The 69,877-nt window shown below is 35.0% G+C and overlaps 1 long non-coding RNA gene across 1 annotated transcript; it reads left to right on the top strand.

The window, feature by feature from the left end:
* Window positions 1-19,973: 19,973 nt before the first annotated feature.
* On the top strand, window positions 19,974-56,243 carry LOC143690249 (uncharacterized). The gene is made up of 4 exons (XR_013179061.1): window positions 19,974-20,106; window positions 25,639-25,741; window positions 32,064-32,174; window positions 56,165-56,243. It is a non-coding gene; the product is annotated as an uncharacterized LOC143690249 (long non-coding RNA).
* Window positions 56,244-69,877: the final 13,634 nt, after the last annotated feature.

The following is a 69,877-nucleotide window of genomic DNA, read 5'->3' as shown; positions in this document are numbered from 1 at the left end:
CTCAGTAGTTTTCATAGTGCTTCAACCTAAACTCCTTTGGATCCCAATCAACGCGACCAGGTGTGTCGCCCCCCAGATACCCTTGGACAGCGCCACCGCTCAGCTTAGCCAACGTGCAAAACGAGACTTCGGCATCACCGCCGCCATCTCAGTGGCCATCATCGCCTCCGTTGCAGCTTCGGTCACGGCAGCCGTCGCGCTCACCCAGACCTCACTCCGCTTCTGTCATAAATAACCTTACCAGTTCCACCTCCTCGGCCCTGTCCTTACAGGCAGGACTCAATTCCCTAACCCACCAAACCCTGTTTCTGTGTCACCCCTGTACTTGTCAACCCTCTCGTCCTCGCCTCACCTGCGTGATTGGAACTATACTCACAGCCTTCAAACTCAAATTCTAGCTATAGAAAACCTATAAACTGTCTAGCTCTCTCCTTTCGGACCTCCTCCATAAATTCTCTTCCCTTTTCCAACCTTCCAGCCTTATCTTCTACGGTGTCCTCCTACTAATTTTAATTGTTATCCTTTTCTTACTTAAGTGCCTCTTTTCAAAAATCTCTCGTCACAAACGAAATACAAAACTCTTAGCTCTTGCCACGCTAGAGCTCCAAAATCCCTTCGCCAACGCGGACAACCGTTGGCAGGCTCAGGTATGGCTCGCTAGTGTTGCTCACCCCCAGGACTGATCACCCTGAGGTTAGTGTCGCTCTCAAGACTGGCCATCTTGTGCAGTCGGCACTGCGCTACTGCGGCTCTAGCCTTGCCTGCCTATGCCTGCGCCACTCCCTGCCTCTCTCCATTCCCTACGGGGGCTGCACGTCACCAGAGTACGTGCATCGGGGCCGCCGCACGGCTACCAGATGGGTACCGCTGGGTGCGACACAAAGTAGTCGCAGAAGAGGGTCTCCCTAACAGACCTCCTCTGGCTCTTCTGGGGCACATGAGATTTGCATAAGGGTCGGCTCAGCACATACCCTTCCCTGAAATTCTGAGCCTCAAGTGCAAGGGGAATCTCATCCCTACCCCTCCCAGCAAAGGTTAATGCCCACCACCTGTCACACAGGTGAGCCTTTAAAAGAAAAGGACGGTTCCTCAAAAAGCTGAATATAGAATTGCCATACGACCCAGCAATACCATTGCTAGGTATCTACTCAAAGGATTAAGGGCAAAGACACAAACGGACATTTGCACACCAATGTTTATAGCAGCGTTATTTACAATTGCAAAGAGATGGAAACAGCCAAAATCTCCATCAACAGAAGAGTGGCTAAACAAACTGTGGTATATACATACGATGGAATATTATGCAGCTTTAAGACAAGATAAACTTGTGAACCATGTAATAACATGGATGGACCTAGAGAATATTATGCTGAGTGAATCCAGCCAAAAACTAAAGGACAAATACTGTATGGTCCCACTGTTGTGAACGGACATTCGAGAATAAACTTGAAATATGTCATTGGTAACAGAGTTCAACAGGAGTTAGAAACAGGGTAAGACAATGGGTAATTGAAGCTGAAGGGATACAGATTGTGCAACAGGACTAGATAGAAAAACTCAAAAATGGACAGCACAATAATACCTAATTGTAAAGTAATCATGTTAAAATACTGAATGAAGCTGCATCTGAGCTATAGGGTTTTTTTTTGTTTTTGTTTGCTTGTTGGTTTGTTTGTTGTTGTTGTTTTTTACTATTACTACTACTTTTATTTCTTTTCTTTATATTAACATTTTATATCTTTTTCTGTTGTGTTGCTAGTTCCTCTAAACTGATGCAAATGTACTAAGAAACAATGATCATGCATCTATGTGATGATGTTAAGAATTACTGAGTACATATGTAGAATGGTATGATTTCTAAATGTTGTGTTAATTTCTTTTTTTTCTTTCCGTTAATTAAAAAAAAAAAAAAAGAAAAAAAAAAAGAAAAAGGAGAGGAATTGTGGCATATTTCTCAGGGACTGGAGCCTAGCCATGCTTAAAATTTTTTAATCCTTCTCTCCCTCTCACATTCACTCTCTGCCCTCCGTACCTGTAACCCCCCTCTCTGTTCCCCCTTCCCCTCTTGTTGTAGACGCCCATTTCCGTAGCTCACCACTAAACCGCAAGCCTTCCTGTTATTCTCTTCACTCCTCTATACCTAACCTAAGCCCTCAGCCTAGCAACTGCCTCCTGCCTTGTGTGATTGGCTGTCTCCCCTGACGTGTGCGCCCAAGACTCCACCCCTCCCCGAGAGTACTTAAGCCCCACGCTTACCCCGCTCTGGGTCGTCCGAGCCCGGGGTCTTCGGACCCCAGACGTCTCACTCCTCGGGTTCCCGGGTGGCCCATCCCGGAGTGTAACAATAAAAGCTTAAAACCCGAATCTGGCCTCAGTGAAGACTTCTCGCGACCGCCGGCTGGGGAAAGCGCCGGCTCCAGCTTACCCAGGTTAATTCCCGCGAGCTCGCCCCAAACCCACCCAGTGTACCGGTCGCACGGCCCGGCTGAAGCTATCAGCGGCATGTGTATTATATTATATATATGTATATACACATGCAGTTGTGATAAAAAAGAATTAACAAATAGATTAATATCACTAGGCCAAAGTAATACTTTAAAAAAGTAATTGCCACTTGTGTAAAGAATATCATATATGTTTTAACACAAGAGGAGACATGACCTTTTAATTAAAAACCTTACAAATTAAACAGTGGTAATTCTTATTTATCCCAGGCAATTTTTTTGTACTTGGTAGAAAGTTAGATATTTCATAGATATCTACTCTAGTTTCAGATAATAAGAAAGTTTTCAAATTTCCATTTGCCTCCAAGTTATTTTTTACTATTGAATTAGGGCAACATCATCCTTATTTAATTGATTCTATAAAATAAAGAAAAAAGTTATTGGTCAAAAATGGGATATCTGTTAAAACTTGATTTATTTTCTCATACTTTCCTAGGTGTTTTAATTCATGGTTGAGGTTGGGTGGGAAAGTTCTTTTCCTTTATGATTTCTAGTATTTCTCTCAAGGTCCAATATCTGAAGAATATTAATATATTTTCCCTCATAAAAACTATACATAAAGGAAAGCTATAATACTATCATTTTAATTCAATTCTTTCACTCAATGAAATTATATGGTATTTTCCTTAGATGCTGAGGAACAATCAATTCATAAATAGTACACATGTAACTATTTTAATATTTAAAGGAAGTCCTGGGGGAATTAAGTTGTAATTGTTCATTTCCCAGTCTGGACTATTTTTAAGTATCCTAGTTTATGAATTTTTAAAAACCTGTCTTCACCTTTATTTCTCTATACTGTCTCTATAGACAATTTCAACCTTTCCCCTGGCCTCTAATTTCAGTCATTCCAACTGCCTGCATTGCAGCTTCCCTTGGATGTTTTGACACATCTAAGACACTTAAAATTCAGAATTTCCATACAAAACATAATATAGTGTCTTCCCCCACTAAACCTGGTCCTCTTGCAACATCACTTTCTGAGCAGCTGCATAAGCATCCATCCAGTTATGCATGAGTTAGCTGTCCCTCTGGCCCCTTGTTTGTAGCCCATCCAACACCAAGCTTTTCTGTTTTCCCTCTTATGTATCTGACTCCACATTCGACTTTGAGTTTCTTAAGGGGAGAGGCTGTATTTAACTTAGCTCACTACTGTACTTCAGTATAAGCCCATGCCAAAGAAGTAATTAATAAATAGTTCTGCATGAATAAATCAGTGTATATAGATATTTTTGGTCTTCAACAAGCAGGGAAATTTAGATAAGGTTTATCACTCAGTGTCCAGTAAGGAAAACAGAAACTATTTAAATATTTAAAATAAAGTAAAATTGTTAAAGTGGATTGAATGAAACCAAGGAATAGATGGAAGGAAGGAAGGGAGGGAGGGAGGGAGGGAGGGAGGGAGGGAGGGAGGGAGGAAAGAGAAAAAGAAAGAAAGAAAAAACAAAACATGGAGATCACAGAGAATAAGCTGCTAATACCTCTAAACTGCCACCTAAATTCATACAGGACCTGGTGGCATGGACAGAAACTGGAAAATAAAGGCCTGTTCTTTATTTGTGGGAGCTGTGGAGATAATGTGCTCATTGCCAGAAACAATGACTAGGGCAGTGAGATGGGCAGAAATATACACATCTCCACCTAATATGCCCTATTGTCCGAACAGTCAGAAGCCATATGCCATGAGAATTTGAGAAATGTAGTCTCCAGGTTTCAGCTGCACCACAACACAACAGAACAATGGGAGTTAAGGAAGAATTTGTTATTAAAATAGGCCAAATATTTGCAGCATGTCTATATCTATTATTAAAAAATCTCAGGACGCTGCTTGTTTCCAAATTAAGATTCATGAAGGACCTGGATGAAAATCACTTAGTGATGTTTAATCACATGCTCTGTGGTGGTATAGCTCTCTACTTATATCAATTAATATTGAAAGAACCTATTTTTTTTATTTGAAAACAAATGTATTTTTATTATTTGAAATAATAATAATTTTATTATTTGAAAACAAAATGATTGGTAGCTTTTCACACTAAAATCCATTAGACAACAGATGGTGTCTAAAATTTTGTTTTGCACTTCGTCTATTTACTGAGCATCAAACACCATACTTTGTAGGCAATGGCCCCACAGTGAAAAAACAGGTAACTGACCCCAAACCTCACTTTGTTTAAATACTTATTTCATTTTTCTATCTCACTGGAATAAAATAAGGGGCAGTACCTCACAGAACACAGCAATATATGAAGCCCTATATATTAGTGAAAGAATTTGTAGTATAAGTTCTTAAGTAATTTAAGTTAAAAAGTAAACCAAGGAGAGGCTGATGTAAATTATATGTATCTCATTTGTTAGCTGGGCTCTCTATCTATTTTGAAGAATGCAAGGTAAATTTATTCAATGCTACCTAGCAATTTTCTACTAATGTGACTTTTAGGACTGCCCCAGATCTGATTTTTTTCCATTAAAAAAACCACTAATCCCCACCTATGGAGAGTACAGTAAATCTTAAACAGATATCTCAACCTAAGCCAATTGTTTCTTGGAAGGAACTTAGTTTATAGAACTTATTTCCTCATCACAATTTATAATACAACACAGTGTACATATTTCTTATGCACATGGATGGCATATACATGCTTACTTGGGCTCTACCCAGCTCTTCACCTTTTCCTGTTTTTCCTCCTTATCCAATTTTCATTCCATGGTCAGTAATTACCATTAATTCTTTGCATACACTTTTATTTCCCTTACCTCTCTCTCAGTTCATTTATTCTGCCCCTGATATTTCATCCTAAATATATGAAAGTACAGTTCCACACCTCAGTTAATCTTTTTTTTCTGATGGTGTATAATCTAATTTCACTTTTAGATCCAAGCAGTGTTGTGATTTCACTTAGCATCTCTTCACTTTTAGGAAATATGCAATCAGGACTCATATAAAATCAGACTCTGTCCATGGACTTCTTAAGAGTTTATCTTGCATGAGAAAACTAAGAAATTTTCTATCAATTTTCATGACCTGGCAGTTACCCATAGTGGAGATATATTTGAGGTATGAAAATAAAAGCTCATAGAAAAAATTCAACCTGATTACTTTTAAATTAAAGTAGGAACTTTCTCTCAAGGCTCACACATGACCAATGAGTTTACTCTATTTTTAACAGCCCCTTTTATTTTGCTACTTTCCTTGTTTTATCCAACATTAATGTAAAATGAGTTCATGCAATAGATGTTATTTATTTGTTGGCTCTTCAGCAATATTGATCTGTTTGCTTATAGATTTGCATAAATAGGGAAATATATTTTTATAACCTAGTAGTATTTAAAGTATTTCCACATTCCTATTTATCGTTCTCATTTCTTTATGGACTGTCTTCCAATTTTCCAGTATTATCTGAAATTAAGATTTATAGTGTTTATTGTGCCTTCAACAAACTTAGTTTTTGCAATGTATTAAAAGAAAATCTATTTAATAGAGGAAGAAAATAATTCTAGAAATTAAGTTTTTATAAGCTTGTTTTAAATATAAACATACCAGGTAATTTATAGAATGATCATTTTTATTAAAAACACTGGAAGATATTACCATAATTATCATATTTGGAGCATTTCAGGATGTCTGAGTTTACTCCTGCTGACTCAAAGGAAAGTTAAATAAATGATTCAGATGACAGTTGTCAATTCCCCAGTTAAACTGAGCAGTATAAAAAAGGATCCTGCTTATTAAGAAATAATTATAATATAAACAAAATAATATAAATTATATAAAGATTAGATCAAATTTAAACAAAGTATATGCAAACTGCCATATATCAAGGCATTTTAAATATATACACTAAAATACATGAGTAAAGTAAGATAACAATCTTATCAGAGCTATTGTGAGAATAATATTACCTTTGATAGTTTTATTTTTATAATCTTGTTATAAATATATTGATTTATTTATAAATCAGAATTATTAATATATTGTATATTAATACTAGGGTTGGACTTTTGTTGCACAAGAAATGATTCTCCTGGTAGGAAAGCATTTAAATCAGCATGCATATGTCATGTTAATAAACCAATTTAGTAATGCTTTGGAGTGGAATGGTTGAAAAATGAAACTATTACTTTTGCCTCACTAAACCTCTAGGAAAAGAAAGAGACCGTGTCTATATTAAAATGGTTGAAATTAATCAGATTAAGTCTTTAGCCATTTTTCATGACTGTACATTTTAATATGGCCCAGAAGCATGAGATCAATTTTACAGATTTCCTTAAAATTGTTTCTGGGAAATAAAATCATTTAATTATGTTCTTCCATATTGGATCCAGTCACACAGCATAGACTTAGCGATAATATTCTACATGTTTTTCATTTGAGAAAAAATTTACATACAGACCATAAGTGTGCAATTCAATTTGCAATAAATATATGCTGCACCTGCATGTCATTACTCCTATCAGAGAGGGTCCTGGGAGAGCCAGAGGGAAGCATTACTGATGGTGGAGTTATCTGCAAATCCACCTTGGGTGTGGGGACCTGAAGGCATTGATGACAAGAATAAGATCTGACTTCTGTCCTCCATCCCAGGCTACGGGGGGACAGTGCAGCTCATTTGTCCCTCCTTTGTGTGGTGGCCACAAGTTCTCCACAGGCCTCCCTGGCTCCAGCCCCCTCCACACCATCCTGGCCAAGGCTGGCTCTAAGATGGGTTCTCCCTCCCATCTGGTCTAGCTCAGCATCCTCTCAACCCTTCACTTCCAGGGGTCTGAGAGTGACCAAAATCCTCACTTCTTGAGCCCTGCCAACACCCTGGGAGTGGAGTGTCGACAGGGGACCCGGTGGCACAGTGGCCCAGCCCCGGGTGAGTTTTGCATCCTCAGGGCGCAGCCTTCTCCTGCCAAGTTTCTGCCCCAGGCCTTGGCCCTCCAGGGCATCGCTGATGGGTCCTCAGCAGGCCAATCTGGGAGCCCTTTCCCTGATAATTGGTACTGGGAGACAGGAGAGCTGTGGTGGCCAGGGACGGAGCTGTTCTGTATGCTCTGGGGAGCAAGGAAAGCCATCTTCCTTCAGCTGAGGGCTGGGGAGCAGAGGGAGAGTGGGCCAGTGCATACGTGGCTGGGAGACCAGTGGGGAGAGGCTCAGTGACCGCTGTTATGGCCCCCTGGGACAGCTGCCCCGCAGCCGCCCTGGTGAGTCCTCAGGCACCTCCTTGTGCTCCCTTGTCCGTTACTTACCATGTCCCCAGTTCTGTTCCTGGCCTCCAAAGCGGCTGATGCAGAAACTGCATGGTTACCTCCCCTATCTCACTAGGAAAGGACTTCCCAGGGCAGAGTGCACAGACTGGTGGAAGTAAGATTAGGAACCAAGGCTACCTTGTCTCCAACTGAACAGAAGTCCTTCCTTATATGTGCTGTCATGGTTAGGGACAGGTGTCAACTTGGCCAAGTTGTGGTACCTGTTCATCTGATTGGGCAAGCGCTGGCCTGTCTGTTGCAATGAGGACATTTCATAGGATTAGGTCATGATCACGTCAGCTACATCCACAGTTGATTCCATTTGTAATCAGTCAAAGGGGAGTGTCTTCTGCAATTAGTGATGCTAAATGCAATCATGGGAAGCCTTTTAAGGAGGACTCAGAGGAGACAGGTTCCATTCCTGCTTTGGCTGGTGAGCCTCTCCTGTGGAGTTCATCCAGGCCATCCATCGGAGTCATCGGCTTCGCTGCCTGCCTTGTGGATTTTGGACTCTGCGTTCCTACGGTCACATGAGACACTTTCATAAATTTTATATTTGCAAGTGTTCCTTGTTGATTCTGTTTCTCTAGAGAACCCTAACTAATACACGTGCCAAGTTTCCTACTTCCATGCTTTGTGGCCTTGCTCCTGCTGCCTGCTGGGCCCTTCTCTTCCTCCCCGCCGCCCCCACCCCCCCCCCAGCACAGGCGGCACAGTCCTCCTGGTGGTCTCTGCCACTGCTGCCACTGTCTCCATGAAGGCTTCCCCGATTGCTTGCCCTCCTTCGAGTGCCACAGTGTCTCTGGGCCTCTACCGTTGTCTGTGCCTGGAAACAATCTCCCCTGGCAAACCAGCCACCCCTTAAGGACAGAGGCCAGGGCTGCAGCAGGCTGCAGTAAAAAAATAAAAATAAAAGTTGCGTTAAGCTCATCTAGTATTTTGTTCACTTCAGATATTGAAGTTTTCAGTCATATAATTTTCATTTTGTCCTTTTTAATGGTGTCCATTTATCTCCCAATGTTTTTCATCTGTGCCCTCATTATGACTGCTCTTTTGAAGTTCTTGAACACCTTTATAATGATGCTTTAATGTCTCAGTCTGATAGTATCATTTGGTTTATCTTGGCTGTTTCCATGGAACACATTTTTGATTGACTGAGGGTCATATTGGCCATTTCTCTGCAAATGGAGTAAATTTTAAATATGCACTGGTATTGTATATGGCATATTACAGGATTTTGGTTGCTGTTAACTTCTGAAAAATATTGGTGGTTTTTCTGAGGCAGATAAATTACTAGCTGGTTGGTTACCTTGAACACGTTGAAGCCAGTTTTTATGCTTAGTTCAGGTGGCTTTGTAGAAAGTCTAGGCATTTTTGAACCCTCTTAGTTTGCTAATTCTGACTCCAAACTCTTTTCCCTCCCCTGTGGTGAGGAGGAGCTGAAACTTCTGTGACTTCTGTACTCTGATGTTACCTCTAGGAAGGCAAAATGTGTGCACCATCTGTGGGAAGTTTAGCCACAGATTTTCTGGCCCCATCCAGGTTTGCTCCCTCAATTTTCAGCCAGTCTGGAAAATCCTGAACTTCATTCTGTGATACCTTAAGCCAAAACGTTTTCAGATTTCTACTCAATTTCTTAAAGCCTAGAACCTGATGGGCTGCCGAGTGCCCTGAGTTAAAAAGCTATGGAAATGTGGTTCTCATGTACCTGGACAGTTCCATGCCCATCTTTCAAGGACTATATCCTCTGGTTTCTGCCCTCCAGCTTCTCCAGTGCTGTCAAAGAGATATTTGTGGTTGTTTATACATTTTCTTGGCAGTTTACAATCATTATTTTCAGGACGGTGAGGCCTATGCCATTATGTCATAATGTCATAATCTACCATTAACAAACTGCATCTCTGTCTAAATTAATTTTAATGTGATGATTTTGATTTTTAGTTGACTTATGAATTACTGAGCACCAATAGTAATCCAATCAATCTATAGATGAGAGATTGTCCTTGACTATTTTAGGATAACTTAAAGAAGATCAACATCGAATATAAATTACTTGGATGTAAGTAAAGAACTAGAAAATCCAGAAAGACATCTCTGGTTGAGGTGAGTTGATGATTGGGATGACTGGAATCAAGGTCTGAAAATGTGCAGTCCGTTTTGTCAAAACTAATGTTTATAGAAACCCTGATATAATGAATAATAATAAATTTTATTATTAGTTATATTAGAAAATTTAGGAAATGTAAGGGAATGCATTTTATTAATACTGTAGAGAATTAGATTATTCTACTAATGCTTCCTAGAGGAGTTATATTGAATTTGAAAGGTAGAGAAAAAAGGCATAAAATGAAGAGAAAAATGTTTAAAGTATTAGTAAAAGTAGGTTAAAAACAAAAGAAAAAAGGTCAAAGGATTGTGATGTAGGGAAGGAATTACTACAAGTGATTTAAAAAAGTAATAATAAATAAATCTGGATATTTTCTCAATCTTTAAAATTAATATTAATTAGCTTGGCTAGGTTTGTAGAAAAAACTTTATGACCCAGCACATAAATGTCCCTTCTGTTTAACCCTGGCTCTTAGCCTGACTCTACAGATTGTTTGTTTTTTGCCTTGTAGACACAAGCCTAATTTAAAATGCATTGATTAATCCCAGTAATCATCCACAAAAGCCTTTCCTTTAATTTCCCTTACTAACTTATTGATTTACAACTTTTCAAGCATCTACCTGTTGAGTACACAGCCCAGTCATCAATAGAAATAGAGAAATAAAAGAGTCTGAAGATGCTGTTATCTCTTGTTTGAAAGTATGTCCTCAATACCTAGAACAGTACTTAAGTCACAACAGTCAATAGCAGCCATGGAATAAATATCAGTGGAATAAAGTATTAATAAAAATAGAGATTCAGAAGGATCGCCTATCCTTGCCCTCCTTTTTCACAGGCTCTCTCTGGGTGCAAATTGATGGGTAAGGGAATAGTATTAAATGCAGATATTTGAGGTAATAAATTCACTTAGAATTGTAACTATTTAGGAAACTGGGTTATAGTATCCAGTATTATTCTCTTTTTCAGGAAGGATACCTTTTTGGTCAGATCTATATCATCTATCTCCCAAAAGGTGGAAAGAGTACCTCATTAATAAAGGTTACTTCTCTGGTCTTGAGCACCATCCTTATCTGTGAGCCAGTGAAATTTGGGCAGTTTAGGGAAACCTTTTTGTGACTGGCCCTAACTTTGGCTTTCTATGAAATTTGACTCATTTGCAATATCAGTGTCTTACTTCATGCTGGATATATCATTCCTGATCCCTACCTTCCACTTTTAAGGAATTAGCTGTGCTCCTTTTTTTGATGTAAAGTACTCAGAGACAGGAATATTCTGTGACTCCAAAGTGTCTGCACAAATAATTAAATCAAAGATGAGCGCTTGATCCAAGGACAGATGAGCTGTGGTTCCAGAGGTTGAATACATAATTCTTACCAAAGGCAAACAATGATTTCTAGCAAAGGTGGTCAGAATATTTTCAAATGAGCAGTCTAGAAATACACACCCAGTTTATAGTAGAAAAAGAAGATAGAAACAAAGAAAGTAGCTGAGTTACATTGATGGCAGAGCACTAAAATGCATATCCAGCAACGCGCCATCTTTGAATTCTGTTTTAGTTTGCTAAGTGCCAGAATGCAGTACACCAGAGATGGATTGGCTTTCAATAAAAGGAGATTTATTTAGTTACTGTATAGTTCTTCAGAGGAAAGGCAGCTAACTTTCATTATGTAGGAAGGCACAGGGTGATCTCTGTTGGCCTTTTCTCCAGACTCCTGGGTTCCAACAATCAGAGCAATTCCTTTTGCATCTCCAAAGGGCTGGGCTGAGCTGCAAGTGCTGAGATGAGGTATGCTGAGCTGCTTGGGCTGAGCTACGTTGAGCTCTCTCATTTAAGCACCAGCCAATTAAATCAGACATCATTCATTGCAGCAGGCATGCCTCCTAGCCGACTGCAGATGTAAACAGCAACAGATGAGGTTCACATGCTATTGGCTCATGTCCGCAGCAATAGAACTAGGCACCTTCACCTGGATGAATTGACTCCTGAATCTAACCACCACAGATTCTGAGAACCTTTATTTTTGAGAAAGTCCAGAACCCATTTGGGCTTCTCCCAAGACCTTATTGTCTTTTAATGAGTTTCTGTAAGTTGTGACCTTAGTCTCTATGCAGCTACAAAATAACTCTCATACCACTTCACATAATTTGAATGGATCTGTGTTCCTTTTGACCAAAAGAATTTAATGGAAATATACTGCAGTGCAGCTCACACATCTCCAGATGACCACACTTCCTGCATTACCGAGACGTGGCATAAACTACAATGGAATTTCTCAACTTGTTTTTTCTCAACTCCAAATTTTCTCTGAATCATCACAAAATCTTTTGGTCTCAAAAGAAGAAATATCTTATTTCTTTACTGAGCACCTAACTCTGGTGTCATATTCATCTACTACTTTTAGTAGTAGATGAATCTCCTGTAGTGACCCCCTTAATTACTCTTTCCCAATTTCTACCTTACTTGATAAATGTCTTCTTCTACCACTGGTACTTTACAAACATATCCCATTCTGTGGAATCCCAAGGAAGAACCCTTTTTTTTTTCTTCTCAATGGTATATTTACCATCACAGTTCTTGAAAGAAAAACCTAGACTCACATCCTTGAAATCTTCTGGGAACATTTGTGCCTCAATCATTCTGAAATATTGATTCTTTTCTCACTTCCTTTATATGAATTTTCCTTCGTATCACTAGTGATCAAGTATTGGCAAAATTAAATATGCTCCCTTTGCTGAATACTGTAAATAATCTCTGTGAAGTATTTTCTACACTTGATAATGCCATCTTTCTTTATCCATAACTTGTTCCCAAAGGCTATAAAGGACACAATAGACTAAGGGAACTAAATGAATAGCTATATAACATCCTATGGATGCAAATAATAAGATAAAGAGAGATCTCTTAAAGTTTGCTGTTGTTGTGGTTTTCCTCTTAAGAACTCATCTTTGCCCTCTTCATACCCTATGAATGTGCAGCTTTTGGGTATTAGCCTGGAGAAGATCCTAAGGGGATATGTTGATGCTAAGCACTAGCCTTCTGTTTGTTGTCCTTATTGTTTTGTACTCTTCCTCCCTCTACTCTATGTTTCAGGAGGCTGGCCAATTTGACCTGCATCAATGTAGTCCCTTAGCCTACAGTTTATGGTTGGTTTTAAGGAGAACCACTGACAGAAGATCAAGGCAAGAAGGGAAGTGAAGTTCAAGTATGCATTCTACTGTCTCTCTTCCAGTGGGGTTCCCAAAGACTGAGAATGTTCTAGTTCATATCCATTGGTCTTTTTCACACTGTTTTTTTCTCTATGAATTATGGCAGAAATTTCCTCTTTAGGCTTAGTAGTGTTAGTAGGTTACATATATTACTAACCTATTACAGTCTCCATAAACTCTATTAAATACTTCACCAATTACCCAATTAAAGTATGTCATCTCTTTCCTCTCAGGATGCTGATAGATAAAACACTCTTTGTCTATCTATGAATTTTCATTCATAGCCATGTTTGTTGGTTTTTTTCCTGTTATCCCTGACAGATGAGCAACTTCTCACTTTCTCTTTACCATGTCTCTGGACCATTAAATGACTCGTAATTGTCTAAATGTCTTGATATAAATAGTAGAAATGAGTCAACTATAGAGACCACCTATGTTCCTATGTTGATCCCCATTTGCATTCATCTCACTGCTCTTACACTAACCTGGCTCTAATATTTCTTGATCAAAACTTCGCCTAGAAACTTTACTTTGGTCACATATAAAAATTCTTCTTTTAAGAAAAGGTACTTTCTTCCTTGCCCAGACACTTGGAATTCCATTGACAGTTCCTAGCTTTGTTATCTCTTCTGTATACAAAAACAACTGTTCAGTCATGCTTAATAATCAGTTCTCTTACTTACTTATAGGAATGATATAGCTTACCTTTCTGTTTTCTCTTATAGCAGTGGTCTAGAAATATGAGGCAGTCAAATTCAATGAAAACTTGGTAATCACTGAATGACTTTAAAATACTTCCATTTGAAACAGAATAAAACAGATTTGGTGTCCCAGAGTGTTTCTTTAACAGTTCAAATTTATAGCAAATGATTTGTAATCATGCTCATAATTCTTCCACATTTTTCATGTTTACAAAAGACCTTACACCAGGAATTCTCTTCTCTCCAGCTAAAGATTTTTATCTGTCCCTTGAAACAAGCCCAAATCCTCTTCCTCTTCCTCTAAAAACCTATTGATGATCTCCACAAATAAAGCTAATCTTTATAAATCAACTGAACACTTTGTGCTTGCACTACAAATTGTCTCACCATCTACCTGTACTTATGGTTGGATGGTTCTTTATTTAAAAGTCTATCTTATCTTCTTGTCTGTGTGGCTTCTGAAATTACATGTCAAGTTTCATTCATCCAGAACATAGTGAAATGTCAAGTGTAGTCACTCAAAGATGCTTGTTGAAATAAAATACACTTAAAAAAAACTCAGATATAGTTATTATGTATTTTTTAAGCTCAAGAAAAAGAGAATTTTTGGTCTTTTCCCCTTGTCTTATGTCAATTTGCAGCATAGCATTTCTTAAAAGACCATTATAAGAGGAAAGATTATTGCTTCAATGTCCTTACAACCTTCCTTAAATATGTAATCATAAAGTAGTGTTTCTTGCTAATGATAATAAAAGTCTCCTTGGAAAATCTGGTCATCAACAACTCACTAAAAACATATACCCACATACGTCTGAATACACCATTTATTCAAATTTTGTCTCACAAGTTGTAAAATAAAGTTTTCCCATATTAGAGTGAATAATACTTTACTGAAATTAATTCTTGCAAGTCTAACCAGATACAGCTCTCAGGATAATTTTCTAATAGAAACCTTTCACCTTCCACATTTTTCAGACTAGTATATTTTATACTAGTATATTTTATATTATGCATAACCTTTCTCTGTGCCTAAAAATATGCATGTATACATTTTTCAGGCTACAGTAACATTTTCAATGATTCAGTATTGAGGTTCGGTTTTTAACTATTGTGATATATATAATACCATTGTAACCTAATAAATAGTTATATCTTACCAATTCCATAGCACTCCAAATTTTACACTAATAATTAACACTTTGATAATACATATGAGTTCATTTCATAATTTATTCTCTTATCAATTCATTGATCTCAGGGAATGGTGCATTTATTATTTGTGCATAGCATTTTATAATGTAAACGTAACTTCTGGAGTGCCCAATAGAAAGTGTGATATTCTACTCTGTATTACATATCCTGGACATGATACAGTTTTCTTAGATTTAACACAATCAAAATGAAGTCATATTTAATTTTTAGAAAGAATAGTAACATATTCTAACTCTAATAACAATAGAGGCACTTTAATCAATTCATCTACTTTGATAACATATTCTCCTCTCCAAACAGGAAAGTTCAGGTACAAAAACACAACAACAAAAAAAAAAAAACAAAAAAATCACTGGGCTTTTATCTTCTGATAAATGATTGCTAGAAATAATGAATATTTCACACTTTTTCCAGGTTCATTAAAACACATCAATAGCCTTCCCTTTTTGGTAATGCCTATTGCAACATCTTTCAGCAAGCTTTTTTTTTTTTTTTGGTATATACTCTATTTTTAAAATCCAAAATAGAAAATAATATATACATATATATGGAGAGAGAGAGAGAAAGAGAATTATATCAAAGTCTCAGATACCTAGAAACTAAAATCCCCATGCATCTATTGGAGCTCCTAATTCAAAGGAGATTTAAAAAATAAGCAGTGATAATATAAAGAAAGCAATCAAAAGATTATCTCCTTCTATATTATATTTGATTACATGACTGATAGAAGTAAAGGTTTACTCTGGGCAATCTTTCAACGATATTGTTTTGAGCTCCTACTATGTGTGAGGCACTCAGGATAAAATAGTGAACCAAAACTTGCAGAGATTATATGCTAGTGGGAGAGTGACATTAAATAATAACAACAGAAATAACTGTATTTAATATAAGTCCTATGAAAGAAATGCAAGGAGTATAAGAATTAGAACAAGAGAACTGATTTATGAGGGGGATAAGCGTAAGGCAGATGTAATATATAATGCTGGTTATCTACTCAACATCCATTTCTTTTTTTCTCTTTCCCCAAAGCTCCTCATCCTTACTTAGAATTTTAGTCCTCCCCTATAGAAGCTCTTTTGCTTCAGGACTAAAGACATAGGATTTGGCCTGATTAATCTTAAAATTAATCCCATGACACTTGTTAGTGATTTTTAGCATATGATTCAATTCTAGCCAATGATTCTTGGAGTCTTTCAGGGACAACTAAGTCACCCAGCTCTTAAGAGGACCACAGAAGCCAATCACTCTACCATTTATTTAACATAAATGAGAGAGAAAGCAGGTCATCCTAATTGTTGCTGCCAGTAATTTCATAGGATGAGAGTGGAAATTGGAGGCTCTGCCTTAGACTAAAACCATCGAGATCAATGGCAGACTACAGTGGCAGAAAGAACACAGGTACTTCATAATTTAATTGAGCATGAGATTTATCAATTTATTACATAACTTCCTACTACTGTAGAAAATTTAAGTTGGCTTTTTTAGTTACCTGTTGTCAAAATTATCCCAACATACAATTAAAAATTCCAGTAAAGAAGTGAGATTTTAAGCAGAGCATGAAATTTATTTTGAGTAGGAACTGACTAGCTTAAAGTTTGAGTAAATCAAACTCCTAGTAGGAAACACATAGTGCACTCAAATTAGAAGAATTTGAGAAGAGTTTAATAAAGGAGCCAATTGTAAAGATTTGGTCAGAGTTTAGGGAAACCTCAAGGGAGAACACAGGATTACCAGTTAGTAACAGTGGGACTTGAAGAAACCTAAGCCTAATTGTGCTAGGGAAATGACTGGATATAAGAATCTGGAAAGAATGTAGTGAGGAAGCCACAATAGAAGTAACTGTTCCTTTTGGTCAAGGGAAAGGACAAATTCATGCTCATTCTCAGTACTTTTCTTCCTTCCCTGCTATTTCCTACTAAGTTTCATTGGTAGCCAAACCTATAGACAGACCAGAAAACAGGGAGAATGATGACACTGTCCATACAGATCAGCCTATCAACGTGGAGAACAAGGTAGAGAGTGTTTCTGGAGGGGAAAAGAGATGACATCTATTCAGCAGGACAAGAACATGTACTTATTCTAAGAATAAGAAGAATTTATCTTTATGAGCCTTAAAAAGTATAAGTATAATGACAGCATAGTGAAAAGGGGGAGATAAGGCATGAGGTAAGGCAGGTACAACTCATCATGTAGGTCCTTATGGGGCAGTCTCAGGATTTTGGATCTTATTCTAAGTCGAAAGGAACACCAGTGGAGGATTTCAGTTGAAAGTAACATGATCAGGCATGTATTTTTAAAAGAGAACTATGCCTGCTATATAGAAATGGATTAGCGGGGGAGAATGGAGGAATAAGTTGTCCATTTAGGAGGCTGTTGCAGCAGTTTGGGTGAGAAATTATAATACTTTGGACTAGAGTACTCAGTTAAAGTGGAGAATAGTGGATGAGTTTGAAATATATTTGGTAATAGAACTGACTGTGTTTCTCAATGGATTGGCTTAGAAAGGGGAAGACAATAAGTAAAATATTTAGGAAAGGCATTTTATTTTTGACTTGGTTCATGGAAAACAAACAAAGAAACAATAAGAGGCACCAAAACGTGGAAAATTAGAAGAAAAAACTGACTAGAAACAAGATGGTGGAAGACAAAAGGAAAATTGAGTGTTATAAATTGCAGGAGCAGTACTGAGTATTGAACAATCTGTCAGTTGAGAAGGATGAAAAACCAGATAAACAGGCACAAGACAGTATACAATTTGAGACGTTAAATATTCATTCGTATAAGTCCTTCAGCTCTTGAAAGAACAAACATAAGGAATCACAATTTTATTTTAGTCCAAGAACTTTACCCCAAACTCTAGACTTATATCCAACTTCCTACTCAAATCTATATTTGGATATCAAATTGACCTTATCTAAGCTAAATTCAGTCTTTTCCTCACATCTGCTCCATCATGCCTTTCCTTATCTCAGCTGATAAAGTGGATGCTGTACAATGCTCCGAGATCCCTTCATCAGCACTGAGGTACTCATCCTGCTGGAATCTCAAGGGTATTGGCTGCTAAGACCTCACAGCTGGGTCCCTTTTCCAGAATCCCCCTGGCATAGAAAGGTGCTGATGTGCCAAGTTTATGCTCCACCTACAGCAGTCATTCACATCTAATAAATATTTGATGCATGATAGAGAGGCCCAAACCTCTTGCCAAACTTTAGATAACTCTGAAGTCCATCCTAGCTACAGAATTCCTACTAGGATCAACTGAAGCCCCTAAAATCCCAGACATTGGTGAATCTTTAGCTGATTGTTTGGAGACCTGAGAATAGAAAGATTGAATGACTGAAAACAAGAAGGTCTTAGGAAGAGTCATGCAGATGAACTTATACAAGTAGACACAAATATAAACTCCCATTCATCAAGGCTGATACACCAACTAAGGGAATGAGTACTGCAGTCCTTCATGGGATATCTGAGTGATGTACAACAGGAGGCACTGCAGTCCATCTCTTGATCCCCTCCCAGGTGATTCCCTTTTTGCCTTACCCAAATAAATATGCCACTTCTCAGGCTAAAATCCTGCAGTGGCTTCCATTTCACCTAAGTAAAAACTGAAGTTCTTAAAATGGCTTACAATGTAATACTCCCAATCTCTCTCATGCTCCTTTAATTTACCTTTTATTTAATAGCACATTGCATGTTCTAAAATACTTGACATTTTAAAATGTTTACCAATTCAGCATCATTCTTCACCAAAATATAACACAAATATTTTTGTCTTGTTCACTAATATAGCTCATATGCTAAGAACAAATTCTGGGATGTAGTAGGTGCTCAATTCATTTTATAGTAATGGATTGGGTTTTGATTTGCTGAAGCTGCCAGAATGCAATGTACCAGGAAAGAGTTGGATTTTTCAATTGGGATTTATTAGGTTACAAATTTATGAAGGCCATGAGAATGTACAAATGTACCACATAAGGTAGATTTCATCAAGAGAAAGATACCTTCTCTGACGAAGGGCTGCTGACATCTGGGGTTCCTTTGTCACACGTGGGAAGGCACATGGCATCTGCTGGTCCTTCTCTCTTAGGTTTAGTTTCAAGTGACTCAGTTTCTGTGGGTCTTTGCTTGCTTCTCCCAGGGCATTTCTCTCTAAGCTCTATGCTTTCACTGTCCTTTATCCTCTCACCAAGGACTCCAGTATAGGAATCCTTGGGAGAATTGGGTGGGTCACATCTCCATGGAGAATATTTAACCAAAAGGTGCCACCCGCAATAGGTCTGCACCCACAAGAATGGATTAAAAGACCATGGTCTTTTCTGGGGTACATAACAGCTCCAAACCAGCACAGATTGGAAGAAGAAAAAAACAACCACTTTGATGACAATAGCCTTTGAAATGAATCATCTTTACTTGCAAAATTATTGAACTCAGGGTTAAAAACTGGTTACATACATTGGAATACTTCCTAATGGTGTCTGTTAACAATTGTGGAGACAATTCAATATGATGCAATGGCCAATTGTTATAGATAATAAAACAGTGATACACTAAATTAATTGGTCCTCTGAATCCTCAATAAATCTTAGAGCCATCTTCTACATCTAAAGCACAACAAAAGCATAACTTCTCATAATGATGCCTGAGATTCATAGAGTCAATGCTGCTAAAATATGTTTCATGTGCATACGTTAAAAGTTTTGAGAAGATAATGGATTATTCATTGTTATTCATTTATCTAAAGAGAAGGCGGCTTCAGTGATAAAATGGATAACTAATTAATCTCTCAATTATTTAGAAAAAACTGGATCCTTTGCCTTTGATTCTGAATAAAAGAAGATATACAGTGCCACACTGTGAAATCTCAATAGTCAGTGTGTGGTTTTTCTAGTTTCTGGATTATGTGCCACGTATATCAAATCATAGAGCCACTGCCCTGCACTATCCAGAACATCTTTGAGTGTCAGATTCTGTCTCCATCTCTGTCTGTTTCTTTCTTCCCTATGCAGGTTACCACCTGCAGGTTACTACCTGCATACTCTGGAATTGGCAACAGTCTAAAACTAATTCAGACCCAGGAGGATCCACAGGAGATACATCCTTCCTGATGCATTATCTTCATAAAATCATAAAACAGACTTACAAGGTGCTTAGATAGTATTTAATCCTATGACATATAAGCAGCATCCCTAATTGAACAGCTCTGGATACCAATGAGAGGCATAGAATGTTAAGCTGAACTCTTCTATCCCTTCAAATGGAGCATCTTTGCTTTATTTCGTCTATTATCTTGGGGTTCCTCTTGAGACTGTTCTTTTTTTTCCCACTCGAGTTCCACATAATTTTTTAAATTGAAAAGCACTAGCAAGTTTTTTTTTTATCTTTATAGAAAAAGAGCCAAAGTTCAGAGTGGGAAACAGCCCATGAGTCAGGCAAATATGTTTTTTTGTTAAATTTATGCATGAAGCCATTTCATGTACTATATTCTAAGCTCTGAAAAGGTTTGATAAATTTCCTGAGGTTAATGATACAGAGCCAATGAAAATGGTGGGAAAGTCTTTGGAATTTATAGTTTAAGAAAATGTAAATCATGGAAGTTTCAGATGGCAAAAAACAAAACCAAGGGGAGTAATGCAAAGCCATGGCAATCAATATCAACAGAGATATTAAAATATATGGGCTACCTAAAATTAACATCACCACTTTAGAACTTTATTTATAATTCTGTTTCCTTGACTTCTCCATTAGATATAATGGGGTTTTCAAATCTTAAATTTATCTCTCTCAAGAAAACCCTGATTTTCTCCCTTTAAACCTTGCCTCCTTCAGCTCAGTAATTCTAACTATAGACCCAGAAGCTCAAATAAGATATCTAAGCATTATTCTGGTTTCCCTCTTTCCATAATTCTCGCATTGAATCTGTGAATACATTCTGTCTAATAGTATCTCAAAATATATCACACATATTTTCACTTTCTCCCTTTTCTCTACTCTGATCTTAGCTCATACCATTGTCCTCTTGCACCTCAAAACTTCAAGAGCATCTCAATTACTAACATTGCTTTTATTCTTGTTTATAACCTACTCTTCACCCAATAGCCAGAGAATGCTTCTTTGGCCACCCAGTCTAAGTAATCAGTCAAATATTCTTAATTACATCACTCTATTTTAATTTTCTGAATTGTACTCATCATCAGTTGGTTTTCTTTTGCACTTTACTTACTGTTTGCTTACTATCTGCCTGCTTGTATCACTTACTGAAATGAAGGCTTCATGAAAGCAGGGATAATTTCTGTCTCATTCGCATTATATCAGTAGCATCTACAATATGGCCTACTCAGATCAGATGTTCAGGCGGCACCTAGTGATTCCGGATTATAATACAGTGGACTGGAGATGCTGTCCAGATTGTGTATTACTTGTTCTTTAGCATCACAGAGTAAATAAATGAAGTCATCTCTCCTTCTATCTGTTTTATGTTGAATTCATCCTTGGTGCTGGGGTTCCTCTCAAAATTTGACTTTCATAACTTGCTCTTCTTTTGACTTGGTAATTTTGATAAAAGCCTTCCTGTTTAATATTAACTTCTCATCTTAAACCTTCCCCCTGACTTCTGAGAAAGTTCTAAACCTTAACTGTAGCCCACGGTTGGACCTGAAATATCACTCCCAGATCCAATTCTCCTGAATAGAAGAAAAGAGATGATTCTGAATTGGAATGATGGTATTTGCAGCATGACTTAGAAATTATTTTCTCTTACACTTTGAGGGCAGTGAAAGGAAGCCTCAGTCTTATAACTAATGAAGATAATGGACTTCTTCATTTTGACACATCATATGCATAGTTTATAATAAAAAACGGCTATATCTTCATCTTTTTCCACTAGTCTAGTGCTCTGCTTCATTAAACTTTAGTGTGTTCTTCAAGTGATAAGAAAAATTAATCATGAAAAACCTTGTACTCATAAAATTTCTATAGATAAATAAATACAGATAATTAATTTGATAGGATAAACCAAGAATATTTTAAAATTTCTCCCTTATAGATTCATATTCATCTAATCTTAATAAAACCCCTTTACAATTCAGTCACATCTGAAACCTTATATGAAGATATTAAAAATTAAAGAAATAAAATCCCTTCACCAATTTAAATTAATGTTTTTCTTTTCTATTTGAGGTTTGCCATTATTTAGATGCATAGAATCAGAAACAAGCATAAATATATTTACAATAGGCAACCTATGAATAGGACAACTTAACTTCTCCTTTTAAGAAAATTGTCAAATAAACCCTTTAAAGCAATTGCCTAACCCAAGACCCAGGTCACATTACTTTAATAAGACCTATTTGAAATTCATCATGAGAATGCCCAGTTTCATGTCAAGTGACTGTATAATTCAATAGCTCACTTGCAGAAGGTTCCTGGCCACATAAAATTTACAGTCAGGATTTATTTTCTATTCATTTCTTGAAACAATTTAAGCATTGATTTTAATGTTTAAAGGCAGCTTGATTTCCAGATACGAAGATGCCTAATTTTTATGCTGCACTTTCATAAGAATACAGATCAGTTTGTGGGTTACTGTGAACAGTTTGATTTTTGGAGAAATAAACAGATATGATTAGTCAACCCAAGTGGATATCTGTTTTAAATGGAGCCATGTTATTTTGAATTATCTTCTTGTAAGATTCAGTATATCACTTTTTGTTTGACAGTTTATTACAGTTCCTGCAAATTGTACTTTTATATTTAATATCTAGACTGGCATATTTGCCTAAGGCAATAATAACAAAATACTTATTGGAGCTATCAATTTTTACTTTATTTTTGGTCTCAAATTGTATATTATAAGGAGATTTCATATTAGGAAAAAAATCCACCAAAATTTTAAGTGGGGACATCTGTGAAATTGGAAAACAACAACAGAGCTCAATTCTGGCCTTGTTTCAATATGGAGGTAATGGAACCTAACTAGAAACCAAAATCCTACTCCATTAAATCAGCCACCATGGTGTATGGTCCAGCACTTCAAGCTAAAATTATACCACTTGTGATTGAATTAGATGAAAGAAGTACAGGCCACTGAAACTATGAATTGGAGCTTGCAAAATCTGACAAATTTTGGACTTCCCAGAAAGACAGAACTTCAATGAATATTATTGTCAGTACAGTAAAGCAAGATTCCAATGTTTTGTATTCATTCCTGAGTAAATATGAAAATCCAAATTTTACTTTCTGCACTGTAAAACAGTACCTTTTTTAAAAAAGAAATTATATCTTATGAAAATATCAAGGGAAAATATAAATAAGTAATTAGATAATACCCTCCAGCATATTGCAGAAAAAAATTTCCAATTGCTGATAGCAAATTGTTTGAGAGCCAATTAATGTCCATTGGGTCAGAGCTCCTAAATCCCTCTACCCCCAGATTGGATTTGGGATTTGGGATTGCCAGTTTATTCTTAGATTATTATATCTGATCTAGATATGAGTGTTCAAATCTATGATAAAACAATTTCTAAATGTAGTAAAATCATGTACCTATGCATTAGATTTTCTGCTCTATAATAAAATTAAAGATGTGGGCTATTTACTTGGTAATGTTATGAAAAATATTTAGAAAAAGAGGCTATATTTCCATTATTATTCTGTAGTTGAATTGATTTATATTATGGTTATTTTTTTAATCCAAAATAGAATACGTCTGTTTCTTTTTTCATTGTCAAGAACCCCAGTGTTCCCTTTCAATTTCAAGGGAATTTTAAAAAAAGTAATAGCCCTGTACTACTCTACAAGATTACATATAAATTCTAATTATCCTACTGATTCTTTTATTCCCAATCCAGTTCTTCAATTAGGAGATGGTAGAATTACCTTAAGAGCAGCATAAATATCTATAATTTATTATGCCTGGTGAGCATTCATACTAACTTATGGTTTGCAAAGAATATTCTCTATAGTTCCTTATTAATGTCTCATGGGTAAAATTATGTATGGCTCTTGCATTTAAACAAGGCATTTTCTTGTATCATATTATATTTTAAAATATGCATTAAGTACCACCTAGTGTTATAATGAAGGTAATTTTTAAGGCAATATGAGACAAGCTGTTGATATCATAGAGCTCAGAAAACATTTAAATATGAATAATAGAGAAATATAATTATTATGCATTTACTGCACATTATTTACAGGAACTATTATAAGTCTGCACAGGGAAATCATGTATAGGATGCAGTCCCTGATGCCGAAGAACTTATACCTACATTCAAAAGGAAATTACATATCTAAATAGACAATTTAACAAGATAGTTAATACCAGATGCTAAAAGATATATTTCATATTAGAGGTGTTCAGAAATGGGATTGATACATTTCATTTAGTGGTATAATACCATTTGCTTTCTTTAACAGAAGTAGTCTAGCTGCTAAATAAAGTTAAGTTAACTGAAACATTTATGTTTTCTAGTAGTAGTAGATTAAGTTAGATAAGACACAGAGACAGAAATGGATGGAAAAGTGTTAGATGAACAAGAACGTCATCTAAGAGAATATGAAGAGCCATTCAGAGTGTGTTAAAGATAGAATTTTAAAATTCTAATCACACAGCAGGTATATTAGGATTTTTTTAATACCTGTTAAGTATTGGCTTTCTAATAATACTTCACATTTTTTTGTATCTTAGATAATTTACACATTTCCACATATATTTGATCATTCAAGACTGACAGCCTTACAACTGTTTAAATAGACAGAATAGTTATTATTACTAAGTTTTTAAAATAACCTAGAATCCAAAAATTTACATGACTTGTAACAGTTTAAATGCCAACATGTTCCTGTAGCCACTGACTGGGATATTCTCTTCTTAGGAATAAAAGCCAAAAAACAATATTAATTTATTTCAACTATTTTTTTTCTCTTTGTTCACTGTTTCAAAATAATCCATAGTGACCAATATAAGAGTCATTAAAAAGGGTCAGCTAAGTTAAGGATTTTATTTTGAAGGCAAGGACTTCTTTAGTACAGTTTGAAGTCAAAAGCCAGAACTCAAATTAGGTGGTAAAGGAAAAAATAGTAAAATACCTTCTAGAAACCTCCAATTACTTCCCAGAATCTATTTACAATGCAAATGAAAAGGGAATTCTCTCAGTATTACTCCTTACATTTAAACATGTTTTACTTCATTGCTAACACCCCAAGTTCACTATGCATAATAACGAGTATTATTAGCAATGGATTTCTTGCATTCTGTAATTGCAAGAAATAAGTTAAATCCTTTTAAAGCCTATGAAAAATCAATGCTTAATAAAAGAAGCATAGAAATTTTGCTATTCATTCCCGGATTAGATTCATTTGTTCTACTTTGTAATTTCAGTCATATTCTTGCATTTATCTCCTGTATTATGAGTTTATTTTATCCTCTTAATTTGAAGTTGCACAGTATAGAGTTCCCTTTAGTTCTGATACTGTGTTGCACTGAAATTTCCGGTTATTTTTCTTACTTCCTAATCCCGGACATTGCATTGTTTCACATTTGATCAAACCAATATGAAGCCAGAATATACATATTTTATGGATAGGCACACAGAAAATAGATTTAGGGAGAGTCACAAAGTAGGCAGGATACAAGATTTGTGTAATCTAATATTATCCTTTAATTCTGATCCCACAGGTGAGTGAGATGTTCTCCATCCTACCTTATGTTCTTCCATAATTCTGGGCTGGATTTACATCCAAGCGCATTTAATGGGAACTCTTTTGTATACTGCTAGCAGGTATTTCAACTAATAAAATAATTTTAAAAAATTAATACAAAATTTTGATCAATATGCCTCTCCTCAAATTTAGATTCCTTAAACCAGCATTAACCCTCTAGGCATCTATTACTGGAAATAATCTGAAATACAATTAGGAAAGTTCATCTAATAATATTTATCTCAAAATTACTTATAAAAAAATGGAAAAAACATTAATGTCCAACATCAGATAAATGGTCAAGTACATAAAATAATATCTAAAATAATGTCAATTTTAATAACATAGGAAGCTGAACTAGTGATTTATTGCAGGTACTAGGACCAATTTTTCTGGGTTCAAATAGCTCCCACAAACTACTTATTGTAGAGACTCGGGCAATTCATTTATTCTTTCTTTGTCTCTTTTATTTTTCTCATCCATTGAATAAAGGTAGTACTTGCTCCTGCCTCATAGGCCTGTTGTGAACATTTAATGATTAATATAGATTAAGCTCTTTGAAAATACGTGGAAGTTAACTAATGCACAAAAAAGATGAGAGTCTTGGCTCTCCAGGAGCCATCACAAATACTACGCAATAGATTGGTTTAAACAATAGTCAGCTCATGGTTATGGGGACTAGAAGGCTTGCTTTCTCCCCATGTCAGTAGTTTTCTTTTCCTGGCTCTCGCCAGCAGTTCTTTCTTCCTTGGCTTTGCCATCACAGGAGGAAGGCCTCGTTCTCTTCTGGTTCCTGATGACTTCCAGCTGATTTCAGCTCCTGGCTCTTCCCCCATCCTTCTGAGTGTGAATTTCTTCCCCTTATAAAAGACACCAGTTATGTGGATTAAAGGCCATCCTCAATCGGGCCACACCTTAATTAAATAACATCTTCAAGAGATCCTATTTACAAAGGGTTGACACCCACAGGAATGCAGTTCAAGACCAAGACCATGGGTAAACGGGGGTACATAATTCAGTCCAACACAGTGATTATTTTAACTTTAAAGTAACGTAATAATTTTGAAATAGGAATAAAAAGATTGAAATAATTACTAAAATGTTAACTATATGTTGGGATTGGAATGATGATCTTTACATTTTTGAAGTTTACAAATTTTTTAGAAATAATCTAATATTTTCTAATTCAGATTAGTAATGCGAAAATGCACTTAATTTAATCAAAATGAAAACCAGCAATATGAAAATGCACTTAATTCAATCAAAATGAAGACCAGCAGCATGAAAATGCACTTAATTTAATCAGAATGATAAAAGTCACACTTCTCTCTATAGCCTATGAACAGATCACTGAGTTCACAATCGTTTAAGGGAATTTGGATGCAGACTTCTTGAGAGCCTCTTTTGGTGGGTTATAGAATGATGAGATTTATATGTAAATCCAATTCTAACTCAGAGACTTAAAACAACAAAAGCATGTTTTGCCTTTACACCACATCTCTATCAGCAGGATTGGGAGAGAATGTTTTGCTCATCACAATTTTTCAGAGAACCAGATTTATGGAGCAACCACCATTTCAAGGGTGCCATTGAAGTTAAAGAGCTTGGAAAGCTCTAGATGGCCTTTTATTGACAATTAAATGCTTTGCTCTGGAAGTGTCCTCTAACAACTCAAAGCCAGAAGCAGTCACATGATGAACTCTAACATTGAGAGAGCATAGATATATCCAAAGGGATTTCCCCTTTTTACACCAAAACCTGTTACAGATTGGGAGGTTCAGGGAACTTCCCAGCACTCTTTTGAATACCATTTCGCTAAATATTCTAAACTTATAAGAATATCTGTCACACCAGTCAAAATTAGGTGCTCAGTAAAGCTGATAGAAGTGGAAACAAAGGAGGTAAAGTAACAGAAAAGAAGCTTGTGAATTTCAGATTCAATCCAGAGGGCAAAGGGAAGATTTTCAATATGCCACTAAGATCTAGACTCATGATTTTTAAAAGCAAGTATCAAGAGTCAAGCAGGGGGAAAAAATCAGTGACTTGAAAAGCAGATGAATTAATGAGCACAGTATGAAATAAGAGCAGCACAAATCTACCAGCAAGTGGATGCCTTTATTTCAGAGCTATTTTAAATGAGGAATAGTGTCCTCCTTCTCAAAGGCGATGTTTGGTGCCACATGATTTCACCTCCATAAGAAACAGATTTAGAATTAGCTTTTGGGTTGTGTTTTTTGTTGTTGTTGTTGACTTGTTTGTGTGTTTGTATTCTTGGACAAAGTCCCAACTATCTACAACTATTTGGTAGATATTGGAAAATCCAATCAACTATTGTTACCAATTAGGTTGAATAACATGATTCCTTCCAATTTGACAATTCTATCTCAATAATGAAATCAGTTCTTAGTTCCCATTTTATCTGCAGCAATATTCAGAGTTGATCCAGCATTCCCACCTTTTGTCTTCATCCAGCTTCCTAGTATCCTTCCCTATTTCTGTCTGCTCTTTCTCAGTCTTCCTGTTCTCCTTCAGTGTTTTCTTCTCTTATATATGTACATGGCTTACTTCCTTTCTGTTCTAGTTTGCTAGCTGCCGGAATGCAACACACCAGAGATGGATTGGCTTTCAATAAAAGGGGATTTATTTTGTCAGTTCTTCAGAGGAAAGGCAGCTAACTTTCCACTGACGTTCTTTCTTACGTGGGAAGGCACAGGGTAATCTCTGCTGGCCTTCTCTCCAGGCCTCTGGGTTCCAACAACTTTCCCCAGGGTGATTCCTTTCTGCATCTCCAAAGACCTGGGCTGAGCTGCGAGTGCCGAGATGAGGAATGCTGAGCTGCTTAGGCTGTGCTATGTTGAGCTCTCTCATTTAAGCACCAACCAATTAAGTCAAACGACATTCATTGCAGCAGGCACAGCTCCTAGCCGACTGCAGATGTAATCAGCAACAGATGAGGTTCACGTGCCATTGGCTCATGTCTGCAGCAACAGAACTAGGTGCCTTCACCTGGCCAAGCTGACAGCTGAATCTACCTACCACACTTTCCATATTCAGACTTTGAATAAAGTTATTTTTTGAGTGAAATCTTACTTTATTTTTATTTTCAAAATCCTAGCACTTCCATCTATGCAACACCTCAACAACGTCTTTTAATACTTTTTCTCGTTATCATCTATCAACATCTATCATATTGTATATTGTAATTATTTATCTTGCTTATTGTCTGATCTTCCCAATAAATACAAGCTCCCTGTGGACACTGATTTTTCTTTATTTGCCTTTTACTCATTTCTATACCACCAATACCTGCAATATTGCCTGGTAATATATTAATTTCACTTTGTTGAATGACTGAATTGATCATTTATCACTGGCAGAAATATTTTTAGCTGTGCTGTAAACACGATTTCTTTAAATATTTTTAAGTGTTATATTTTAGAATGTTTATAAATATTTATTTTAGCCAATTTCAAGGCATTTGGATTTACAGAAAAAGAATGATTTGTTAACCTTATCAATTAGAAGCCTATATTCTGAAATTAGCTTGTTATTTATTCAGACATAATATATAAAAAGGCTCTGATTTGATACTGTAAACATTAAATATATATAATGATAGAAAATGCATAGCTAAAATGTCTGAAGAATTTAATAATTTATTTTCATTGTAGCCACTGAATAAAAGGCTGATCAAATATTATGTTGAAGTTTTACAAAAATGTTGAATTCAAATCCAGATGTACCCATTTATTTCAGAGTTAGGTTTTAAAACATATATTTATGGTACATATAAGTCAAATTTTACCTTTATAATTTCATAAATTTATGATAAAATATATAAAATTTAAGCAAATCTATTGAATATTTTATATAAATGTATAATATATAAAATAATTTACATTATTTTGGCAAATACATATGCAAATTCAATAGAATTTTTTAATTTTATTTTTATGTTTGGAAACAAGTGATCACATACAATTGAATTCAGTCAGTTAAAGGAGCATATGTTGCAACTCCACTATACAGAAGTAGGATTTTGTAATCTAGATCCCTTGGATTATTTCCTTGAAATTTGAGGAATGACAGGTCTCTGAATATGATTTATTTGAATTGAACTTAGTAAAATTAAAAAAAAAAGTTGTAATGTTAACCTCTACTAAATGATTTTTTTTTGACATTAAACTACCAGAAAAGAAAAAGTTAGTAGCAATATCTCCAAACGATAGAATGGGTTTAATTTCTCTATAAAACAATATAATATTTGCTTATTATCAGGAAATTCTTCAAATTGACCTTAGAAATTGATTTCCTTATGGTTTAGCTCATCAGTGCTTATTTACATACAGTGTTTTTACAGATCCCACTTGGTAATTAACAGAGTCTTTCCACAGAGAAAAAAACATTATTTTCACATTTGCTATTAAAATATTTTAATATAACCGTATTTATAATTTCATTGAGTTAGTTTAAGAAGATAGTTCAAAATGCTTTAAAGGGAACTTAAAGAAATCTACTCATTTTAAGGTGTTTCCTGTGACCAAAATTAATTTTAAAAGCCACATTTTAAAAAGTTGGGGGATTTGGATTATTAGACATTGAAAACATAATTTTAGATTTCATTATGTAATGTTGTTAGACTTCTAAAAGTAGAATTGCCATATTAGTAGCCAAGTTCTTGTATAACATATTAATCTGAAAATCCACATAAACCATAATTGGCAATTTGGCATCAGTATCTCTTCCAACCCAAATAACATCACCCAAATAGTATCCATAGAGATGTAAAGACTTCGCTGGTGGTCCCTGCATCTACCGATAGCTCCATTTCCCTTATATTAAAATTGCAGCTTAAATAATTCACACAAAGAAGAATAAGAAAGCCACACATGTTAAGACATTACAATGCCAGGCACTGTGGGAGGTACATTGCATACATTATTACTTTTAATCTTTACAAAAGTCCTTAGAGGCCTTAAACTTGTCCTAGTTATACAGATGACTGGATTAGCGACAACTCCCCTAAACACAGGCTACCAGGAAAGAGCTTTGATTCGCAATTAGGACGCAGTTCCCAGTGCTTCTATCATTAAGAATAAGAATGGCGAAAGTAATTCAGTGCCAGGCATTAGGTTATGTGGTTTGCACACTATATGTCATTAATTTATCCCAATAACTCCAAAAGGCAAGTGCTATTCTTATCCTCATTTTAGAGAGAAAAAACCTGAAGTTTAGGAAGGTTAAAGTTCCCTAGGTTACACAGATAGAAAATGAGAAAGGGAGAACTCCTTTCAGCTTTCTCAAGCTAGAAATACCCTTAGTGGACCTAACTCTCTAACAAGTGGTATAGTTAAGTGACTAAAACAGGCTATTCCAACTTCATGGACTCAAATTATATGAGAAAAACAATCCATTATTTCTTATTGCTTCATGACCAGATGAATGCCATTTTCTCCATGTTAAATGGGGATAATAAGTATTCGTTATTCAAAGGACTGTTGTGAGATTCAAGTAAAAAATTCCTTTAAATAATGCAGCATACTATCATTGGGGAAACTCCGCCCCCACTTTTCATCCATCAGAGAAGTAATGAAACTCCTCCTCCATCATGGAGAAGGTTAAGTCAAAGTTGTTGTCTTAACTTTGCCCCAGATTTCTTCTTCAATAGACTGGACTTAGTGGTAGGAAATTGGTTAGAAAGCATGAGTCTGAAGGAGATGCAACAATTACAAAGGAAAATAAAATCAAACCGCAAAACACAAATAATGTCATTCATTTCTAATGCTGAAATGCAAACCACCTGGCATTAGAATTTCATTAGGAACATTAACACAGACTATCTCAAATAATATCTCAGTTGCACTTTAGAATTAAGAAATAAATGTATTTAATATTCGCATTTTGTATGTGTAATTGAACAGTGGATAAATCAGGTTATAAATTTATTTGACAATTCTCCATCATAAATTCACTATACAAAGCAAATGGTTGAATTGTAGAAAAAATAAATATCTGGGTTTCTGAGATAAGAAATATTAGTTGATATTTTATTTATTCATAGTTCACTTTGTTGCCCAAATAGTAAATTTAAGCCCACTTACAATCTATGTAAATTAGAGCAAAATTACGTAAGTGATAACTGTGTAAAAATAAAAACAAAAAAAATTTTCAAATAACTTTGCATATTTAAGGTCAGAGCTCTGTTGTCTTAAAAATTAATTTTGGAATTAATTGATCCTTACTGGACTGAACACTGTCTATGTTATGTAATAATTGGTGTGGAAAATTTATTTATTATGTCATTTTGGTCAAGCTAGTTTTTAGTCTCAGAGCAAATAATAATTACAACACAAAACCTTTGCTTTTCTTTTTGATATGCACTATCTATTTCGTTATTTACAGTTGAAACTACACTTTCCTGATGAAGAATAATTTTGTTTTAAGAAATTGCAACAAAATTCTATAAATATTTATTGAGTTCCTATTGAAGCAAGGCATCTTGCTAGGTGTGAGGTGAGTACAAAGAACAGTAAGATTTGGTTTGTGACTTCTAAGATCTTAAAATATCATTTGACTGGAATGTAGGTCACATGATGGGGTGGAATGGAAAATTAGATTGAAAGGAGGGCTGGAGGCCAGATAATGACAACTCTACCATATTGCTATTAAGATTTTTGATTTAAATATACCATCAGATTTAGCATCAGAGAGACCAGATTTGAGTCAACATATTCCCATCTGCTTAATAAAGAGATCTTGATAAAGTCCCCTCAAGATAATTAACCTTGGCTCCAAATGAGGATAGCATGGAAGTTTTTTCAGTTATTTTCAGCCATTAGGCTTCCTCTTTCCCATCAAACTTTCCGCATTTCTCAAAGGTCTTGCCCCATTGTATGTGCATTTCATTAACTCTGACTCTTCATTTTATGTACTCAGGAAATTCATACATGATTTCCCTTAATGAATCAGTTCTTTTATAATTCCACAAAAATATATGTATTTCTCTCTTTCTCTCTCTCTCTCTCTATATATATATATGTTACTGTATGTTCCTTTAGTACTTTTCCTTAGGTTGGAATTATATGTCTCTAAAATTGATTATAAGAATAATGTCCATTTTCTTTATGGAAATCTGGACCCACCAGAAGGGTAGAATCTGTTTTCCTCTGGCTTATCATTTCATTCTCAATATTCAGAACAGTGGTTACATATTCTGGATTCACAATGAATATGTGAAAAATGAAAAACAGAAGAATTCCAGCACTTTGAGCCTTTGTAGAAATGCAGTTTATATTTACACATTTAAACTAAATTTGAAACTCTATTAATAGAGGTAATGAGAAATGCATTTCTCAGAACAGAAGATAAAATTAAAACAATTGAGATAAAATAATTGAGACATATTTAGAATTAAGATTTCAGATATAGATTGCATGCTACTATGTTAAAATAGACCTATTCATGAAAGCTGTCCAAAAAGAATATTAACTAAATGATTGTGCATGAAGTTAAATATAAGCATCAAGGAGCTCATATCTCAATGGTGAAACCTATGAAGGAGGCAAAATTTTATCTGAAATGGCAAATTCAGGAAATAATCATCTTGAAATGAAATAACATAATCACAATAATAGTAGTCAAGAAGAATATTTTGTTTATTAAAACTAATTATCATATCATGACCTCCGGGATTAAAATTTCCAACCACCACAGATTAAGTAAGGAAATATTCTGGTCTCTGACATGTAAAATTTCTTTCCCCATACTTAAAATACAGCCTTCAGATTATCCTTATACAGTAGTAAAAATGAGAACCATCAAAAATGTTTTTTTTTCCTTCTGAGAAATGTTAGAAAACATTTTTGTTACATTTGGGTAATATTTTAAAAGAAGATAACATGCCAAAAGAAACTAACCTAGTAATAGAGTTTAATCCTGAATCAGTTTAGAGTTAAAATCAACATGAAGTATGACAACCCATTACAACTTGAATTTAAGTACATGAAATAACATGCGGAAAACATCCAGTGTGTTTTGAGGTGGAAGTTAGATTAGGAAATAGAAAACCCATATTTTTTAGGATTAACAATCATTATATCTCCCTGTGAAATGTTTATCAGCTTTCAAACAAGCTTTTCCCTTGTTTTTATTGGATACTGGTTAGGAATTAAAAAAAAAAAAATAGTATGATCATTCTTCTATACCAAGTCATCACATCAACATTGGGCATCATTAAAAACACTACGTTATGAAGTCCTTGAAATAAATCTCTCAAAATGAAGAAATTTTATATGCTAGCCTAAAGATGACTGATTTCTCTACTCATTTATTATGCAGATTCTGAAATTTCAAGGTATAGTTTTAATCATAAAATTAACTCCAAAAACATTCAATCAGCCATACATGTTATAAAAAAAAAACAGACTCCACAGAATTTTGCCAAATTATCTGCAAGAGTCATTTTATCTGGTGTCCTTCACTCTGAAAAATATAATCAAAATTTGAGACTGCTCTTGAATTAACCATAGAATATTTTACATGAAAGCTACTTTTTAACTGTTGTTTTGACAGGTGTCAGATAATTTGAGTATTAAAGTGATCTTTATGGGGTGATGTGACTCTGTAATTGTCCTTAAGTCACTGTAGAATTATCCTAGTTACCTAATTTGTAATCAGCCACTTTCTAACGACTTGTATTGTTACCAGACATCTTGCTAAATTCTCATTTACCCTTTTTTTTGGTGCAGCCTCCAAGAATTTATCTTACTCTTTTCTTTTACTACCACCTTTTGAACCACTAGTTTTCATCTGTGTTCTCATTTTCCTCCTATAGCTGACTGTGAAGGTGCACACATACAAACACACACACACACACACACACAGACCATTCTGCAGAAATTTCTTGCTAAGAGTAAAGAAACAAGTGTGAATTAACAAAGAAGCAAGCCTAACTCTTTCCTAGATTCCTGCCCTAACTCTACTTTTAATGTCTCTTGTGGAAATCACCTAGACTTTTTCTTATAAACCATCCATAACCAATATTGGCTAATCCTTTTGACTAACATATTTTCATTGGCTTTTCTTTCCCTTCCTGAGTCAGTTGGAAACATGTTTCTCATCAAGCAAGAGTCCTAAGATAACTCTTTAGACCCATTTCATTATGTTTCCAGTGGTTTGGTCTTGACCTTCTAGAAGAGGAAGCAAAATCCCCTCTTTAGATCTCCAAAATTATTTTCCCAACATTTGTGTTAAGTTGCACTAAATTTGAAATCACTGCCTTCTCCATTTTGGAGTCCTCTCCCAAATGACAATATATTTTTTTTAATTTCCCTTTAATATGAACCATAGCCTAGGGAATATTAATTTACTGGAGGTCAATTATCAGAAATACACATACTGACATCAGATTTCATAGTTCAGATAACGACTTTATCACTTATTCCTTATGTGATCTTAAGCAAGCTATTTAATTTCTCCATTCTTCAATTTTGATGATTATTAAATTGTGATAATACAGTCTTAGTTCCCATGGAAGCAGACTTGAGACAAATAGGTTTGTATTTAGGTAGTTTATTTGGAGAACAAGCCTAAGGGACAGAATGAGATTGATATAGTGGAACAGAGACAGAAAAACTGAAAACAGGGATATGTAACTGAGTTGTGGAATTCTCCTGGTAAATGTTGAATACTCTCACTGGGACCTTTTCTAACAAATCTGATGAAATGTGTCTCAAAGTATTTCCTTGAGGGATCAAAAGGAGGAGTTTTTTTCCTACAGGTTCCTATTTTCTATTAGTCAAGTATCTCTAGTTCTGGGTTGTAGACATGTGAATGCCATGAGTTCTGAAAAGCTTTGAGATGAGAGAAACTTTAAGGTATGAAGTTAAAGAGTGACTTATAGGCTCAGGACAAATATCTGTCCAGCTGAGCCTTCTCCAGACTTGTAGAAGTTTTCATCCAGAGCAGTAACAACTGAAATAAGAGATGAACTGAGAGGGAGGTACAGTGAAAACTGCTTATGTAATGTTGATTGCAATGACATTTTAAATGAGTGCATACTTAATCATGTCTTCTCTGAAACAAGAGCAGTATAATGATAGATAAGATATTAAAATAAATGAAAAACACAGGGTAAAGATAATAATACATACAAAACCTTGTTTTGCGCAGGAACTAAATATAAATACCAAGGGCTGAGCAGAACTGAAGGACTCTGGGTTTGGAAATGAGCAGGAAAAGCATTGCTGTGGACTAAAAATGACTTTTATAAGACTGGGGGCTGAAGCTAGCTCATTACTTGAACCATACACACAAGTTGGTCTCATTTGTGAAAGGATACTAGTGCTTGGGGGATGGAGGGAGAGGAAGTGGGGAGAAGGGGAAACAAAACTTCTTTGAAGAGTTTGCCTATGCCTCTGGCTTTAGAAAGCTCTGAATCTATAGAGAATGGGGCAATTCAGAGACTTGTGCCTTGGTCTCCAACAGCTGTAATGCTTTTATGTAAAACAAGCCTTCAAATGCTGTTACAGAATTATTTTCTGGAATAGGAGTCCAGAGGATCACACAAAAACAGCAGAGTTAAACATAGAATGATGAGAAGAGAAGGGAAGGGAAAACAGTGTTTCCCATTTATGAAGAAATCAAATGACAAGGTAAAAATCCATCAATCAGATGTGAGCTCAGATAAAACTAACTCTATGAAACCATATGACAAAATCTTCACTATAAATTATAGGATGCTAAAAGAGATGGAGAGTAGAGTCCTCTTAAAAAGAGTAAATAGTATTGAATTAAACAATGCAGGAATTAAGTAGAAACAAATAGCTAAAACAACTAATTAAGAATCTTCAAATTAAGACTTGTGTAAAATAGAATCAATGAAATTAAAAATGTAATTAATGAAATGAAGTCTCAATGGCATAGTATTGTAGAGAATGAATGAATTAGAAAAAGTGAAAAATTCAAGTGTAGGATAACATAGGGAATAAGGAGATACAAATTTTAGAAGACAGGTTAAGAGACTCACTTAAAGGGTTCAAAAATCAAATAGACTTCCTGAAATAGTAACTATAGAAAATATGAAGAAAAATAAAATTAAATAAAAGGGAATAAATATAAGATCAATAGCCATTTCTGCTTGTAAGAAAAGGCAAGGTACTATTTTAGTGATATTTTCATGTTGCTGAAGGAGAAACAAAAGTCTATAATTTATCAAACAAAATTGTTTTAAGAAATAAAAACAATTTCAGACCTTCAAAGATAAAGAGCTCTCTACACAAAATTTACTTTAAATATAAAAACTCAGGTTAAAAGTAAAAAGATGAAAAATCCCACTTCATACTTGCTAAGTATTTTCCATTGACTCAACACTTTCACAAACAGCAACTATGGATTAAAAAAAAAACACAAAACACAGACACATACATAAATTTACAGTGATTACCTGAATGCAAAGGAGAGTGAACGAAACCAGGCAAATTCTGAAAGCAAAACAGCACTTGGAAATAAGGAGTAGCGCAGACACAGTTGCCCTTATTTCTAGCTCTTAGAATACACAGAAGTCAGTGTATTGTGTGGGGATAAAACACTGATGGAAAACCCAAACCCGCTGATGGTTCCTTCTGGCCTGAAGAACCAGAGGGCAGAATGTAGGGCATGCACACCCATTGAAAAGTAAGGTTGAATTCCAAAAAGAGAGAAGTGAATGGGAAGCTCCATATTTTGTGTATAGTCTTCTGACATGCCTGTATGACTCGGGAACCACAATTTACTAGACATCTTCCTTCTGAGGATAACAGAACTGAATTAAAATTTAAATTCCACCCAAGAGGCAGAGTTTTTAGTTTGAGTCCAGCCAAGTGGTTGCTTGCTAAGACAAACAAAAGCAAATCCCAAATCATCATTCTTCAGAAAACAAAAGGAATTGAGTCCTCATAACCAAATATTCACAGTGTTCAAATTGCCAGCCCAAAGAAATACAAAGAACCAGAAAAATATGACCTACACTTAAGGGAGAAGATATTCAAAGGAGATCTCCATTTACATGACCCAATTGTAAAGAAGAAAAACCTAGGAGTAAATTAAATGCTTGGTCAGGGTAAAAAGCCTCAGAAACCTAAGAATAGAAGGAATTCTCTTATTTTTATAGAAAGCATCTATAAAGCTACCCTGGCTTCATATTTAATAGTAAAAATATAAACAACTCCCCCCCCCCCCCAAGATTACGGGAACAGGTAAGAATGTTATTTCTTACCACTTACTCAACATGTTCTAGAGGAAATGACCATTTCAAAAATATAAGAAGAAGACCAAAAAAAGCATAAGAACCAGAAGGCAAGAAATAAAATGCTCTCTATTTGCAGATGACAGGACTGTTCACATAGAAAATCCCAAGAAAGTGACAGAAAATAACTAGAACTAAAAAAAATCAATTTGTCATGATCACAAGATAATAGGTAACATTAAAATCAAATTTATACACAAATATAAAAATATTGAAAATTATATTTTAGAAATCCTTCTTTTAACAGCATCAGACAACATCACATTCTGAAGACTATAAGAACTCTAAGAACAGGCACCTGGGGCTTTAATTGTAAGCTGGGAGGGAATATATTTGTGCTCATTCTATCATCATTTCTAAAACTGTGTGTAGCTGTTATTATGTGTTCCACAGCAAGAATAAAACAACGTGTTATTTTAGAAAGTAAGGTCTATAGTAAGATTATTATTTCTTCTCAGTAAAATGCATTTAACTGTTATTCTGAGTTACTATATTTCATTAGGCTCAGATCAGCACCTAGTAGGCTCAAAAGCATGTGTCAGCATTCCAGCAAAACTTCTTACATCAGCAACCTTCAGCAGTTTGACAGAAATTTTTATTTTTTCACTTAAAAAGAAGCCATATCTTGTAATTTTCCTGCCTACAGCCCGCTAATGGATTTACACTTCATTCGGTTACAATCTAGTGTATTTATATAGCCAACACGTTCTTGGCCACAATTACGATCTGATCCCGGCTATCATTTTCTTCCACACAGCCCTTTGCTCACTCCGACCGTATTGCTCTTTCCTAAAAACACGAAGTATGTGTCCAGGCACACCTCACTGATTTCTCAGACTGAAAATCCCTTTCCATAGGTCATCATGCACGTGAAGAGCTGTGCTCAAATATCACTCCCTCAGAGACACCTGCCCTGAGCATTCTCTGAAAATAGCGTCTTCCCAAACTCTGTTACCTAAATGGCTTCTTTTCTTCTCTGCAGTGCCTATTACCTGGGCATTACATTATATAATTGAATTTTTAAGAGTTATCACCCTCGCCTAACAGAATATAAACTGAGATCCGTGGGAACAGATATATTGCTTTGTGTGTTGCTGTAATTCTAGTGCCTAAAATAGTGCAGTCCACATGGCCTACCATAGGTATTCATTGAAAGAATGAAGAATGTAAGGAAAGTTTGCATCTCTTATAGGAAATCCAATTAAGTTTTTTTTACATTACATATAATTAAATCCATTAATGTCAGATAATATTTAGAGCATAGAAGATTAACTAACACTCAGCGCTATGTAAGATTATGCCTTACTTGCCACAGGTAGCAACTCAGTTCACTTTTACGAAGTCTTTCGTGAGTCTCAGTTTTGTCATTGTACTCTCATAAGTACAAACACACACACACACAGACACACACTTATGCCTACTCTTTCACAAACTATCACTAGATTTGTACAATTATGTTAACAATAACAAATACCATTTTCCCCCATGGGAGGTATAATTTCTTTGTAAACATTAATTATTTCTGGCCAGATTCATTCATTTAAAAGCATTCCTTTTCCTACTGATAGAGTGTGATTACATGTGACTGACAATGGTCATCATAATAACACGTCTAGCTACACTTATTCTCCTGAGGAGTTTTATATTTTACTTGGCTTTTTTATTATTATACTACAACCCAGTTTTACATTACTGCATAAATTCCTTAAGGCATTTCACACATTCATAGTTATTTCATCCCTAAATTCTAATCTTCAGAATCACCCTCTTTGGGCTCTTGTGAAAATGGAATCCATCTGTATATTGACATGACTTTGACAGAGAACAAGTGGTTGCCAAACATTCTGCAGAATTGTACTCAGTGCTAATTTGGTTTTGGCAAATATTAATGGAAAATAGGTCACTAATGATCTTTATGCCTAGAATAATATTTGATGTTTATATATTTTCTTTCATCAAAAGACATCAAACCTGTAACAAGTGAAAATCTTGTTAACCTTAAAAAATTCCTTCGAGAAAAGAAGTCATGAAATTTCTACTCCTATTTTGGGTACTTTTACATTCTGTCTTTTCAGGGAAAGAGGTAAAGCTTCTAAATAATAACATATGCAAAGGTGGAAAGCAGCTCTCCCTTATCCATAGAAAAATTGCTCGAACTTGGATTCAAATAGAATTTTGATAGAGTTCTTTTGAGCATTTCACACATCTATCCAGACATTAAAGATTATACAATTAGCTTAATTTTTCAATTATTAAGTATAATTTTGCTCAGGAAGTATTTTATTACACATGTATCAGTCAAGAGTACTATAGTTCTTTGATTATACCATATTATACCATATACTTTGATGAGCAGCCATTGTATTAGTTCATTCATTCACTGATTTAAAAAATAAATTAAACAAAAATTATGTGTCAGAAATGTATCATAGAACTTGGACCCCTCTGTCACTGCTGTCTGATCACTTTCCAATTGCTGGCTTCCTCTCTTTCCTACCTGAAGTCAGAATCCATTATTTCCCCATTACTTCCTTTATGTCACTAACACTCCTGAATGTGTGGTCCATGGAACAGCAGTTTCATTATTATTCTGTGCACTTTTTAGAAAAACAAAATGTCAGGCTCCATGTCAGACCTACCGAATTAGAAACTCTGGGAGTTGGGTTCAACAATCTTTGCTTTGGATTATGATTCTGAAGCATGTTAAAGTTTGAGGACCACTAATTGTTTTATATAATTTTTACCCATGAAAATTTTATGCTAGAGGCTTGGATTCATAATTATCAACATAAGCTATGCACATGGCATTCTATCTGTTGCAATGCTTAATGCAACTGTTTTCCTTATTTCTGAAATTGTTCTAAGTATTGCTAACTGCAGATATTTTTCAATATGTTATATATTGTATCTATATAGTATATCTATACTGTTTACTTTTAATCTTTATGTGCTGGTTTGAAATGATGTGTGGACCCTAGAAAAGTAATGTTTTAATCCTAATCCCATTTTGTAAAGGCAGCCATTTCTTCTAATCCCTATTCAGTATTGTATCTTTGAAACCGTAATTATATAATCTCCCTGGAGATGTGATTTAATCAGGAGTGGTTGTTAAACTGGATGAGGTAGAGGTGTGTCTCCACTCATTTGGGTGGGTCTTGATTAGTTTCTGAAGTCCAATAAAAGAGGAAACATTTTGGAGAATGGAAGATTCAAAGAGATCAGAGCAGAATGACATAGCCACGAGAAGCAGAATCCACCAGCCAGAAACTTTGGAGATGAAGAAGAAAAATGCCTCCCGGGGAGCTTCATGAAACAGGAAACCAGGAGAATAAGCTAGCAGAGGACACTGTATTTGCCATATGCCCTTCCAGATGAGAGAGGAACCCTGACCGTGTTCACCATGTGCCTTTCCAAGTGAGAGAGAAATTCTGACTGTGTTCGCCATGTGCCCTTCCACTTGAGAAAGAAACCCTGGAGTGCATCAGCCTTCTTGAACCAAGGTATCTTTCCCTGGATGCCTTAGATTGGACATTTCTATAGACTTGTTTTAATTGGGACATTTTTCTCAGACTTAGAACTGTAAACTAGCAACTTATTAAATTCCCCTTTTAAAAAGCCATTCTGTTCCTGGTATATTGCATTCTGGAGCTAGCAAACTAGAACACTTTACTACTGTAAATGCTAGAAGAAAATTAATAGAATGTAGATAGGTTATAATGGAGGGCAAAGTGGTCAAATAGCCCGGACTAATGTAGTCAGGGAAGACTTTTCTAAAGAAGTAACACTTAAACTAAGGTTGGAAAGAGAAAAGAAGGCAAGCACACACAAAGCAACACATAGGGTTTTTAAGGATGCAGAAACTCCCTCCACAAATGTCCAGGTAGACAAAAGAATTGTCTATAAGCAACTTAACAGAGGCTGGTGGCTGTCCAATAAAGTGGACAAAAGGAAAGGATGAGAGAGATGAGAAAAAAACAAACAAACAGGTATGTATGAATCAGATCATGTAGGGCATAAAAGGCTAACTTAAGGAGCTTAAATTTTGTTATAAGAAAAGAGGTAAGTGTTTATGAATGGTAACCATGGGTTCGATGTAATCCAGTTTGTGTTTTTTTAAAGACAATGTCTGCTTGCATCTTTGATATAGTTTTTGTCTGCTTGTTTGTTTGCATGCTGTATGGCAGGGGTCACATTTCATTCTTTTTCCATGTGAGTATCCCCTTACTGGAGCACCATTTGTTGAATTTTGTTTGTTTGATTGATTTTTCATTTGGTTGTTTGCTTGTTTGTTTGGTTGGGAAGTACATGGGCTGGGAATCAAACCCGAGTCTCCCACATAGCAGGCAAGTATTCTACCACTGAACTACACTTGCACCCCAATATAGTTTTAAAGTTTCTAATAACGTAACATGCCATGACATGAATAAGAAGTTTTTTTTAATAAAATACAAGATGCAAAGTTAATTTCACTTGGTTGTGATTTGGCAAAGTTTTAAAATTCAAATACAAAGCTTTCAAATCAATAATCAGAAATTAGAAAGAAAAAAAAGGCTTTGAAAACAGACATGTCCATCTGAGTAGCATAACTTACAGGAAAGGATGTTCTGGAAGCTTCACTGGGCATCAGTTTCCTCACCTGAACACAGGAGAAAATAATATCTATTTGCAATTTTGCAAAGAATAAAAGCTGTAGTACAAAGAAGGGGCTTACTGGAGACTAAGCACCTCCACCTTCAGAATCCTAGACTGAGTGCTCAGTACTACAGCTACATGTGAGTGTGTACATGTATCTTTATTTTCCTATATAGCAGCAATAAAAAATGTAATGCAAAAATACACAAATCACATAAAAATGAGATCTGTCATTTATTAGCTATATTGAAGAATAAACTGCAAAGTAATCAAAGTATTTTTAAAAGTACAAGAAAACATTCTATTACATATCCTAAGTTTAAATCAAATCTTTGAATAGAATTGGATTTTTATACTTAAGGTCCTCTAAATAATTAGTTAAACACGAAAAATAAAAATTTAAATCTGGACACTGAGGGTCAAAAAGCAAGGTTTCTAAAATACATATTTTTTAATTTACCTATAGTAAACGTACCTTGTTGGTGTGCAGTTTTCACACATGCAAAGAGTCACACAACTACCACCACAATTAAGACACAGAATGCTTCCACTGGTCCTCAGAGGAATTCACATATGCTACCGCTTACTAGCCAAATTCCCCACTTCCCCCTTAACCCCTGTCCACCAATAATCTGCTCTTGCTCCCTATACTTTTACTTTTTCCGAGATTGTCATATAAATGGAATCATCCAATATGTGGCCTTTTTAGTCTGGCTTTTTTCATTTAGCAGAACAAATATTCAACTCATACATGGTGTGATGTCAATCTGTGGCTTGTTCCTTTTTAATAACTGTAGTAGTCTATTGTATGGATGTAGCAATTTTTTTTAACAAATACCATTGGAAGAACATTGGTTTGTTTCCAACTTGGGGCAATTATGAATAAAGCTACTATAGATATTTGCAAACAAGGATTTTGTGTGAACATCAGTTTTCATTTCTCTTGTGGAATAGTGGGGTCATAAAGAGTAAGTACATGTTTAGCTTTATAAGAAACTGCAAAAGTTTTTCACAGAGGCTATTCCATTTTGCATTCCTACAAGCAATCGATGATAGTTCTAGTTGTTCTGTATCCATGTCTCAGGATTTTGGATTTTGGTTTTAATATTAACCATTTAAAGAGGAGTATAATGGTATCTTGTTATAGATATAATTTGCATTTTACTAATGTTTAGTAGTATAATGTTGAATTATTTTATAAGTGTATTTGTCATCCATTCATCTTATTTGATGAAATGTCTCTGTAGTTATTTTATCCATATTTTTAAATTTGACTTTTTGTTTCCTCATTATTGATTTTGAGAATTTGTCTTATATTCTGGATACACGTGCATTGTCTATGACTTTTCATTTTCTTTTCATTATTTTACCATTATAATTTGAGGAGCAGCAGGAATAAAACGTGATTGAATCCAAAGTACTAAATTTTTTAGTGGATCACATTTTTGCTGTTATATGTAAGAAAACTTTCCTTAATCCAAGGGCACCAAGATTTTCTCTCATATACTTCTGTTGGGAATGTCAGATGGTACAACCACTTTGGAAAATAGCTTGGTAGTTTCTTAGAAAGTTAAACGTGCACTTGTCATATGAACCAGTGATCGGGCTCTAAGGTAGTTACCCAAGATAAATGAAAGCATATGTTCATGCAAAGATTTGTCCATAAATGTCAATAGCAGTTTTTTTTGTAATAACCACAAAATGGAAACAACCTTCATGCCCATTAAAATTTGAATGGATATATGAATAGTGATAGATACATACAATGGAATAATAACAATACAAAGAAAAGCCTATTGATGCACATAACATGAATGAATATCAAAGTGATTATTCTTTCTAGAAGAATAGCCAAAAGGAGCATATGATCTATTATTTCATTATATAAAATTCTAGAAAATGCAAACTATGATAATGACATTAAACAAATCAGTATTTGCCTTGGGAATGAGTAGGAGTTGGAAGAGAGTCTGGATTATAAAGTGATCCAAAGAGACTTTGGAATTTTTGTATATGTACATTATGTAAATTGTGGTTATGGGTTCAAAGATTTATAGATATGTCAAAACCCCTCAAATTGTACATTTTAAATATATTCAGTTATATCTCCATGAAGCTTAAAAAAGGATCATATATTTAACAGAAAATTTTAAACAGCAACTTCTGCAGAAATCTTTAGTTACTGGATTACAAATTCTAAAATTCTGGGCTTGTGACATGCAGATTGAATACCATTTAGGAAAATATAATAATACCTGACCAATTAAGAGACATAACTGCAGATATTCAGCATTTATATCCATCCTTTATGTCATCATGATCATGTAAATAAGTAATTCATAACAAATACAAACTGCTTCCACTACTTACATACCTTTCAAAAAAGTTAAAACACAACATTTACATAATTATTCACTATCTAATTTCTCTTCTACCTAGTAAAATTATAATGTTGACAATTTTTGCTTCAACCTTAATCAGTACTACTTGCAAATGTTTTTCTCATTCTTTTCCAGGTATTGTTTCCTGGCAAAATAGAGATTGACAAGTTGCCTGATGATCTTTGCATTGCATTATATCAAAACTAATAAAACTGCAAGCAATAACCTTTTCCCATAAATCTCTTGGAGATATTCTGTTTTATAGTTCTTCAGCTTTCAGTGGTATGACATCTGAATAAGCAACCACATCAAGGTTTAAAATGAACATGCTTAGTCCATCATTATGCCCTTAAATATACTAAATATTAGTGCTTTTTATTGATGGCTGCTGCTTCCCTAGCAATTAAGGAAATGAATGACTTGCTCATGGAAAGCAAGTGTCAAATCTGTCTCAGTAGACAAAGTGTGACATGGAGCAGCAAAACTGTTCTGAAAAATATGTGACAGAAATAAGCATGTCGAGAGCTATACACCTTGTTTCTCTGGAAATTCCTTCTATGATCTCAAGGATACCCCCAATATATTTCCTGTATGAGTGTATCCTTGTTATAGAAAATTTCCCAGTGGTGACCAAGGCGATTCACATCTGATGATGCTGAATGATTCTTAAGCTTACTTATCAGGTCAAGATCTTTCTCAGGGTCACCTGGCATAACTCTAATTTGTAATGTTTCCTTCCAGCACTATTATTGTTTGCCTCAGTAATTTTAGAATATTTACCTAATACTCCCTACCCCTGACCCCTGTCTATAACTTCGTATCGTTAAAGATTTTCTTTTATTCCTTGGAATAAAAAAAATAAAATATAATAAAAGTCTAAACAGACCGAATATTTTTATTTTGTTTTCAGAGCCCCCTCATTTCTACATTTTTCCAATATTATATTCCCAGGTATTACCTGCCTTGATTTTATTACCATTTTCAATGTTTTAAATGCTTATCATTAATTTCCTAGCATTATTCATCTTCCTCTTGGACGTATTTGGCATAAGGAGTTACAACAAGGAAACGGGTAGGAAAGAGGGATTTTCCAAAAATTCGTTCTTGTCTCAGATTATATTACTGCTCTTTGTTAACAGTTAGAACTAATTTAAGTAAATTCACAGTATCATCCCCTGCACATGCAAAATTTTCTGCCTTAGCTTACCTTTCACACAGATTGTATAGCTGTTTTTTTTTTTTTCAGTCCTGAGTCTCCTGAAGACACTTCCATAGGCTTATAGGTGGTTTTATGAGTTAACTATCGCTTTAATAATAGTTTAAAATAAGCAGTCACAAAGTACCTGTGGCGAACAACAGTAATCATGTATTTTCCATTCCTGCATCTAAGGCTTGCCTGGGAAGACTGCTCAGCATGCTCACTCCGGTGCCTTGAGTGGTGCCAGGGTGTGGTCGCCCACGGCAATGGCAAACAGCTGAGATACTAAGGGCAATAGCACAAGCTTTAGTGTATTGCATCCACTGACCAAAGCAATTCACATGGCCAAGCCCAAATCAAGGGATAAGAAAGTACCATCCTCCCACCAAGAAACAAAAGACTAACAGCACTGGGGTTAGAAAATGTACTCTTCTCAGGGCTGGTGGGGAAGGGGGTTAAGTAGAGAGTATTTGCTGAAAAATAATCTAATCTACCATGGAGTGTCTTTAACCCCTTTCAAAATTTAAAAGTCTAAAGAATAAAGAAATAACTAGTCTGGCCTCAGTGCTTTATTATGAAAGACATACCGACTGATGTTCCTCTAAAAATATAATTACATATGGAGATTAGAATCAATTTTTAAATTACAGTTGAGGTTAAGTAGATTTAAAAACTGGCCCCAAACCAAACCACCATGAATAGTGTTATTTATGTGTTCCAAGTCATGAGAGTTCAAACTGTAAACACATTTGTATGGGAAAATGGTAATTTAGAGACAGCCTGCATTTCCTTATATATTCATTGCTATATTTTTTCATAATTCCCACAGAAGCTAGATTATTATTTTTTATTGAGATGATGGAAGCTTAGAATAAGATGTGAGTTTTCTTGGATATGCATTTCCTGAAGGGCTGCATAAAAACGCAAGCCAAAGCAGACAACATTTTCTGAAGCTGCTAATAGAAAGTGGGCCCAGAGAAACCTATTTGGGTCTGAACATGTAACATCCTTTAAAATTACCATTCACCTATTCATGTTACATAATAGAATTTAAAAGTAATCGTTGTAAATTTAGCCTTAAAACAAACAAGCAAAAGTTCGAGCAAAATATTCATCTTTAAGTTTCAGCTACAGCCAGTACATTTATACTTTTCTCAGCATGTCCCTTCCAGACATCCAGTTGACCTAACAACACATTTTTCCAAGCATAGACAGGTGATGCTATGAGAAATGCGCACCACAGAGAGAGAAAGAGAAAGAGGGAGAATATAAGGGATATATATGTATAAGCTTACCACACTGCCTTGACTTATAACAAGGTTTTAGTGTCTACATGAACTAAATTCTGCCTTAGAAATTGCATTTATATATGCTTATTATAATAAAAAGTAAGACTGTAAAAATTATTATAATTTAAATCCTCAGAAATCTTAGATAAACGAATTTAAATATCTATTGAAATATATAACGATTCCTTTGAGATTCTCTAATAGAAGTTGAGAGCTTATTCCCACATTATGTATAGTATTGACATATTTATCTTTCTTCAAGTAAATGAACTAACTCTAATTTTGACATTCCTGATCCAGAAAAAAATACCTAAATTTCCAACTTCTCTTTCATCACTTGATTAATATTACTAATAAAATAACTATAAAGTGACATGTTTTGTAAATAGGCCACGATACATATAAAGATCAGATTTTTTCTCATGGAATTTGTTTTCTGATTAAGAGTAAGTTGATTTAGGCCATGTTGACACAAAATAAATGCATTAAAGACTATATTATATGGTTTATAACATTGTTTTTTATTCCAGCACTTTATTAACTATGGACTACAATATTTGATTCATAAAGAGATATCAGCAATTTTTGTGCTGTCTGGTTGTGGCTACGTAATTCAGATGAACAACTCTACCAGTGACTACCACATTTTTACCTGATCTAAATTCCCCAGTGTCAGCATTTTGGGATCTCTGAAGTACAGGGTATCAATCATTTTCACCTCAAGCTGGTCAGTGTCCTCCCTCATCTTAAAAAGTACCAGGACTTTCAAACAATTTCATTTCTTAAATCTCCTCCTTCCTTCCTCCATCAGATAGCACATTTTTAGCTCTTTGTCACCTAACCCCACTCCCTTAGTCTAATCCTACTCCAAATGCTAAATTTGGTGAGATGGATTTATTTGTTTAATTTCAATTTATGACTGTATTTTACCTTGTGTATACAAGGATAACTATTAACCACTGAAACTATATATTCTCAGACTTTTTTTTGTTTATACTCAACTATTTATTCACGTTTTAAATTTTTCATTGTTATTGCTCACACATTTTCCCTCCCCATTTCTCCTAAATGGAAGTTTATGTTCATGTTTAATTATTGTTTGCTTACAGTATAAGCAAATAGTATCTATTTTGGTTAAGAACAGAGTCACTTAAATCAGACATACTTAGTGTTAATCACAGCTCCACAGATCCCTGATAGGGTAATCTTTAAAAGTTATCTGACTTCTCAGTTTCCCATCTGTAATATAGGAGCAATAATAATGTTTGATTCATAAGTAGGCTGTGGGTGTTACTGTTTTGCAAGGATTAAGTGGGTTAATACATGTAAAGAGCTTAGGAAATTGCCTGATACATTTTAGGATCTCATTATCTGATCACTATTACTATAATAGTTTTCATATAATGAATTCTCTAAATCCTTGCATTTCTCAAATAACATTCTTTAACTCTGATTTGCTATGGGATTCATGATTTGCACTGGATTTTTTTTCTATAGTATGCAAATGCCAATCCACCATCTCCTAGCTTCTGTGTCAGAGGTAAATGCCTGGCTTTGTTTTATATCTTTCATAAGCAAAATTTTCTTTCCACCCCGAGAGCCTACATTCTTTTCTATTTTTCCTTTTAGGTTATAAATGTAAAAACACATATTCTGTGGTGTACCTTTTCTCAATTATCCCACATAGAACTTAACAATTCAGTTTAATGTGCAGATTGGAATCTTATTATGGTTGTATACATTTCACAAAATTTCCCATTTTAACCATTTTTAAGTGTACATATCAATGGCATTAATTACATTTGCAGTATTGTGCTACTTTCATCACTATTCATTACCAAAACTGTTTCATCCCCCTAAACAGAAACTCTGTGTCTTTTAAGCAATAACTTTCCATTCCCCACTCCTTCTTAACCTGGTAACTTCTACTCTACTTTATGTCTCTGTAAATTTGCTTATTGTAGATATTTCATAAAGGTGGGTTCAGACAATATGTGTTCTTTTGTGTAAATTCTCCTATGTTGCAGCGTGTATCAGAATTCCATTCTTTTTTATGGCTGGATAATAATCTATTGTTTGTGTATACCAAATTTTGTTTATCCATAATTCTGTTGTTAGATGCTTGAATTGCTTCCATCTTCTGGCTCTGGGACATAGTGCTGCTAAAAATATTGATGTACACATATCTGCTCAATTTCCTGTTTTTAAATCTTTTGAATACATAACTAGGGGAGAAATTTCTGTGTCATATTGTAATTCTATGTTTAACTTTCTGAAGAAGCTCCAAGCTTTTTTCCACAGCAGCTGCACCATCTACATTATCTCCAACAATGTACAAGGTTTCTAATATCTCTGCATCTGTGCCGATACTTATTTTCCTTTTTTAAAAAAATACTGGTCATCCTTGTGTGTGTGAGGCTGTTTCTCATTATGATTTTGATTAGCATTTCCTTGATGAATAGTGACTTTGTGCATTTTTTCACGTGTGTTGGTCATTTGTACATCTTCTTTGAAGAAATGTTTATTCCAGTATTTTGCAAATTTTTTTTTTCTTTTTGTTATAGAGTTGTAGGAGTTCTATATATATTCGGGATAATAAACCCTAGAAAATATATGATTTGTAATGATTTTCTACCATTCTGTAAGCTGTCTTTTCATTTTTATGATAATGTACTTTTACACGCAAATGTTTTTAATTTGCTGAAGTCCAATTTATCTATTTTTTTCTTTGTTGTCTGTGCCCTTGGGATCATATCTAAGAAATTATTCTCAAAGCCAAGGTCATGGAGGTTTTCCCTTATGTTTACTTCTAAGAGTTTTATGGGTTTATCTCTTATGTTTAGGTCTTGATCTATTTTTTATTTTTGCTTTTTTCTTGATCCATTTTTGAGTTGATTTTTGTGTATGACATGAGGTAGGAGTCACATCTGTCTTAGAGTGAGTGAAATTTTCTTGTCATATAAGTTCCTTTCTTTCATTTTGAGATTCCTCCTTCCTAAAAGTTTCTTATCTTGCCATTTTTTGAGCTGCATCTTCAACTTTACATTCCAGGCAACTGGTTTTAGTCTCAAACATAAACATTCCTTTAATTTACCTATTGAATATTTTATTAAAAAATAATTCTAAGAATATTTTTGTACTCTTAACTATCCTTAAGATAATATGTTTATAAGGCTTAGGGCTTGGCAATACTATATCCCTGGCCTCTGATAAAGGTAACTGTTCCAGTTTGCAAGATGCTGGAATGTGATATACCAGAAAAATGGAAATTGATTAAGTTGCAAGTTTACAGTTCTAATGCCATGAAAATGTCCAAATGAAAGCACGGCTATGGAAATGTCAATCTAAGGCATCCAGGGAAAGATACCTTGGTTCAAGAAGGCCTATAACGTCCAGGGTTTCTCTCTCAACTGGAAAGGAACATATTGAATGTGGTGACTTCTTACCAGGTTTCTTGTTTCATGAAGCTTCCCCAGGAATGTTTTTTTTTCTTTATCTCCAAAGATCTCTGGATGGGCTCTCATGGTTCTTGTGGCTCTTTCAAAAATTGTTCTTCCTTTAAAGGATTCCAGTAAACTAATTAAGACCCACCTGGAATGGGTGGAGTCACATCTCCCTCTAGTCAAAGGTTAATACAGTTGTACATGCCACATCTGCATGGAGATAATCTAATCAAATTTCCCATTTACAGTACCAAATAGAGATGAAAAGAAGTGCTGCCTCCATAAAATGGATCAGGGTTAAAACATGGCTTTTCTAGGGTACGTAATCCTTCAAACCAGCACAGTAACTTTCTCCATTTATAAATTTTGCACATAAAATGACCTATATTCACAGTAGGCATCATTCCTTGTAGGCTTCCTCTAAGGTTATTTTTCTTCTGGAGTTGTGTTAGTATATAAACACTAATTCACAGTGAAAGTTCACAGAGGAACATAGCTCACAGGAGACACTTAATTAAAAGCCTTAATAGCACCAGGATCAGCAGCTGATTTAGGATCCTCTGGTTGCAAGTCTACAGTGGAATCAAGAAGCCCTGATAATGAGTTTGATATGTGGAGGGGAGCACAAAGGAATCATCCTTTGGAAAGTACATTCTTCCATATGCAGTTTTCACTAAGTTCTAAACCTTTTGAAATCCGTGGTTATCTTACAATCTAATGGCACTTAAAGTTATAGCTCATTGAAACAACTTTAGGACAACATAGGGGCTAAATATGTGAGTGCTTCTAAATGCAAAGGAACAGCATACTCGCACAGAGGTTGAATAGTTTAATAAAATTATGCGCCTCTTTACCCTTATCACTTGCAGGTATATGAAGCAAAACATGGTAAAAATTCTTACATGTTCTATACAATATTCTCTGATTGGAAATTCTTTTGTCAAAATAATTGGGTAGTGACACATGAAATTAACTTTCACAGGATGCCTTTAGGAGAAAAAGCATAAAAAAAGGAGTCATTATCTGAAAAGTAGTGTAACTTTTCAGGAGCTAATAAGGTGAGACTGTCCATCAAGTTATATAAAATTTGTGAGTATATGCATGAAGAAAGTAGGTGGAAGAATATTGATGTGTTGTTATGCAAGTTTTATAACTCTTTATATATTATGACTATATTTGTATTAAAACCAAATATATCAAATATACATATATATGTATATATATATGAGCATATAGGTGTATAGGTGTAAACAGAGAATTTGGTGAAAGTATGAAAGAATGAGCACATTTCCTTGAATTTATTACTAGTGTATGTTTGTGAATGTTTTAAAAGTGCTGTCATTTATGCATAGCTTTCCTTCATCTTTGATGTTTGTGAAAGAAACAGATAAAAATGTAACTGTTTTTAATTAACATTTGACTTTTTTTTCTTTTATTTGAAGACAGAAAAGCATTCATATGTAAAGCTACTTGGGCTCTGGGATATACTGGTATTAAATATGTATAAAACATTCAGTTCCCGGTGCCTGCCCATGCAAAGAAAAAAATACGTATAAAACGTATTTTTACAGATTTTCAATCTGACAAAAGATTTTCTACTTTTGTGGAACACCTACTCTGTACAGTTTTCAATTTTAGCTTTCTGACATTAGCAGTGTTTTTAGAGGATTATTAATGCGTCTAAAATTTAGAAAATAAATTAAATCACCCATTCACACTAAGTAGAACTATGCCATGCGTTTTTAAGACAATTTCACCTGGCTGTGACTGCCAAGATTATACCATAGTCAGACTTATTTCTAAATTACTGGCATAGCCTTTAGTTTCAGATGTAACGTGATGACTTGATCCTGAAAATACTTAGATACATCTCAGTCCTCACCAGTTTTTTAGTTTCAAATGACTACTTTTATTGGAACAGAAAGAATTTACTTCCTGCCAGTTATGTTAATACATACCTCGGAGAAACCTGATTAACTGGTTTCGTTTTAAAATATATTCTAGTGATGGTTTATCACCCTCTTAGACCAGTGCCAGGCATCTGTCCCGCTGGCCCTGCCTTAATGAAGGACTGCTCTCAGCAGGAGCTGGCGGGGAGTAGACAGCTCTATGTTGTGTACACAAGTACACACACACATACGGATATACACACAACATCATCCAAAGCACTCCCTCTCTGTAATTTTGCATCTGGAGAACACCACAGGATCCTACTTTGTGTTTTGATTTCCCCACCTCATACTTGAGTACACTATACATAAATCATCTCCTTTCCCAATTTCTGCATTCAGATCTGCACATCTTTCAAAAAAGGAGGACATACCTGAAAGTGGCCATAAGGTATTTTAATGTAGCTTCACATCTTTCCTCCACAACCTTCATCTACTTTCAAACTACCCTCATTTACAGCACCCTTTCAATGTATGTGTATGTGCACGCGTTTAATTGTTAGTTTTTATTTTCAAAGGAAGTTATGAGGACAAAGAGGACCTATATACCCTTCACCCAATTTCCCCCAATAATCACATCTTGCATAATTATAATATAACATCAAAACCAGGAATTTGACATTGGTACAAAAATGTTATAGAATGTATTACATTGCCCACAAAGACATGTCCGAAATCTAATCCCCAGTTTTATCAATGTGAACTAATTTGTAAGTCAGATCTTTGAAGATATTATTAGTTAAGGTAATGCCTAACTGAGTCAGGGTGGGCCATAATCCATTATGACTAGAAAACTTGTAAGCAGAAAAAATTTGGACAGGTAGTATTAGGAGACTGAGGAAGGTAATGGCCATATGACAAGAGGCAGAGATTGAATTATGGTTTGCTAGCTGATCACCATCAGAGTGCTGCAAACTTCAGAGAACGTGTGATCTTGCAGACGCCTTGATTTTTTGGACTTCTAACCTCCAAAACTGTGAGTTAAATATTCCGGGGGACTTGCTTAAAGCAATCCTAGGAAAGTAGCTCAAAACTCTTATATAGATTTATAACATTTTAACCCATGTGTAAATTTGTGAAAACACCGATGCAAATAAAACACATAATTTCATCACTGCAAAAATCTCCTTGTTAATCCTGTATAGTCAAACCCAGCCCCTCCCTCTCCACCATTCTATAGCATCACTAATCTGTTTTCTATCTGAATTTGCCATTTCAATAATGCTATATAAATGGATCATGTAATATACAATGTTTTATATGAACTTTTAATTACATAATATCCTTGAGATCCTTCCAAGTTGTTGCATGTATTAATACTTTATTCCTTTTTAATCCAGTTTAATTAAACAACCCTGAATTAAAAGAGTTTTCATCCCATAGAGTTATGGGAAAGATACTATTTTAGATAGAGTTCCAATCCCCTCCTAGCCTTTTGGTTAAGATCAAGTGCAAATAAAGTTCCAGATAAATATTCATTGGTGAGGGTGGTGGCCAAGAAGTTAAGGTTGGTCTAGTCCAATAATCTTAATTTTCTTACTTGAATAGAAATCTTTGTAATTTGTTGAAAATGGGAGTGTTGGTATTATATGATAGACTTGAGGCAAAGAGTTACGTTTTGTAAAAACTGAGAGACAGCATAGAAAATATGGTTAAGAACAAAGCTAATAACAATAAAGGGAATTTTAGCCATGTTAGGGAACCAAATGAAATTGAAAGAACATAAATATGTAAACATAGTGCCCCACGATATCTTTTATTTGTTCTAGCATTTTAACTAGGCAAGATAAAATACTTTGAATAAATTATAACCCTGGAGGCATTATTCTTTTCAGAAAATCCTCATTATTTTTTAAATTACAAATGTTCTCCCTCACAAAATAGTATTAAATTAAAAATGTTCTAGCACTTGTCAGTTAGCCAAGCACGTTAATTACTGCACCTTAAATTATGTTTGCTGAGAAAAAGCGATCATTGAATGAATGAGTTTTTGACATTGTGAAATGGACACAAATACCTGCGGGTTTTTCATCATACTAGCAGTTTCAGGTAGAGTATATGCCTCTATTTTATCCATGTCATCCATTCCTAGCATTCACCATTTTCCAATGTTCAGTTATTTTCTTCAGGATGGCAACTTGACACTGCAACATTAAATTTATCAGAAGAGAGAAATTTTAGAGGTCATCTCATCCACCAATTTGCCTCCTGGTTAGATTTATAAACAAATGCAGAGAGGAGAGTCTACAACTTCCCTTGACAACAGTTTAGATGTTTAAACTTCTTTGCTATTACAAAGTGTCTTCGTTAGAGCTTTTCAAATGTTGCATATAAAGAAAAGAGAGCTAGTTTTTTCTTATTCTCTGGTTTTGTTTAAAGGATTTGGTTACAAGTTGTCATATACAAGTTATGAATTTGTTCTCAGATATTCCTGATAAGTGAGCCATGAGCAACCATCTGCAAATACTCAAATGAACACATTTCAAGAATGGATTCATTTTTAATATTGACTTTTAATTGTTTTATTAATAGAATTTACTTTTTAGAACATTTTTAGATTTACCAAAAGATTGAGCAGATAGCACAGAGAGTTTCCCATTTACCCCTACACAGTTTCCCCTATTAACATCTTACATGAGTGTGATCTATTTGTTAAAATTAATAAAACTGCATTGATACATTACTAACTAAGGTCCATAATTTATTCAGATTCTCTTAGTTTTACCTAATGTTATTTTTCTACCCCTGGATCCCATCCAGGATATCACATTACCCTTAGTTTCCATGTATCCTTAGGCTCTTCTTGACTATGACAGTCTCTCACATTTTCATTGTTTTTTATGACATTGATGCTTTTTTGAGGAATACTGGTCAAGTGTATTGTAGGATGCCATTTTTGAAGTTTTTTCAGTTTTAATTAATTTATATTCACATCCCATCTATACAGGCATCTTTGGCAAAGTTTGAGAATTGAATAAAAGTGGAAAAATATAGTTCACTGTATTTAGCACTTGTATCATCAAACAGCAAGAATTCTTTCACATAGTTTACTATACCAGCTAAGAAACTCTTGGAAATTGCTAAATTTTGAGTCTGATAGAATAGCATACTGCTTATTTTCTATAATAATGCCACCATTTTTTTTCATAACTTTTAAAATTGTCTTTAATGTTCAATCATTTATTTTTTCCAATAAACCTCCATTTGTGTTAGTTATTTATTTCTTATTAAGCAACTGTTGACATCTCTGTCATATCATGTATAAAAGAGAAATCTAATCTTTTTATTTTTGTCAAATATTCAAATGCCCTCACTTCTCTATTTGTAGGATGCCATTTTATTGGAATTTGCCAATTATTCTCATGATTGGACTGGGATCATTTGTTTTTAGAGGATGACCACAGAGGTAATATGATGTTTTCATCATATTGTTTAAAGTATATTATCAATATGATTTATGAACATTGATGACCTGACTGGTGTAGTGTTTGTCAGGTTTCTCAACTATAGGGCTATTCTTTTTTCCCCTTTCTATAATACTTGGGAATCACTATGCACATCCCACACCTAAGGAATTTTGCTTCCCTCTTTTTGGGTGTAGTATCTACATAATTTATATGGAATTGTTAGACATATGAGATTTGTTACTTCTCCACAATTTTAATTTATTCATCACATAATTATACTAGGTTCATTTGGCTCATGTGATCCTTTGACATGCCCCATCAATGCAAGTATTCTTTTTTCTGAGCACTTCTAAGATCATCTTATATATTACCTGCTAGTCTTAGAATTAGCCATTTCTGCAAGGAATTTTGATTGGAGAATAGTATTAGAAATGAAGATTTGGGCACTAGGTATCCTCAATGCTACTGGAGTGTCCTTTCATTTAGAACATCTCTGCTGACAAAGCAGAGAACTGTATGTGTGTGTACTAATTTGTTTATATGCATATATCTATAAATACTCCTATATGCAAACATTCTTACCTATATTAAGTGAAATGAGTCCTCAATGATATCTCCAATGTTAACCCATTATCACACAAGTCATCCTATCCTCTTCTATTGCCTATATGCAAATCCTCACTTCAGTAGTGAGAAAACTGGCTGCCACCAATTGCCATGCATTTTCTTAATTGTTCAATTCCACTGTGTGTGTGTGTGTGTGTGTGTATATATATATGGCAGTATAAGAATTACTTTTTTTTCTTCATCATAGCCTTTTGGTTTCCCCAAGAATCCCTTCTAAAATAGAAATCATGTCTTGCAGCTCTTTCAGTTATAATCCACTCTTATCCTTTAAGCATTCCTACCAGTTTGTGATTCCAGCGGTATTTGCTTCATGCAAGCTGATCTCAGCTGTATTCCCTGCCCCTCCAGATTTCAGGGAGGAAATTTGCTTTTGATCTTGATTCTCTGATAGGTCAAAGAAAAGTCATTAATTTTCATCATACAGTTTCTACTTATTGTAGGGATTGGAGTGACAATTTCCAAGCTCTTTGCATGTCAGAGCTGAAACCAGAAATTGACTCTGAATTTTAATACATTAAACAGTATTTGAATTATGTAAGAAGTCCTTCATACTAGTTATCTTTAGAACTCTTTTTTTTTTACCTAATTATCATTCCCCACTAATGTTTTATCATCTTGATAGAATCCCAAGGATACAATACTTGAATATTCTCTCTTTGATGTTTTTACTTTTCTGATGGAAGGAGAGAAGGATATAATTTAAAAGCTACTATTTCTGTAGAAATTATATGTCTTCTTTTCTTGCTTTAGTCTTTAAGAGCACTTCTCAACATTGAGCTTGTCAGGAAACATTCTATTTTATGTTTTTTTGCTTTTTTTAATGTTTGAAATTAAAATAATTTATTTTATTTAATAATACTTTTAGTTGAAAATTCTTATTTTTAGTAAAATAATGAGAAGATTTTCTAATTATCTCATGCCCTGCCATATAGAGAATTTATGACAGGCAGTCAAAGATCCTCTATTTCAACTTCCTGAAAATAATTATCATGATTTCTTTATTCCTATCTCCTATCTGCATAAGCTTCTTTTATTCTAATCTCCTCTCCTGAAGTTAAGATAAATATAACACAAATTATGGAATGGGGATTTATAGACGAACAACAGCAATAACAACAAAACATACTGATTTAGAAATATATAGCTTCCTAATAAATTCTCTTCTAAATATTTATCAGTCCTTAATGATATGGAAATAATTATTATAAATGCATAAGAAATTGTGAGGCTTTTTTTCACCTATAATGCTATAATGTATAAAATGTTAGAGCCTTCTCAATATACAGCTTTTGTTCATAAGAAAAAAGGCAGGAGTTTATCTAGAGAAAAGCAGAATAGAGTAAAAATAGAGTGGCACTGCACTAAGGTATGTAAGGTATAAACAAATATATATATATATATAGCCATGTCAATTACAAATACACACACACACACAGTGAGTCAATTGTCATTATTTGCAGATTGCACATTTGTAAATTAACCTACTCATGAAAATTTTCACCAAAAATCAATATTTATAGCACCTTCATACTCATTCACATGGAGTGGTGAAACTTTTGTGTTGCCAAACATGCTCATTCCCAGCTAAGGTCAAACCTGGCAATGCTCTGACTTCTCATTTCAGCTTTCATACTGTAAACAAGTGTCCTTTTTATGGAATATAGAGGGCCACATTTTTCACATTTTGGTTGGTAATTTCACTATTTAAAATGGCCCCCAAGTGTCATACTGAAGTGTGTCTAGGGTTTCTAAGCACAAAAAGGCTGTGATGTGCCTTACAGAGAAAGGTACATTATTCTAAAATATAGAAGATAAACAGAAGCATTTTTAAAATGTTATTAAAGTTTATCTGGATAAGAAACTATCTGCAAATTGGGCAGCACCAAACTGAAAGTGGTAAGGAGCTCCAAGCCAGTAGAAGGTGGGGGCTTATAGAGCACAAACGTGAAAGTAAGAGTAGAAATACTAATATTGGATATATAAGCTGCATTGCTGTATTTGGGCAGTTTCTGGTGGAGAGACCGTTCTTAAAATGTCTATTTCTGATTGGCTGGATTAAGTTTCTATTTTACATAGAGGGGTCTTACAAAGTAGGGAGTAGATATACACTGATTAACATGGTATATCCATTCTAAGTTAACTTTCCTGGAATGAATTGATTTATCAGCAGGTTTTGCTTAACTGCAATTCAGTAGGATGTGTTCTCAGAAACCTCTGCGGGCCAATTGCTTTTGTCTTCTGGAAAATCCTTCTCAGAAAGGGATAGATCGTGGCAACATCCAATGCATGTGGCCATTTTATTTTGCTTAACAATAAGCTTCCTTCAGGCAGAAGTTACATTGTTGTTGACCAGAGTTCAAAGTCAATAAATCAGCATCTTGTTTAATGAGTTCCAAAACCTTCCTCCCAATTCAATTTATGATTAAACATAAAATTTATGTACAGAGCTTTATCTAAATGTTGCTTTAAAATGTTCTGAAGGTAATGATTCTTTTCCTAGATAGGATTAAATGAGGGCAGTCCCTGTCGAAAAGGCTGGTGAAATAAAGAACTTCCTAAAGAATCACTATATGCATATTTAAGTATGAGGCAAAAGATATAAAGTGTCATTAAACCAAAATACACATAAATCAAGGTCATGTATTTCTTGGTTAAAAATACGTTTGTAACCGAGGCTCAGAGGAATCTAACCCCTTGTTTTCCTTAGGAGTAATTGTTCAGTATTCAATAATTCAATGTTTGGGGAGAATTTGTATAACGTTAACTACCACAAATAATGAGAATTGACTGTCTATATAAATAATTCATTAAATATTAATATATATTTATGAAAGGGGTAACATATTATCTTGATATAAATGGACCCTCGGTGAATTTATTTTATTTAATCCTATAAATTTACATATCTAACAGTGAGTGAAGTAGGAACACCAGAAAGAAATCTGTTATAAAAATGAGTATGAAGTCAGTTTACCCTTCAAAGGATGCTGATACAATGGGCGACTGTATCTTAGGGGCTCCTCTGCTGCTCCTCAGTTATCCACACAGCCAGTGACTACTGACGTGCCTCAGTTTCACCTACCCCAGCAGGACTGTACAGGAGGAGTCAGGAGTCCACTATGCCCTTTATAGTCCTAGGGATCAAGTTCATGGATTTAGTCATTTTGCTATTTAATCTCTCCAGTTCAGGGATAGGGCTGAGATGTTAAATCCCATTCTCTATCTGCAGAAAAACCTCTAAAATCTCCTGTATTAGTCAGGGTATCTCCAGGGAATCAGGGCCAACAGGCTTTTTATCTATTGATTATAGGAATTGACTCACACAGCCATTGGGGTTAGCAACTCTGAATTCCATAGTGTGGTAGTATAGGTCATAAATTGAAAACTCCAGTGAAGGTGAAGTTGAGTTCCCAGAAGAAGCAGGAATTTTTTCTGACTGCTGAAATCCTCAAATCCTAAATTATTGGAGGAAGAAACTCCCTTCAATGCTGTGGGCAATCTCCTTGGTTGATTGTGGGTACGATCAGCTTTAGATGCAATCTGCCAACTATAGATACAAATTCATCTATGAAACACTTCCACAGTAAAAATCAGGCGAGTTCTTCCTTGACCAACAACTGGACATCATAACCTAACCAAGTTGACACATGAGATTAACCATCACACCTCCAGAGAGTAAAGAATATCTAAGATTTGAAAATGCAAATGCTTATTTACTTTCCTGTTTAGTGGGTTTTGCTGGAATGTGGAAGATTTAGGATATGAACATAGATATTCCAGGTCAGCAGGAGAGCTTTATAGTGCCTATTAAGTAAAGCAGTGAAAATACAACATCAGAAGTTCTCTCTACTACTTTAGTATTCAGCCCTCCTGGTGTTAACAGTCACCCATGGTCCTAAGCCTAATCTTAGTGATGCAGCTATATACCTCACATAATAGCATGCCTGATTTGCAAGCTCCTTGGCAGAAACACACAATTTAGAAAACCCCCCACCTGGGCTCAAGTTCAGGTGTCCCTTGTAATTGTGCATGAACTAACATTCGTTTCTTAAGCAATTGGTTTAATTATCTCCCTTTCATATCTCTGAGTTGAAGTTGACTACCATACCATCGATTCTCAGCCAATCCCTAAGCAGGTGCACAATGTAATTTAGCAATAACAATGAATACTCACTTGCTATACCTACAGTACATATATTGTCTAACAAGTTAGAAAGCAAGGCATGAAAATGTCCAAATTAAGGCACCAACAAGAGGATAACTTCTTGGAGAAAGGTTAATGGCATCTTGGATTTCTCTATCACATGGGAAGGCATATGTTGATGTCTACTGTGTCCTTTTCTCCAAAATGCCTCTGTGGGCATTTTCTTTCTTTCTTATCTTCTCTCCTCTCTGAGCTCTCTTCAAAGTGTCTCTTCCTTAAAGAACTCCAGCAAGCAGATTAAGACCCACCTTGAATGGATGGGATCATGTCTCCATGGAAACAACCTAATCAAAAGGTCCTACCCCAAAATAGGTCTGCCCCCACAACAATGGATTAAAGAACATCTTCTTTTCTGGGAAACATAACAGATTCAAACTAGCATCTAACCCTTATGAAAAATCCTGTTCCTCACTTTCAGAGCTGGGAAAAGCATACTAATCTTAATTTTTGCAGGCTATTACTATGAAAGGAGAAGGAAGGAAAAAATAAGGGGGCTGTAGTCGTTTCTGGAGAAGGAGGAAACTCATGGAAAGTCAAGTATGCAAATACTGAAGAATATATTTGATTTATGAACAAGATAACCCCAGAAAGGGCAGTTTCAATGCAGTAGAGGCAAAGACCAGCTCCTACTCAGTAGAGGGATGAACACGAGATGAAGCAGTGGAGACAGTGATTCTAGAGTTACATTCTGTCCAGAAGCTGGAGCTTCTAAGGATAAGTCCTAGTGGACATATTTAGGCATGGCTTTCATCTCAATTTTTTTTCTTATACTTCTCTTTTACTAACCTTCAAACCTTTATTTTATCTGTATCTTTTATTCATTGTAACCTGCCTTACATTCTTTTTTTACAAGCAAAACACAATAAATGAAACAATGAAAGACTTGAAAATTGGCCTTTTATGTGAGTTGGTAGTTACTGTAATTCTTCAAGTAATGTACCCTTAAATCTCTTGCTTATTCTTTTCTTTTGAAACTCAATTCTCTTACCTGTCTATTTTGAGAACTTTAGGAATGCCTAATATCATCCTTAGTGGATAACTTATTGATATCCTGATGGCTTATCTCAAGATATCAAAATGACTGCTTTCTCTGTCTAGGTTTGATTGATAACATTGCAAATATAAAATAGAACTTATTTCATTAATTCTAGGAAATAAACACACTTTCATCAACTAGCTGCATATAGATACATCAATAGGGATTTTAATTAAAATATTTTAAACTATACTCATTACTAAATCACCTTTGGAAGTTGAGGTAATCAATGCATAAAATTTTGAATCATTGCCAGTGTGATCACCTGGAGTTATTTCCTCTAAATAGAGTTTACTGGTGCGGATTAAATTTCATATGTCATGCCTATGATTATTCAAGTTGCTTTGCTAGCTGTGATGGTTGGGTTCTGGTGTCAGCTTGGCCAAGTGATTATGTCCAGTTGCCTTGTCAGACAAGCACTGGCCTGACTTTTGCTGCAGGGATGTTTTGTGGCTGGTTGATAAACTGAAGGCATCTGTGGCTGACATCTGTGATCAACTAAGTTGTGTCTCCCACAATGAGATAATCCAATCAGCCAAAGGCTTTTAAAGAAGAGGAAGATTCTTTCGCTGCTTCTTCAGCCAGCAGGCCTCTCCTGCAGAGTGCATTCAGACCCTTCATCAGAGCTGCCAGCTTTACAGCCTGCCCTACAGATTTCCCAATCTTCCCATGGATGCATGAGACACCTTATAAATCTCATATTTACAGATCTCTTCTGTTGGTTTTGTCTCTCTAGAGAACCCTGATGAACACACTAGCATTTAGTACATGTACATACCACCTACACATGTAACTCACTTAGAAAGAATTAACATATTGTTTTAATTCATACTAAATCATATTGCTTAAGTAAATTATATATGTATTAACATTAATATATTATTTATTGCAACAAAATTACCTACTTAGTGACATTTACAAAGCTTATTTAGTGAAAGTATAAATAAGAATTAGATGAGTGAAAGAAGCAAGTGTTATTAGAAAATAAGGTACATTTGTTAAATAAATAACAGATCTTTAGTTATTCATGCAGAATTTGGGTAATCAACCTCTGTTCCACGAAATTTACATAATTCTAAATTACAATTCAGTCCTAATTCAGCAACTAATTTCTAATGTTGTTTGAGGGTTGATTCTAAAGACCCTATAGCAAACGTTAACAAATACAGTTCTGTATTCTTCCGTGCATAGTTTTTCTGTGGTACATTTTGTGGGTTTTAAATGTTATCAGGTATTCATTTATGGGAATCAATTCCATTTGCAAGATGATCAAGATGATTAATTTATTAAAATTCTTGAGTCAATGAATTTTTTTAGTTTTTTATATTACATCTTTATTCTCTGCCCAGACTTTTATCTTTAGGCACGTACTCTTTGCAAAAGGAGGTGCTTATTTTATAAATATTGAACAAACTGTACTTATTGGTTCACATAATTGCCTTATCCTAATTCTCCAAATGGTACAGGAAGAAATGCTTTGATAACTAAAATTTAGACCTAAAGTCATGTCTTCAAACTTAGAATTTAATAAACATGAATAATACATTTTTATTCTGAGATTTTTTTTCTCTTTTTTAATGTAGGAATGTATAGCTATAAGTTTAGCTGCATCCTATAAGTTTTGTTATGTTATAATTTAGTTTTCATTCATCTAGAAGTATTTTCTAATTTTTCTTGTGATTAGAAAATTGTTTAATTTTCACATATTTGTGGATTTTCCAACTTTCCTTATATTTATAACTACCTATTTCATTCCATTGTTTTCAGAGAAATCATACTTCGTATGATTTTAATATTTTTAAAAATTTTTAAGACTCCTTTTGTGCCTAAAAGATATATGGTCTATCCTGGAGATTGTTCTATGTGCATGGGAAAAGAATGTGCATTCTGCTCTTATTGGGTAGAATGTTCTATAGATATCTGTCAGATCTACTTGTTTTATAGTGTTGTAAAATTATAACACATGATCTTCTATGTTGCTTTTCTATCTATTTTTGAAAGTGGGGTTTTGAAGTCTCCCACTATTATTGTTAAAAATATGTCTATTTCTCCCTTAATTGTTAGTTTTTCTTTCCTGTATTTTGAGGCTCTGATGTTAGGAGCATATATGTTTATTTGTTTATTTATCTTTTGTGTGGGTGCATAGTCCAGGAATTGAACCCCGGTCTCCCACATGGAAGGTGAGCATTCTACCACTGAACCACCCGTGCACTCTTTTTTTTCTTCTAGGAATTGCATGGGCCAGGAAACAAACCCCAGTCTCCTGCATGGCAGGTGAGAATTCTACCACTGAACTACCCTTGCACCCCCCATATGTGTTTTGAATTGTTGTATCTTGATGGATTAATACCTTAATGGAAATATATCTTATTTTTTCATTTCTTGTAGCAATTTTTGTCTTGAAGTCTATTTTGTATGATCTTGGTATAGACACTTAAGCTCACTTTTAAGTAATGTTTGTGTGGAATACTTTTTCAATTCTTTTATTTTCCAACTACTTGCATCTTAGAATGCAAAGTAGAATCTTGTAGTTAGCATTCTGCTAATTTTTTCTTTTAATTTAATCCATTTGTATTATTTCTTTATATACTGCATTTATATATGTAACTGAATTTATCATTATTCATAAGGAAAGACTTGCATCTGCCATTTTGCTATTGTTTTCCATATGTCATATTTTTTTATTCCTCAGTTCCTCCATTTCTATGTTCTTTTTTGTTAAATGGGTATATTCTTGCATATCACTTTTATTCTCTTGTCATTATTTTTACTATATATTTTTAAGTAATTTCCTTAGTGGTTGTCATTAGAATTACAATTAAATCTTAATTCATAAACATTTAATTTTTATTAACACTAACTTAATTTCAATTATGTACAAAAATTGTTCCCTATATAACTCTGTCTCCCATCCGTTATTGTAAATCATTATAGATTTTGTGCCAATTGATATAGGTTTATAATTGCACTTTAGATAGTTTTCTTTAAATTCAGGTTGTAAAAAAAGATACAAACAAAAAATATATTTATACTACCTTTCATAATTACCTACATAGTCACCTTTACCAGTGTACTGGTTTGGAGGTATAATGTCGCCCAGAAAAGCCTGAGTCAAGTTGTTGGAGCAGCTGTTTCTTTTAATCCTAATTAAATCTTGCAGGTTGGAATCTTCTGATTTGATTATCTCCACAGAGATGTGAAACACCCAATTGTGGGTGTGAAGTTTTGATTAGATGGAAATGTGACACCTCTCATTCCAGGTGAGTCTTGATTAGATTACTAGAGTCTTTAAAAGGAGAAACATTTTGCAGAAACTTCAGAAATGACAGGGCAGACAGAAATTTGAGAGTAGAACAGAAAACAGAGACAGGTATGTTTGGAGATGCTTGGAGCCCAGCAGATGTTGCCATGAGATGTTAAGCAACCCAGATCCTGGAGAGAGCCAAGGGAAGCCAAGGGATGCCAAGAGATGAAAGCCAGCCCCACAAGAACAAATGAAAGCAATGAAGGCCAGGAGCAAGGGGCCAGCAGATGTCAGCCATGTGGCTGCCCAACTAACAAAGGTGTTCCTGATCCATCGGCCTTTCTTGAGTGAAGGTAACCTCTTGTTGGTGCCTTAATTTGGACATATTCACTTCCTTAGAACTATAAACTTATAACTTATTAAATTCTCCTTTTTAAAAGCCGTTCCATTTCTTGTATCTCACATTCTGACAGCTTGCTAACTAATACAATCTTTATTTTTACCTTCAGATTCAAGTTATTGTCCAGTAACTTTTTATTTGATCCTAGAGGATTCCCTTTAGCCCTTCTTGTAGGACATATTTGCTAGTGATGAACTTTCATAGATTTGATTTGGAGAGAAGGTATTTTCCTTTTGTGTGTGTGTGTGCTGGTAGATTTATCTTGTTATCTACTTCAAGGGTTTTGACAGAAATGGAATTCTTGGTTGACAAGTTTTTTTTTTTCCAGCCTTTGAATATGCATCCCCCTGCTTTTGGTCTCCATGATTTCTTGTGAGAAAACAGCTATTAATTTTATTGATAATCTCTTCGCTTCCATGATTATTATCAATAATCATGTTGGCTTATATGGGATAAGTCACTTTTCTCACTTATTTCAGGATTCTTTTTCTTTGGCATTCAACAGATTGATTATAATATAGCTGCTTGTTTATCTCTTTGAGTTTATCAACTTGGAGTCCATTTAGCTTCATAGACTTGTAGATTAATCTTTTTCACAAATTTGGGAAGTTTTCAGCTATTATTTCATTAACTATTCTTTCTAACCCTTTCTGTCTTTCTTCTTCTCAGACAGCCATTATAGGTATGCTTGTATGCTTGATGGTGTCGCTCAGATCTCTTAGGCTCTGTTTATTTTTCTTATTTTTGTTTCTCAAACTCTCAGAACACATTTGAAGGAGCAAATTTAAAACCTTTTTCTAGTAAGTCCAATGTCTTTACATCTTCAGAAATAGTTTATATTGATTGATTTTTCTCCCTGAGTATGGACCATAATTTCTTGTTTCTTTGCATGCTTCATAAATTCTGTTGAGAATTGGACATTTTGCATATTATATGGTGACAATTCTGGAAATCATAATCTTCCCTTCCCCAGGGTTTTTTGTTGTGTCTTTCTGTTTTAGTTGAAATTTCTTTCTATTTAGTGACTTAGGAAGTGTTTTAGTTTGCTAAAGCTGCCAGAATGTAATATACCAAAAATGGATTGGCTTTTACAAAGGGGATTTGTTAAGTTACAATAATAAATTGCATTATTTATTGACTATAAATAATAAATTTTTAAGTTCTCAGGCCTTGAAAATATCCAAATTAAGGCATCAACAAGAGTATACCTTCACTCTAGAAGGGCTGATCACTTCTGGGGTATATGACAATGTCTGCTGGTTCATGACAATGCTTACTGGCCCTTTGCTTCTTAATTTCATTACTTTCAACTCTTGGTTCCAGTGGCCTCCTCTCTGATCTTCTATTGGCCCTCACTTAGCTCCTTCAGGGAAAAATCTGGATTTTACCTCTTAGCTTGACATCTTCATATGTCTGTATCTTGGCTTCATTTCTCTGCTCTCCATGTCAGTTCTGAACTCTTTTTCACTCTGTGAGCTAATTTAAGGACTCCAGTATACTAATTAAGACACCCCTTGAATGGGAGGGGCCACAACTCCATGGAAATCATCTAGTTGAAAGGTCATATATGCAGATGGGTGGGTCACATCTCCAAGGAAATGACCTAGTCAAAAGACCCCACCCTACAGAGGGTCTGCCTTCCCCCGAGATCTTCTTTCTTTCTATGGCATTCCCTGTAAGGCCTTCAGTACTAGGATTAAGACCCATCCTGATTCAGCTTGGCCACACCATAACTGAAGTAACCTCATCCAAAGGTCCCATTTACAAGAGTTCATACCCACAGGAATAGATTAAGGTGAGAACATGCTTTCCTGGGGTATATAGCTCCAAACCACCAAAATCTACCCTCTGAAACCCCAAAAGACATATTCTTCTACATACTAAATACATACATTCCACTACAACATTGCAAAAGCCTTAAGTCTTTTTCAGTAGCAATGCTAAATACAAAGTCATCAAAATAAGTTATTGGTGTGATCTGTTCTGGGGCTCAATTCCCCTGTGTGTGGACCTGTGAAATTTAGAGAACATGTTTTCTTCTTCTAATATACAAAGGAAGGGTGGATATGGAATAAATTCTCCGTTCCAGAAGGGAGTAACTGGAAAGAAAACAAAATCACATTTCCCCAAAATTCCAAAACCGCACAGGACAAACTTCATTAGATTTCAAGAACTGAGAGTCAACTATGTATTGAAGTTTCACCCTCTAGTCCTGATGGAGAGGTAGACTTAACCCTTCTAAGTGCTTGTACAGTGGCCATACTCTTCCTGAACACTGGAGTGAAAGTTCCACCCTCTTCAAGTATTGGATAGTGGCCAGTCTCTCTATGACTGCTGGGACACCAGCCCTACCATCTCTGAGTATTGCGTGGGAGTTTTTTTGAAACAGGGTGCAAAACCAACCCCGATACTAAGGAAAATGGCCTGCCCTCTCCAAATGAAGGGGTATAACTGCATTTCCCACACACATAGGTGGACCCACTCTCTTGGCCTGAGGAGATCTATTTGGTCCAGATATTGTCTTCCATACTTCTGCTCTTGAAGTTACTGTTCATTCAATTCATTCATTTTCTGTTCCTTTCTGCCTGGACTGGCAGTGGTTCTGCTCCTACAAATTTTTCAAAAAGCTTTGTTGACTTTTCATGCAGTTTACAGGTTTAAGCCATCAGACAACAGAATCTTCCTCAGATCCTTCCTCTATTACTGCATTTCCAAGACTGACTTCCACTTAAATGGCTGACTGGATTCATGTTTAGATAAACCCTCACCTAGAGCCCTATTCTCTGGGAAGTTGCTTTCTGGAAGCTCAGGGATGTCCCTATAGATCTGCTTTTTGGCTCTAATCTCAGAGCATACTATCTGGATAGGCTCAGACCTTTTCAAACAATCAAGTTCTGGTTTCTCTATGCTTTAGAATTCATTTCTCATATTATCCTTTTCCTCCCTTATTTCACTATAAGCTGCAAAGAGAAAATAGGCAGCACCATACACATTTAGCTTAGACATCTCCTCAGCTAAGTGTCCAAATTCATCACTTTCAAGTTTAACCTTTAATCTGACATCAAAACTCAATCACCAAGTACTCTGCCACCTTATAACAAGGATTGTCTTCCTTCCAATTTCCAATAATGTACTCATTGTTTCCTTCTAAGGCCTCATTGGAAGTACCTTAAGCTTCCATATTTCTCCCAACAGTCTCTTCAAAGAAATCTAGTCTTTTTCTTTCAAACACCTCTTAATTCTTCTAGCCTCTACCCATTACTCAACCCCAAAGCCATTTCCACATTTTTTTTAAGGTATTTATAATAGCACTCCCATGGTACTACAAACTGTTTTAGCTTCCAGGCTGCCAAAGAAAATATACAATGCGTTGGCTTAAACAATGGGAATTTATGGGCTCATGTTTTTGAGACTAGGGAATCGTGGTACTCTGGGCCTGGCTGCCTGTGATCCTTGGTCCTTGGCTTTTCTGTTACATGACACAACACATGGCAGCCTCTCCTGGCTTCTTTCTCTTCTGGATTCCACTGGCTTCCAGCTTCTAGCTGCTCCCTGTGGCTTTCTCTCTCTCTGTAACCTATCCCTATATAGCCTTCAGGTATAAGATTAAAACCAACCTGTTTCAGCTGAACTACACCTTAACTGAAGTAACCTTATCCAAAAGTCTTATTTACAAGAGTTCATACCCATAGGAACATATTAATATTTCTCTAGGGTATGTAGTTCCAAATCCCTCATGTACATTTTTAAAATACTCCAAGAAATGATGAATCTATATGTAACACACACACATACATATGTTAATATTTTATATTTTATACCTATACCCAATTGGATATAAAATGGTTAAATTCAAAGAAAACAAAATTAAATAAAAATTAATAAAACAGAGAACTATTGTTCTACTTACAGGTTGACAAATTGCTTTCTCTAATGTCCTAATTCTATAAGGAAACATTCATGATATTGAAAGACCTTATAGTCATTATAATCTGACTTCTAAATATTGTTTGCTTACAATGTACATTAAAAGTAGAATACTAAGTTGCATATGAAAGTTATCTCAATCTATTTTTATTTATTTTTATGGATTTATGAATAATTTAAGGGATCAAGTATCATA

This window comes from Tamandua tetradactyla, chromosome 7 (assembly GCF_023851605.1).
Source record: "Tamandua tetradactyla isolate mTamTet1 chromosome 7, mTamTet1.pri, whole genome shotgun sequence".
Taxonomy (NCBI): Eukaryota; Metazoa; Chordata; class Mammalia; order Pilosa; family Myrmecophagidae; genus Tamandua; species Tamandua tetradactyla.
Note: the sequence above shows the minus strand (reverse complement) of the source record. Positions and strands in the feature narration are given on the sequence as shown.